We start from the raw sequence: 71,155 nt of genomic DNA on the forward strand, positions 1-71,155 counted from the left end.
GTAATTCCTAGTCAACAGTGCGTTGTAGTGCCACTTTGTGTCATCCTCTTATTAGTACTAAGATCTGGATTTTTTTTTATTATTGAGAAGTAATATCACATTCAACAAATCCCATACAGAATTGTGCGAAATACATACATCCAACATTTGTAGAATATTAAAAGAAGAATATACTCCTCAGTTTTATGTTTATTCTCAACCAAACCAAGACTAACAAAAAACAGACAAACATTACACATTACATGGGGAGGGGGGGGTTCTAACCAGTCGGCATAAATGGAAGTGCATTAAAATATTCTAGAAATGGATTCCATTTTAAGTAAAATGCTGTAGTATTACCTCTGACAGTAAACCTTATTTTTTCTAATCTTAGAAAATGTAAAACATCTTGGAGCAACAACGAAAAAGATGGAGAGATTGGTGATTTCCATGCTAATAGAATCCGACGTCTTGCCAATAAGGATGTGAAGGCGAGGACAGTCAGTTGAAGTCGGGACAGGGAGGGGAAGCCAGTTGTTAGGCCAAAGATAGCAATAAAGGGACAGGGAGCAATCCGCAGTTTTAAAACTTGAGACATTGTGTCAAAATAACGGGACCAAAAATTAAATAATGATGGGCAGAGAAAAAACATATGACTTAAGTTGCATGGTGAGGTGCCGCATTTGTCACAGCGATCACTGAACGAATTGGGGTAAAACCTTGCCAATTGAGATTTAGATCGGTGAACTCTATGCAAAACCTTAAACTGTATTAACTGGAGTTTTGCACAGGGTGCGCAGGTGCGAATTTGTCTTAAGGCTTCGTCCCAACGCTGCTGAGAAAGTGTAATACCCAGCTCCTGTTCCCAGGCGCTTTTGACCTTATCATTGGAGTGATTGTCCAAAGCCATAATGTGGAAGTATATTTTGGAAACAAGACCTTTAGAACTGTGATTTAAATTCAACAGATCGTCCCAAGACTGATCGGTCGGGGGGCAAGTGTGGGTTTGAAACTGAGAGGAAACAAAATGCCTTATTTGAAAATATCTGAACATATGTCAAGAGGGCAGTCCGAGCTCTGAAACTAATTGAGCAAAGCTGGAAAGAATACCATTTTTATAGAGATCCCTGAGGGATCTAATACCTTTATCATGCCAGATTCTGAAAGCAGCATCACACAAACTCGGGGGAAATAAATGATTATTCAATATAGGCATCCTATGGGATGGAGCTAAGAATTTAAAATATTGCCTAAATTGACCCCAAATTTGGAGAGTAGCGATTACCAGGGGGTTGGAAGAATGATTAACATATCTAATTGGTAGCGGAGAGGTAAGTAATACGAGTAGGGAGGAAGAGGGACAGGAACGAGACTCCAACTCCCACCAACCCCGCCCAGTAGCCTGAAACCAATAAAGCAATTTTTGAATATTTGTTGCCCAGTAGTAAAATAAAAAGTTTGGAAGGGAAAGGCCACCATCAGAAACAAAATTTTGTAACACAGATTTTCTGACCCTGGGGGGATTTCCATCCCAAATAAATGATGCAATTAACTGGTCGAGCGCTTTGAAAAATTTTTTAGGTAAAAATAGTGGGATAGTCTGGAATAGAAAAAGAAAGCGAGGTAATACATTCATTTTAATTACATTGATTTTAGCTTTTAATGTCAAGGGGAGAGCTCTCTATCTTTGAAAGTCCAACTTAAGCTTATCCATGAGCAGGGAGTAGTTAGCATCAAAGAGGGAGGGAAAAGTACGAGTTATATTTACACCAAGATACTTGAACCCGGAAGGAGAAAATTTAAAGGGTGTGGAGGCCTGTGAAAGAGACCTTGCTGCTGGGTTAATCGGGAAACATTCGCTTTTCTGCAGATTCAATTTGTATCCAGAAAAAGAGCTAAATCTGTTAAGCAATGCCAGGATGGAAGGAAAACAACTCTCTGGATCTGTGACATATAGTAATAAATCATCCGCATATAAGGATAATTTAATTTTGGAACCAAAACGGGAAATTCCCCGGAAAGAATCAAGAGAGTTCAATGCAATGGAGAGGGGCTCTATAGCAAGTGCAAAAAGTAGAGGAGACAGAGGACAGCCCTGTCTCGTTCCACGAAACAGAGGGAAAAAAATCTGACCTGACCCCGTTAGTACACACGCTAGCTTTAGGAGAGGAGTATAACAATTTTATCCAGGATATGAAATTGTCCTTGAATCCGAATTTATACAACACATTGAATAAATAATTCCATTCCACTCTATCAAATGCCTTTTCAGCATCCAAAGAGACAAGAACCTCAGGAGTAAGGGTTGATCCCTTTGTGAAAATAACATTAAGAAGTGTTCGTGTGTTAAAGAAAAGCTGTCGCCCTTTAATGAAGCCATTTTGAGCTGAAGATATTATATTGGGGAGAACAGCTTCCAAACGTAGAGCCAGAGCTTTAGCTAAAATTTTAATGTCTGTGTTTAATAGCGACAGAGGCCTGTAGGAAGCACAAGATGTAGGGTCCTTGTCTTTTTTCAATAACAAAGATATTGAAGCTTGTGTCATAGACTGTGGCAGTGACCCAACCCCCAGCGACTCCTCAAAAACTGCCAGAAGGAGAGGCCCAAGCTTTTTCTCAAATTTTTTGAAAAATTCGAGCGGAAATCCATCCGGGCCTGGTGCCTTGTTAGTTTGCATAGTTTTAATGGCTGCTCGGATTTCATCCAAAGTCAGAGGAGACTCAAGCTCCTGTGCCAATGCGTGGTCAACTGTTGGAAACTCAAGCTCATTAAAGAATGCTGACATTACTGAATCATCCGAAAGAGATTCAGATTTATATAGGTCTGAATAATATGATTTGAAAACTTGGTTGATTGACAGAGAATCTGAGGAAGGTGTACCTCCTGAATCCATCACTTTAGGAATTATACGAGAGGCTGCTCGTCTCCTTAGTTGATGTGCTAAAAGCCTGGAAGGTTTATCACCGTTTTCGTAGTAGTTACTACGAGCATGAAGTATTAAGCGCTCTGCTTCTGTAGTTGTTATTAGGTCATATTCTGTTTGTAGAGCAACTCTGTTTTTAAACAAAGCGGGCGATGGGGAGAGAGCGTTAAGCCTGTCCAACTCGGCAATCTCCAACATCAGGGCCTGAAGTTTTAGTCTCTGTTGTTTTTTAGAAAAGGCGGTGTAGGAAATAATTTGTCTACGTAAGTATGCTTTGAGAGTCTCCCAAAGAAGCGAAGGCGAGGTTGTACTTTTCTTATTGTTAAGTAAAAATTCATCAATGGTGGAAAAGATTAATGTATTAAAAGTCTCATCTGATAGGAGTAAGGAATCGAATTTCCAAGCTGGCAAAACAGTTGGACGGCAGGAAAACTTTAAATTTAGAGTGAGCGGAGAATGGTCTGAGATTACGATGGGGTGATATTCTGTGGAGTCTATTTGTGGAGTTATCAATAAAAAAATAATCAATACGTGAATAGGTCTGGTGCGGGTGTGAGTAAAAGGAAAATTGTTTGATTTTTGGATTGAGATATCGCCAGGGATCTATAACATTTTTTTTGTAATGAAGTCTGAGATTGACCGTGAGGATAGAGACTGGGAGAGAACTCGGGGATTAGAATGATCCAAGATAGGGTCCATAATACAGTTGAAGTCCCCACCCATAATCAAATAGGTGTTAATGGAAGGGATAGAGCTAAATAGACCATTCATAAAGCTTGGGTCGTCGTAGTTGGGGGCATAAATATTTACTAAAAGCACAGGAGTGTTGTATAACGAACCCAGGACAATCACATATCTACCGTTAGCATCCGAAATAGTTTTATCATTACTAAGTTGGATCCCGTTTTTAATCAGTATTGTGACCCCTCTAGCCCTAGAATTATATTTGGAATGAAAAACCTCTGAAACCCAGGGAAAGTTTAATTTAGGATGGTCAGAGTTATCCGTGTGTGTTTCTTGTAAAAAAACGATGTCTGCATTTAAACGTTTCAGATGAGTGGAAACTTTTAAACGTTTAACTGGCTTATTCAACCCTCTAACGTTCCAACTCAGAAATCTGACAGAGGTACCGTTTTCATTCGTTTTGCGTATCATTTAACTAAGAACAGATAGAAAATAAACGTTTGAATAGAATAAAACCGGCCGGCTGGGGAAGGGGAAAGGACACACAACAGGACCAACACACAGACCCACAAACAGAACCCACCCAATGTCCTCGACCCAAACAAAACAGAGGACCAGCAAGATTCCACCAGGAGCCAACCCTGAACAAGCCACGCCCCCGACTGCGAGACATGGTATGGAACAACAGGCAGTATCCGCGGAACTGTAGTAATAGTTACTGCACCCAGTATAAAATAACGAACAGACGAAAATGATGGTGCGCAACAGTAATAGAATTAAACTGTAACCACAAATATTGAAGATGAATTCTAGCTAAACACTAGCAAAACCATAAACAAGAATGAAACATGGAAAGTCACCAAAACAGGATGTTATACTGATGCCACATCGACTTCTTGAAAAGTAGAAAAGTAGTTGAAAGCTGCGCAAGCCCTCGCAGTTTTTTGTGTAAAATCCGGAAAAACAGAGAATTCAATGTTGTTGGCTGCAGCTCGCTGTTGACCCCTCCTGGCTTTTGAAAGGATGTCGGCACAGTCTGCATAGTTGTAAAGCCTCGCGATGATGGGCCGCGGCGCTCCACCAGGTTTCGGTTTGGGTGCCAGAGAACGATGGGCTCTTTCCACAAGAGAAGTTTTTTTCTAAGTTAAACGCTTCCATAAGAAGCTTAGAAACTGCCGCGTTGGTCAGTGAAAAAGAGCCGTCCTCCGGGATTCCCATAATCCGAAGGTTTTGCGGCAGGACCTGGCTTCCAAATCCTCACATCTATCCTCGAGCCGGGTCACATCCTTGGTCAGGGTCTCGACTGTAGCCCGAAGCGCAGACGTTTCGTCGGTGCATGCGGACAGAGCATGCTCAATGCCCGACACTGTATTTTTAATGCCGCCGAATTCCGTTTTTAATGCTGCGAAGTCCCGCATTATTTCAGCTTTCATAACCGTAAGCTCAGATCTGAGCTTAGAGTGGTGGTGATCTAGAATTGTCTGCATTTCGGTGATGACAGCCCGAATCAGCTCGGATTTCAGAGCTGAAATGTCCACAGAGGCAGTACCTGCCGAAGCAGACGCACCCGCCATAGGTGATGCAGCATGTGCTGGAGACGATGCAGCGCTCGCGGGGTGCGGTCACGGGATCAGGATTGCCGCGGGGTGCGGTCACGGGATCAGGAGTGCCGCGGGGTGCGTCCACGGGATCAGGCTTTCGGGCTGGGGACCTCTGCTCCAACCTGGAGGAACAGACAGACACTGGACCCACTCGGCCGTTCCCAAAGCTCGCTCGAGCGATAGGCAGCTCGCAGTGACGCTTGCGAACGAGCCGAGTCCCATAAAACGCGTTATCTGAATGCTCCTTCTGTCTGACCCCGTCTTGCACTGCAGGTCGCTCCTCTCTGCAGTGGCGCTCAAGACGGGCAGACCCAAGGCGCTTACCTGAGCTCTCGTCACCCGGACACAAGGCGGGAAGGTCCTCCGCTTTCTTGCGGGACCGACAAGACGCTCGTGTTCCCTCAGCGCCAGGGGATTTGCTGTCTCCGGCTTGGTGGCGTTGGGACACGGCGAACTCGGGCTGCTTTGAAACAGCCGGAGTTTCGTCCCAACGGAACAACCACATGCCGGAGTCTCGCTTACCTGCTGCGTCCTGTGGTGGCCAGTCTTTCTGTAAGGGGGAGCGAGGAGGCGGACGCACACGCTGAGATAAGCGAGATTTATTAGGGGCAAATCCAGGGTCGTGGTCAAAACAGTCCAGGGTCAATAAGCCGACACATACAGATTTAGGGTAGGACATAACGAAGATCAGAACCAACACAAACAAAGACCAGGTACACAGATACAGTGATACAAAGGTACAAAGACTGGCAAACGCAAGGGGCAAACACAGGGCTTAAATACACGGAAAAATGAGGGACAGGTGAAAACAATCAGGGGCGGAGTTACAAACCAAAACAAGAACACATGGACAGGACTGGGAGGGGCCAACCGTGACAGGCAGTAAGAGCTGCAATCAAATGTTTGTGATAACTTGTGATGAGTCTTTTACATCATTGTGGAGGAATTTCGGCCCACTCTTTTTGTTTTAATTTGGCTACATTGGAGGGCTTTTGAGGATAAACTGACCGTTTAAGTTCTTGAGATGGGATTCAGGTCAGGACTTGCCTGGGCCACTCCAAAACCTCAATTTAGTTTTTTGAGCCATTCATAGGTGGACTTGCATGTGTGCTTCAGATCATTGTCCTGCTGCATAACAAATGCGCTTGAGCTTTAGGTCACAAACTGACAGACGGACATTCTCCTTCAGGATTTTTTGATAGAGAGCAGAATTCATGATTCCATCAGTTATGACAAGCTATCCAGGTCTGGCAGAAGCAAAGCAGCTCCAGACCATCACACTACCACCACATTGACTGTTGGTATGAAGTTCTTGTGGTGGAATGCAATGTTAGCTTTACGCCAGATGTAATGGAACCCATGTCTCACATAAAAAGCCACCTTTGACTCATTGGTCCACAGAATATTGTCCCAAAAGTCACCTAGATGTTTTTTGTCAAATGTGAGACAAGGCTTTGTGTTCTTTTTGGTCAGCAGTGGTTTGTGCCTTGCAACTCTCCCAACAATGTCATTTTCACCCTGTCCCCCTTATTGTGGAATCGTGTACATTGACCTTAACTGAGGTGAGTGAGGCCTGCAGCTCTTTAGATGTTTGTCTGGGTTCTTTTGTGACCTTCTGGAGGAGTCGTCAATGTGCTCTTGGAGAAACTTTGGTAGGCCGACCACTCCTGCATTCTTCCTTCAATAAAATCATTTAAAACCAGCATTTTGTGTTTACTTAGTTTTCCCGTGTCTAATATCAAAAGTAGTTTGATGATCTGAAACACTGACGTGTGACAAATATGAAAAATAGAAACTGAAGGGGCAAATACTTTCCATGGCCCTGTAGATAGTGTCTATATACTGGGCCTAGATGACCTCTACCCCTCAGAACTACCAGATACCAGGGCGGTTTCTTTCCACATGCTAATACTCTTTGTTCATCATATTGTCCACTTCATTCACCAACGGACGGAACTAAATTCCTCGGATGTGTCTGCATTGACTCGATTCTAATTAAAACTATTTTACATGTTCCTAGCATTGAACGTCTCTGGTGTGATGTGAAGACCTGCGTTACCTCAAAGTACTACAACATGCTTCAGAGTCTGGAGAGGGATCAGCTTCTCTGTGTTTCCTCTGCAGGTTGGGAACATCAAGCACTCTTAGCTTCTCGGAAAAACATCAGTTATGGATATTTAACTTTTCAGTTAACAGAAACCTGTACAGAAAATTAGATTCTTACCCTGAGCATGGTTATGAAAATGTTATGAAAATTTTCATTTTGATTTTGCATGTTGTGTGGCACACTTTACATATACAAACAGCACTCTCCATAATTATTGGCACCCCTCATTAAGATATTCTTAGGCTTCTAATATTTTTTTTAATAATATAGTACAACAATGCAAAAAAAGAAAAACCCAACCTTTAATTCAAGTGCATTTATTCAGTGGGAAAAAAATCCCACATTAAGAAATAATTCTTTTACATGAAATCATCTGTGCCACAATTATTGTCACCCCTGATGTTAATACTTTGTACAACCCCATTTTGCCAACAAGACAGTGGTTAATCTTTTATCACACTTCACAAGATGGGAGAATACAGAGAGACGGATCTTCCACCATTCCTCTTTGCACAATCTCTCTAAATCGTCCAGAGTCCTGGGTCCTCTCCTATGCACTCTCCTCTTCAGCTCACCCCACAGGTTTTCAGTTGGGTTGAGGTCTGGGGGCTGAGATGGCCATGGGAGGAGCTTGATTTTGTGTCTGGTGAACCAGGTTTGTGTGGATTTGGCCACATGTTTAGGGTCATCATCTTGCTGAAAGACCCAGCGATGACCCATCTTTAGCTTTTGGGCAGAGGCCACCAGATTATGATTTACAGTATCCTGGTATTTCAAAGAGTTCATGACGCCATGCACCCTAACAAGGTTCCTGAGGCCTTTGGAAGAGAAGCATGCCCACAGCATCACTGATCCTCCCCCATACTTCACAGTGGGTGTGAGGTGCTTTTCCGCATACTCATCTTTTGTGTTACGCCAGACCCACTTAGAGTGTTTGTTGCCAAAAAGCTCCATCTTGGTGTCATCTGACCAAAACACGGTCCCAGTTGAAGTCCCAGTACTGCTTAGCGAAGTCCAGGCATATTTTCTAGGAACTGTTTGGGGCAGGCAACAACTGTGGAGCAGGTGATTTTATGAGAAGTCATGTGAAGTTAAAAAAAACAAAGTGAAAGGCTACATTTTTCAGTGAGAGATGATGTTTCTGAAATAAAAACTGCATTTATTTTAAGGTTTTTAATACATCTTAAAGAGGGGTGCCAATAATTGTGGAGGGCGGTGTATATATTAACCCGCTAGCTGTGAAACAACTCACTAGTCATAGTGTGTTAGCTCCACGCTAACCTGCTACCTGTGAAATAGCGTGTTAGCTCCATGCTAACCTGCTAGCTGTGAAGTAGCGTGTTAGCTCCATGCTAACCTGCTAGCTGTGAAATAGTGTGTTAGCTCTGTGCTAACCTGCTAGCTGTGAAATAGCATGTTAGCTCTATGCTAACCTGCTAGCCTCTGTTTACCCTGAAAGGTGTGTAGTTTCACTTTCAGCTCAGTCGGTTTCGTCTGTGCAGCTGTAAATAAATCAGATGCGACTTTATCAGCACTTTATTTTATTAAATGATCATAATTCTGGGAGTTTAATCAGTTTTTTATTGTAGATCTTCCACTGGTTCTGAACATTGTCTTCATCTGAAGCTCCAAACCAGAGAAACACAGACTGAACTGCTTTATAAATGAGGCACAGCACAGCCAATCAGAACACAGCTCATTTACATATATCAGTCTTAAAGGCACAGAAACGAATACAGACGGTTTCATTATAAATGTAATGTGGCGAATGGGGAACTATAAGTTGTATAAGATTAAATAATTAAATAAGACTAGTGTAGCCAACTACGCCACTCTGGGAATTGCACCCAGAGAATTTTAAGTGAAGGACACAGGTTTGTGGGCACCACAAAGGAACAGTAAGACTAAGATTTCCCAAACAAAGGTTTATTTAATCAAAATCAAATTTAAATCAAACTAGATAGATAGATAGAGACACACACACACACACACACGACAACTACAAAAATAAGCATTTAATATTAAGAGCAACAACAAAGTAATACTAGATTGATCAAACTAGGAAGTTTATTAATACTACAATTATTAAAAATAATATCATTAAATCTTTTGGCTGCCAGCTGATTCAATAAAATACAATACAAACAAAAAAACCTGTAGGGCAGAGACTCACCAGGAGACCACCTACAGCAACACCAAACATCTCAACACAAGTCACCCGTGCAAAGAGAAGCAAACCGAAATACACAAACTCCCAAAAGTAAAGTGAACACAAAATAAGCCACTCCCCCTGGAGCACTCAGCACCTACAGTACAATCAACCCAACTCAACACCCAAAAGAAAAAGAACAGGAGACAACGGCTGCAGTGCCACTCGGCTAGAGAGTTACTGGGCTTAATCTTAGGCACCGCCAAAAAATGGCTTGAACTACACAAAGCTGTTACACTGAATGCACCAAGTGCACAAAACAAGCGCACTAGTATTTCTCAGCAGCCAAATCCCCCAGAAAAAGAGGATAACACAAGGCGATGGCAACCCACAGCAGATTAACAGGATAGCTGCAGCTTAGGCTGTGATAGGCTAACATACAGCTGCTCTGATGTTCAGTTAGTTCTTAAAACGGTCACTAGGGGCGCCCCAGTCCCCCCAAACACATTAAATCACACCGAACAGCGAAAAGAACAAACATTAAAACACCAGCCGCCCGCTCAATAATGCGAGTGCCCGACGGCCTAATGACCGCTAAACGATCAGCGACGCTTTCAAGGCTCCGTGAGGCGAAACGGCGGCTTATCCCCGGATACAGGCTGCTTATTGCGCTTATACAGCGGTCGCGTCGGCCGGCACCATATTCACTGGTCCTACTGATGACCATAAACAAACAGGAGCTGCAGCGCTGCTGGATCAAAGCCAAGAGTTTCAGCAGACGCGACATACTCACGGAATGAATGACGCGCCGCAGAGAAGCCTCCTGATTGGCCAAGCGCCGTCGGCCCCAGCAGGTGAGTAACTGAAACCAAACAACACACTGAAGACACAACCAGCGCCATGAAGCTCCCGACGCTCCAGACACACCTGCACGTTTACCTGAATGCTGGAGCGCACGAGGCTCAGGCAAGGACGGTTGAACGGAGGCCAGTGGCGATAAACACCACACACACACACACACACACACCTCAGAGCAGAGCAGTGACCTGGAGGGGGAGGGGGGAACCAAAGGCAGAGACCATGAATACAATCCCAGCACATTAGGAAGCGGCAATATTAAACTGCTACTACCACCATTACTAACAATAATAATAACAACAATAATAATAATAAGCCACATAAACAAGATAATGATGTAAAAATGAATCTTTACACTGTTTTACACATAAAACCACAGAAACCTGATATTTTTATGGTTTGTGTTTCACTCAGGAGGAGATTTTATTTTAAACACACTGAGCCGTTCCAGACTGAAAACCCAGCGCAGAACGGTTCAGTGAATGTGGTGCTGAACGTGTGAAGGTGCGTCAGTGTTTGATCATCAGAGACGCTGTAGAAGGACAGAGAGCCGGCCGGACAGTCCACATACACTCCTACTCTCTTACTGGACGGCCGACCAGAGAGTTCAGTCTTGTTATTATTGTGACAGACAGAGTAACTGTCATCAGAGCAGAACAGAATCCAGGACTTTTCATTCAGTCCAAACCCGCAGTCCTCACTGACTCCTTTCCTCCCGATTGATTTATATGTTACTGCTATATAAACCCTCCCGCTCCTCTCAGCCTCCCAGTAACAGCGTCCAGTCAGACTCTCTCTACACAGAACCTGAGGCCAGTAATCAAATCTCTCTGGATGATCAGGATACGAGTGAGATTTCACACACTCCACCTTCCTGTTCCCGTAAGACAGAGTGAGCTCTCTGTTCACTGTGTTTGGATCCAGAGTGAAGTCACAGGAATCTGCACACAGGAAGAGACATTAGAGAGAGAGAGAGAGAGAGAGAGAGAGAGGGAGAGAGTGTGTGTGTGTGTATTCGCGAGGGAAAGTGTGTGTTCGCGTGCGCGTGTGAGAGAATGTGTGTGTGTGTTCACGAGGGAGAGTGTTTGTGTGTTCGCGTGCGCGTGCGAGAGAGAGTGTGTGTGTGGGTCTGTTGGAGAGTGTGTGTGTGTGAGTGTGTGTAAGAGCGCGGGTGTTGGTTTGTGTAGTTTTGTAAGGACCTCTCACAGCCCCGGTTCTGGACTGCTTTGCTTGGGGGGGGCCAGTAAAACCTAATGAGGGGACATGTTGATTGTCATGTTTTTGAAGCCAGAAATATATTCAAGGCTTGATTTGTGCATGAATGATGACAGCCAAGCTATTGATACTGGCTTAAAGTGATGTATGAGGTAAAGAAATAAAAATGCATGTTTTCGAACTTAAACTTAAAACCCAATGATTAAAAAATACATGTTGATTATGTAAATGGAGAAAAAAGATTATCTAATTGTATTTCATTTTAATACGCCCCCTTAATTAAATTGCCATTACTAATAGAACAACTCTATTTCTTGAAAGGCTTTAATACAAATTTAAGTCAAAGCTGACAAATGTACCTACACACAGACTGAGAATACTCAAACGTGGAAATAGGAATGAGTGAGAATATTTAGATTATTGGGAAATTAAAATATAAAGAAAACAAAAGAATACAAATTCTGTAAAAAAAAGGGGGGGGGGGTATTCGTCACATTTCTATTTTGAAAAAGAAAAAAATATGAAAGTACATAAAATAAGGAAAATTTTCTTATCTACTGCACTTTAATGGTAAAAAATCTGGTAAAGTATTGAAGTTTTTATTGATGTTATGAAACGTACTGGTACAATGCAGTATTTATGCACAGTATAACAAATTATGTAAAGACTATAAGTGCAAATGAACAACAGTAATCATATTTTCATTGAACACAACTATAAACCTATATATTGTGGCAGTAACACTCCTGCCTTGCAACGAGAAGGTCATGTAAAAATAATGCCAAGTTAAAAATAACGTAACCAAACAAACTATATACAAAAAATGAAATCTCTATATGCACACTGTGGATACAGTTATCTAAAACCTTTAGCTGAGCCTGTATTCTAAAATGAACTCAGAACTAAGAATTTACAGAAGCAGTCTTCTGATTCTTTTAGCAAATAATCTGACAAACTCTTCCATATCAAGCCTATTGGTTATTGACTTTTCATGGCCCAGAATCACTACATTTCTTTTTCTGTCATGCAGCATTGTGCGACGAAAGGGAGTAAGAACTCTTGACAGTGTAGAGAATGAGCTTTCACATGATGCTGAGGATAAACCCATCACCAGTGCGGTAACATAAAGAGAATGCAGGACAGGAAACGCTTCTTTATAGGCCTGAAGATGATTGCACACTGTTGAAAGGTTTGCTGACCTTGTCAAGAATTTATTCTGCAACATAGGCTTTGCCACGTTTATTTCATTTCTCAGGATGTTTGTGTCAGTACCTATAAAGTTGCTGTAGGGGCTCTAATATGGCCAGATCAAGAAAAGAGCCATCGTGAGGGAGGAGACCATTAACAGCTGTCATCAAATCCAGATTTCTTTTACAAAATCTGTTTTCCATTTCAGCAATGGCTCTGTCTAAAATTTCCAGAAGCGACCTCCTCAAAGATTGATTTGGTGTATGACACCACGCTGTCAGTCAACTGTGTGTTCATAGTCCTTTTCCGCTTTGAAGGTGGACTCTCTGACATAGCCAGATCATTCAGGGATTCATCAGTACGTAGATCTTTTAAAGCACTCAGAGATGCACAGATGACCTCCCCAGCCTTACACAGGTCTACAGAATTGGCTTGCAAGATTGAATTGGCCGGCTTCAAAATGGCAAGAACTTTTAAAAGGAACTTTCCAATTTCAAAGAAATTATGTTTTCTCATCTGCACTAAGAGCCCTGATGCCTCTGTGCATAAATCCACAGGTGCATCAGAATCTTCAGACACATCAGACAGAACTTTAAAAATGACATCTTCATTCTGCACTAAGCAATTTTCCAGTTTGTATAGCCATGCTTTGTGAATGCTAAATCTCTATCATTTTTACCCTCATATATACAACACGGAAAGCAAAAGCATTCATCAGTTCTTACAGAATACTCAAGCCATGGCCTGGATCGATACCAGCTCGGATTAAAAGCCCGTGCTGTGTGGCCAAAAGTTCGCTTCGGAAAAGCATTTAATACTGGCTGTGATGGCGAGGAAGCGTTTAAACCATGAGCCGCAACGGCTTGCGCGGGGGAAAGAGCACAGTCAGCTAACGCTGGTGGTGTTTGACATGGTGTGGAGGAGCCCTCGGGTGTGACACTCACACGGTCAGTTGATTTTTTTTTTAAGATCAAAAAACGATGCATTGTAAGTGTTTCTACAATGTGTATTTATTAAATGAAAAATGCACAGAAAGACATCAATAAACTTAAGCCTGTGTTAGGAGAACCAAGTTAGCCTAACCGCTAACGGCTAATAAAATAATTTAAGCAACACCTATGTAAGAGGTAAGTAACATTAAAGCAACGAAAAACCACAGTTAAGCAAATATTACCATGTGGAAGTCAGTTTAAACTCAGAAGAGTGTTTACCAGTATACCTGCCTCTCGCTCACACTAACAGAACATATACTGCCCAACTGAACTGTTTGAGGCAGTCTGCCGATTTTTATATGACTCAAAGAGCCAATCAGGAATAAGCAAGGAAATATCTTCACGCTGTAAAGCAAAATGCATTTTGTGATTGGTTCAGAGATAATTTTAAAAATAGCCATTGCTTGCATTGTGCTTGGGGGGGGGGGGGCAAAGACACAATTTGGGGGGCAATGCCCCCCTCAGCCCCCCCCAGCGCCGGCCCTGACCTCTCAGCTGATGTGAATGGTTTATGGTGTTTGTCTGAATCTGGTTGAAATATAGAAATCCAGAAAAAGGTCGTTTAATATTCATATTTAATTGGCTGTGTTTATTGATGTGTTTGAGGTTAATGTGGTCTGATGTGGTCAGCATGTTCTCTGTTTTCTCTCATATGCTGTGGCGTATTCAGCCGTGTCCATTCTGATAAGGGAGGTTTTCTTCTGGACCACAGAGGAAACTAAGAACTGAACATGAACCTGAAAGGAGACACAAAACGTGTCCTGATGCCCTGAAAGTGGTCATGTCTGAGTTTCATTACAGTGGAAAGGTTTTCAGTATGAATGATATTACTCTCTCATTTAGCTGGACACTGGGCAGCCACTTCATTCAGTCCACCTCCTAGTTTCTGCACTCAGGGTAACAAAGTATCAGAGGAACAGATGGACTGCAGTCTGTAACTGTAGAACTACAGAGAGAAACTGTGTGGTCAGTGGAGCTGATAAAGTGGACAGTGAGTTTAGAAACAAGCAAGTGGACTTAATGAAGCGTCCGGTCAGTGTAATGTGTGAGGACAGGCTGATGTGCTCATTTTAAACGGTTCTCTGTTGTTTTTGTGGTTCTAGAACTAAAAGTTTCTGATCTGCTTTATTTCTGTGTTTCAGTGTTGACGATGCTCTGGAAGACGAGTCTCTCTGGAGACCTGATGACCGATGACCCTGTTAGCCCATAATGAAAACCCCCACAGTGGCAGGAAAACCCATCTGTGTTTATCTGCTATAAGGAGCTTTAATATGGAGATGCAGGGAGTTAAAAGATGAACATTCACTGAATGAAAACAAGATTAACTGATGTTTTTATTTCTAGTCTTTTTCTGAAACTTCCACATTGATCCTCATGATCATATATTTACAGAGAGCAAATGAGAAAGACCAACTACAACCACAAGAACAGCGTCTGATGCAGCCAATCAGATCACGGTTGGAACCGCATTCTGGATTTTATTCCTGTTTCTGGAACGTTGCTGAGACAGATGTGTTTCAGTCTTTACTGCTTTTTGAATGAAGCCCAATACAGTGTTTTGTTTAATCAGCACATCCTGGCATCGGACCAAACAGTCATGTCTGTGTTTGTGTATAAAGTGCCAGTAAACCATCTTTGTCCTTCTAACACAGCGTAATGACCTCATTCCTGTACTGTTAAATCAACGTCCTGGTGGAGCAGGTACGACCTTATGAACCACATTCTTACTGCAGGCGGGAAATTTTCAACATGTCCCTAAATACCAGCGTCAGGTCAGGTTGACGTGTCCAGAGTTTAAGTTGGTCTAGAAGAATCTGAAGCGATATTTTTAAACATTTCCAGCTTCTCTTTAGAGCAAAGGGAAAGGTGGTCCCTGTAAACACGTTCCAACTGGTTTGATACGGAATGTCCTCATAAAGACTTAAAACCTGTGTGTGTGTGTGTGTGTGTGTGTCTTTGTCCTGCGGCTGATCGGTGGCGTCCTGAGACGGTGACCTGAGATGAGCTAACAGCTAATGTTAGCAGCCATTTAGACACAGTAATAGTGGTTTATAAGCTGGGTGAATCTTCAGAAGGTGATAAAAGCCTGAAACAGCATGTTTCTCTCATCACTCACAGTTTATACTCCACACAGCTGGACGGCTGGATGTGCAGAGCTTATAAATGTGGCTGGACTCTACGCTCAGGTTACGGTTCTTGTGTGTTTGTGTTTTGTGCTGCCTTCCTTAAACTATACAGGTGGGCTCATAATTAGAAACGCTGGTGTGGCGTTTCCACAGTTAGCAGAGCTGGACTAAGACTAGTTCACTCACTCTACGAGTAAATAAAGCTGAGCTGAACAGCTGAAGGCCTAAAGGTGCTCTGCAGATTTAAAACATTGACCAGGGCAGCGTTTAGAGTAACACCTGTTCATGATCTATATGTGAGGTCTAGACTGACGTTTTAATAAAGTGATGTTTTAATTACATTCGGTAACATTTATACTACAAAAATCAACGGTGGCATTAAAACAGTGTTTGGTTCTTTTAGTCGTGTGACGTTTTACACACCTTGTAGATTTTAATATGAACACCAGCTTCATTCCGTCTGTAACTAATAATAATAAATGAATTGGTTTGATCAGATAAACACCACTGAGGTGGAGCAGCTTAACTCAGAGGCTTCATAGGAGTTCAGCACCGTCACTGTTAAACTATGTGTAAAACTGATTTAAAGGCTTGATTTGTCTCATTTATTCTGACGTATTTTTCCTGTTACAGCAGCACAACTGAAATACGGAGGAGACTCGACCCAAAGAAACCGGTCTGTAGTGTAACTGAACAGCACAATGGAAGAAAGACACATAGATGAGTTCAAAGGTGAGAATGTGTCTGAAGGTCTTTCTAAATGTTTAATTGAGCTGTAAGAGTCTCAGTAACAGTGGAACACCTTTTACTGTGGATGATATTTGACCAGTTGATCTCAAAGGGGGTTTAAATGGTTTAGTAATTAAGATGAAGGTTAGAGTTGATTAACCAACAGTAGAATGAGGTGAGAATAAATGTTCAGAGAATCTGTTTGAGAAAACGTCGCCTTATTTTCATTTCATTTATCTTTTTCTCTGACGTCTTTTAGGCTGAGGTGTATTTACAAAAGTAAATATGGAGAAAGGAAGTTTTATTCTGGAGTATGAAGGACGCAGATCACAGGAGGAGATTCAGACTCTTTTGGGGAGCGAGATTTCAAACACTGTGGGGAAACTGAGCTCTCAGATTTTATAAAGTAGATTAATAAAGATTCTGTTCTTTTCTTTCAGTTTCACTGGGCACTTGGACCACGACAGTCCAGATCCCAATTTAAAAACAATGAATAAATTGTAGTAAATGGTAAAAAACACCTGTATCTGTTCAGTAGATGTGACTAATGTCCAGTTTATGAGAACATGGTTGGGTTTATAAGAGCTGAACGTGGCACTGTTTAGACTTTATTTGTAGTCAGTCAGTGATCTGCTAGCTTAGCTGATCATTGCCTGGTTGAATTTAAGACTTTATTTAATATTTTCTACAGGACTAATGTTGATGTTCTCTATACACTGATTTATTTCTTTTATCACTCTAGATAAATGAAGACGTGAATCAAAGGAGAACTACAGTTTCTTTAAGAAACGTCACATGTCATGACCATCTGGAGACCGACATCCCGGTAAATAAATATTTGACCCTTTGAAGTCTGTTCCTAATTAGATAAAGCTCAGTACTGAGTCCTGCTGTGTAGGACTGAGGCTGTTGTGAGGGGGATGTTTTTGTACAGGCGACTCCAGGCTGCTTTATAAGAACAGGGTTTGGTTTGTGAGGATTTGGTACAGAAATCAGTGCCGTGTCCTGAAGCACTAATACTGTGATTATTACAGTGCTCGTAACACTTTGAGGGTTATTCAGATATCACTTGATATTCATTGTGTTTAAACTGCGCTCTGCATGACCTACATATGATCAGTGGGTGAGGAGTTTGTGTTTGAGTGACGTATTCAGAGTTTTTCTGTAGACAGACTCAGTAATTATTGTGACAGTAGATGAAGTAGATAAAGCTCAGTGTTGGTTCCTACTGTGTAGGACTGAGGCTGTCGTGAGGGGGATGTTTTCTACACCTGACTTAAAGCTGCTTTATAAGAACAGGGTTTGATTTGTAGCGACTGAACTTCAGGACACTGTCTACACTGAAAGCAGCTCAAACAAAGGTGTTATTTATTATTTCCTGTTACTTTATCGTTATTTATTATTCACTGTTACTTTATCATTGTTTATTCTTCACTGTTACTTTATCATTATTTATTATTCTCTGTTACTTTATCGTTATTTATGGTCTCACTGTCTCTATAGAAATCAACTCTGTAATCATATCAAACAACTGAAAACTGGAGATCTGGTGATGCAGAAGGTGGATTTTACTGTGTGTCCAGGGTGACTGACGATGATGATGATAAAGCAGTAAATTGACCAGTAGTCTGTTGCCCGTGCTTAACTGGATCAAGGCTTCGAGCACATTGAAAGAAACATGTTTTAATGTAATATTAACAGATTTGTGTCACTGTAGAGATTCTGAGGAGGAACCTGGTGTTGACAGTAATGCAGAAATGTGAAGATTATGTGCAGTATTCCTTAAATACGCCCCAAAGCCATTATGATGACAGTTTGGTGGGGGGTGTGGAAAAGAGCCTCTTTCACACAGGAGTCAATATCACAAAGATATATGTGTAAATGTCCCACCAGCCCTCATCTGAGTAGGTTTTCAGCACTAACAGGAGAAAGATGGGATAAATATTGACTGACAGGATGATCTAAACCCCAACCTGCAGGCTGAGGAGCTCCCATTTGAACATCACAGCTGCATTTTGTGTTTACTTGTGTGTCTTTATCATTATTAAAACTAGTTGGATTACCTGAAACATTTAAATGAGACAAATTAACAAAAATAGAAGAAATCGAGTGAGGGGCAAATACTTTTTCACAGCACTGTGAGACAAAAGACTGGAGTTTTCACATTATGTAAAACGCAGATGTTGCACCACTGCACGGGTTAATTCAATTCCATCAGCAGCGCTGACAGATAAAAATACATGAAATAATCAATAATCAATCAAATACCTCATTCGATCCATCACGTACCAAGATGATCTATACCGGCTAAAATCTGTTTATTTGTAGTCGTTTCCATTTTAATGACGCCTTTAAAACATCCTAATTAAAGTGAATCGTGTTGGAGCTAAATGTCCAGTGCAGTGTCTGTCAGCTGAAATGATCCATGTTGATGCTCCATAGAAACCAGCCGGACTGTAGATCAGCTGCTGACGGATTCTCTCAGGGGGCTTATTCGTATTGGGACACAGCCAATTTGGAGTTCACACAGATAATAATAGCCTGCTTTATCGTTATTAAATTAAACATGAGCTCTTAATGAGGTTTCATTTCTAATTAATGCAGAATCTGCACTGTGTATTTATTTATTTATTTGTGGAATCTGATGTATTTTTCCACAATTCCTGTTTTTTATCCCTGTTTTCTCCCCTGATAAACTACCTGTTAATGCACTGGATCTTCTGACTGGTTCTAACTGGTTCCAGCGATCTGTGAGCTACATTGCTTCATGCTAAAAGCTCAGATAAGACCACCCGGAGCAGCAGAGAACAGCAGCAATATTCTTACTAAATTAATCTAATTAAACCATTTGAACTGTAATAATTCTAGATTTGTGATTTGCCCAAATATATTTTGCTGTAACAGACCAGTAACGTTGAGTTAGCTGCTAAAAACAGGCAGTTAAGACCAGCTAATTAAAATATCTAGCCAGTGATTTTTATCATACAGTTCATTTAGTTAGTCTCGTTTCTGGTCACCATCGTTTGTGGTCAGTCAGTGGTGTTGATATACCGTATATGGAGCCTGTGTAGTGGAGCACCTTCTGTTTGTGTTTTTCTATGTGGGCTACGTCAGTAATTAGGATGGGAGCAGGCATATATACAAACACCTTGGGGTCCTGGTGGCAGGTTTTGGTTCATTGCTGCTAGGCTAAGTCGATGGGTGTCTTGGTGCCAGCGTTCCGTGTTGTTGGAACTGCAGGTTCAGTCTCGACTACGTTGATCCAAGTAGCCTGGAGAATCAGCAAAGTCAGCACCAACTGTAGCGTCCAGTTTACAGCGCTGACCTTAGTACCCCAGACTGACTACAGCGTACACCCTGGGCCAGCTGCTGTTCTCTTAGCACTTTAATTATTCAGTTTTTTATTAATTTAAATTGAGATTTAAATTAAATTTAGTGTGTTGTGAGCCACTGGCCAGAGTGGGTGCATTGTTTTAGTTATTATAGTTGCGCATTACTAAAGCAATGCACAACTACACTGTTATCCGATTTATATTATTATTATAGTTGCGTACATGTAATGTTTTTTCCAAAAGTAGTGGGATTAAGAATTAAATCACTCCACAAACACATAATCTTACATTTATTGTAATGATTAATTTGCATGTACAGCTCCAAGTAAACAGGCATAAAAAAAAAACAGGTCACCTGTTATAATAAATGAATAAGTATTCATACAGTCCAGCGCTGTCACCTAATAAGTAATCATACAGTCCATCGCTTTCACCTAATAAGTAATCATACAGTCCAGCGCTGTCACCTAATAAGTAAGCATACAGTCCAGCGCTGTCACCTAATAAGTAATCATACAGTCCAGCGCTGTCACCTAATGAGTAATCATACAGTACAGCACTGTCACCTAATAAGTAATCATACAGTCCAGCGCTGTCACCTAATGAGTAAGCATACAGTCCAGCGCTGTCACCTAATAAGTAATCATACAGTCCAGTGCTGTCACCTAATAAGTAAGCATACAGTCCAGTGCTGTCACCTAATAAGTAAGCATACAGTCCAGCGCTGTCACCTAATAAGTAATCATACAGTCCATTGCTGCCACCTAATAAGTAATCATACAGTCCAGCGCTGTCCCCTAATAAGTAATCATACAGTCCAGCGCTGTCACCTAATAAGTAATCATACAGTCCTACATTAATTTCAGTTGATGTCTGTTTATTACTTTTATTTCATTATTATTGTGATTTCCTTCTCTGTGGTTAACAGTGTATTATTAACTGTTACTCCCATATCAAATTAGTCAGAATACAGATTCCTAATACATGCACTTGTTCAATTTACTGGAAGCACTGATTGAAAACCACATCATGATGTAATTTATCGCTCTATCATTCTATCATTGTATCGTCCAGCCTTTACACACATTCAGCAACACACAACCACTTCAGTGTCACGGCTGTGCTGAGAATGATCGATTATGATGATCAATCTATGAATAATCATCTATAATGACTGATCAATCTATGGTGGTCCCGTTTCACTGTTCACCGTTTATTATGTTGCTCTATGTGTAACATAATGATTTTATGGTGTAAACTACTGGCTAAACATACCAGCCAACTCCTCACTGATGTTTTACATTTTAAAACCTCAAGTCTGTGAACAGAAAAGGGGGACAGAGCTGATCCTTTGATCCAACATGAGTGTCTTTATAAAGAAAGGTAATTAATTTTAAAATGAATCCGATTAAGAATATCTTAACATCAGAGGAAGTCACTGATTACAGTGAAACTTTCAGAGACCTGATAAATCCCTTATTCACTCTCTATAACGCCTTGTTACGCAGCGTCACGGCGCATCATTCATACACCTGATTATTATTTAAGTACTGGAGTTTTTCTGTTCCTGTCCTTGATTTAATGGTCAGAACGGTGTGTGTGGTCAGTTTATCATGTCCTTACCGTGTGGTCTGAACAGGAGCATCGTGTGTTTTTATCTCCTGATATTTAAACTGGAAAATGTCCTGACTGGACTGTGAAAGTTCAGACGTCTTAAAGACGGTAGATAATAAAATATCAACTGATGAACTTAATATATGAACTTTCTGTAACACAGACCTGTTTTCATCTCCAGATCTCTCAGAAAGGAGTTCCAGTGTTGTAGGATTATATCACGATTTTCACAGAAACAAGTGTGTGTGCGTGCGAGTGTGCGAGTGTGTGTGTGTGTGTGTGTCTGTGTGTGTGTGTGTGTGTGTGTGTGTGTGTGTGTGTGTGTGTGTGTTTGAGTGTATGTACTTACATTTCTTCAGTCCTGCTCTGATTCTGTTTTCACCTCTATGTTCCAATCTGGACACACACACACACACACACACACACACACACACACACACACATTATTATATTAATATACCCATTTAAATATAGTTGAAACTGAACTGTACTAATCTTCTCTGGGATCTTTATTTTTGCTGCATGAGGTGAGAAAGTGGTGTGTGTTTCTGTTCTGAGCTGCTCTGATTACAGAGTCGATCTACTCTGGACTCCAGTGTTTCTCATGGAGCCATTTTTCTACATTATGATCTCTGAGTCTCTACATTTTTTTTTTTTTTTTGTCAAAGGTCTTTTTATTATTTTGAATGAGTTATTACATTAAAGAAATAAAATAAAATAACCCCAAACCCTCCCACTCCCTACTGCACCTATAAATTCTCTTTTAAAAATAAATGCATATATGAACAAATACAAAATGGTAAAAGGTGGCTGTAACAATCCAAAAAGAGAAAAAAAAAAAAAAGAAAAAAAAGTAGCGGTAATAACAAACAGTGGTACAGTCTTATGCATCAATATCCACAGAGTCCATTTGTTCCACATATGTAATGACAGGCTGCCAGATAGCATAAAATTTTGAACTATCCCCTCTTATTGTGCAGCGGATTTTTTCGAGATTCAAGAAAAACATTAAATCCGTAATCCAGTGGTTAAAAGTAGGCGGGTGTGTGTCTTTCCATTTGAGCAATATCAATCGTCTTGCTAACAAGGTTGTGAAAGCTATCACGGTTTTTGTTGGTTTGCCTATACAAATATCTTGAGATATCACCCCAAATATAGCCCCGAATGGTGAAGGTGGAATAAAAGCTTCTAAAACATTTGAAAGGAAGGAAAATATTGAATGCCAAAATGTCATTAGTTTAGAACAAGACCAATACATATGTGAAAGGGTGGCTAGATCCGTTTTACATTTTTCACACATAGGGTCAATATCTGGTATGAATTTTTTCAGCTTTACTTTAGACCAATGTAAACGATGAACAACCTTAAACTGCATCACAGTGTGTCTCAAACATATTGATGAGGAGTGAATTCTATTCAAAGCGTCCTCCCATATTTTTTCAGATATTTGTATGTCTAACTCCTCTTCCCATTGTTGTTTCAGTGAAAGTAGAGATCCAGATTCTTCTGAATTAATTAAAGCATATATTGTACCAATTCTTGGTGAGTTTGCAGATTCTAAAATGATATCTAGAAGATTTTTTGATGGCAAGGTGGGGAATTCAGGGTAATGTGATGAAATAAAACTACGAAGTTGTAAATACCTAAAAAAGTGTGAATGTGGGATATTCCCAATTCTGCTCAGCTGTTCAAATGTTCCAAAACTGTTAGCAATGAAAAGATCTTTTATTCTATGAAAGCCCATATCCCTCCATTTAATGAAAGCTGTATCAGTTACTGAGGGAGTAAACATATTATTACCAATTATAGGTGCTAAACTGGAGGGATTTTTAAGTGAGAATGTATTTCTAAACTGTATCCAGATTTTTATGGAATCTTTCACAATCGGATTAGATGTATAGTTGGATAGTGGCTCAGGCATCGGGATAATTGAGCAAATCAATGCCTGCAGTGAGACAGGACTACATGAATTCCTTTCCAATTGCACCCACTTAGGGTCACTCTGTTCATTTGTGGTACTAATCCAATATAATAGAATCCGTGCATTACAGGCCCAATAGTAATACAAAAAATTTGGCAAAGATAAACCCCCTTGTGTTCGATGTTTTTGTAGAATACTCAAGCGTGCTCTGGGTCGTTTATTGTGCCAGATGAACTCGACAACCAACTTATTGATATGTCTAAAAAAAGATTTTGTTAAAAATATTGGAATATTTTGAAATAAAAATAAAAATTTTGGTGCCACGTTCATTTTGATTATATTTACCCTACCTCGCAAGGATAAAGGGATTAGGTTCCACCGTTCAAAATCTTGTTTCATACTAGTTATGAGGGGGGGGAAATTGGCATTATAGAGATCTCTAAACTTATGTGTCACCCATATTCCTAAATATTTAAACTTATTAGTGTTTATTTTAAATGGGAACTGATTTAGTATGGCTGCCTTATTTACATTACTTATGGGCATGAGTTCACTCTTTTCAAAATTTATTTTATATCCTGATATTTTACTGAAACTATTTAATGCATTAAGTAATTCTGGTAAACTAGACATTGGATCAGATATATATAAAAGCATATCGTCCGCGTATAAAGAAACCTTATGCTCTAAACCTCCTCTATGTATCCCCTTAATCATATCCTCGCTGCGTAGTAATATAGCTAACGGTTCTATGACCAGTGAGAAGAGGAGGGGCGAGAGGGGACATCCTTGTCTAGTACCTCGCTCTAACTTAAAAAAGGAGGATAAAGTGTTATTTGTACGAATTGCTGCCAGAAGTGATGCATAAAGAACCTCAATCCATCTGATAAATTTTTGACTAAAACCAAATTTTTTCATTGTGTAAAGGAGATAGTCCCACTCCACCCGATCGAATGCTTTCTCGGCGTCTAATGATAATAATATTTCTGTATCTCCTGGTGGGGTGGGACTATAAAGAATATCAAATAACCTGCGCGTATTAAAAAATAATTGTCTATGTTTAATAAATCCAGTTTGATCATCTGATATTACAGAAGGCAAGATTTTTTCTAATCTTTGAGCAAGAATCTTGGCTAATAACTTACAATCTACATTAAGAAGCGAAATTGGACGATAAGAACTACGTTCCACAGGATTTTTATCTCTCTTAAGAATTAGCGATATTACCGCCTGACGCATAGTAAGAGGCAATGGGCCAGAGTTATATGATTCTTCATATACAGACAGCAAAAGCGGAGCCAGCTCCCCAGCAAACGTCCTAAAAAATTTGCTGGGGAATCCATCAGGACCTGGACTCTTCCCATTCTGCAAAGATTTTACTGCTGCCAAGAACTCCTCCTTAGTCAGTGGTTCATCAAGCTGATTTGAAGCTACCGCATCAATCATAGGTGTATTAATTTTATCAAAAAACAATTTCAACAAGGGCTCGTCTCCAGGCGATTCAGAAGCATATAATTTTAAATAAAACTTGAAAAAACAATTATTAATCTGTGAATGATCTATATGTATGTTACCTTGTTCGTCCTTTATTTCGGCAATAGTTTGATTTGCTATTTTTTGACGTAGCTGCTGAGCAAGGCTCCTCCCTGTCTTCTCACCGTGCTCATATGTCCTACAACGTAATTTATTGATCATATTTTCAGCATGTTTTGTGGAAAGAAGATTATATTCTGTTTGTGTCAACAATCTCCTTTTATACACTTCAGGGGATGGACATCGGGCCATTATAGCATCTAGTTTCAAAATCTCTTTCGTTAATTCCTCCAGGCGTCTCATTTGATTTTTCCTTACAAAAGATGTGTACGATATTATTTGTCCTCTTAAGTATGCCTTCATTGCTTCCCAAATCAATGAAGGAGACATTCCTGGAGTTGTATTATGTTGTAAGAAAAAATTAATTTCATTTGAAATAAATTTCACAAAATCCTTGTCAGCCAGTAGTAGTGTATTTAGCCGCCAGGGACGGTACTCATTGTGAGTTGTGGGTATTTTTAGATCCATCACCATTGGGGCATGGTCTGATATCACTATGGCCTGATATTCACAACCAGTAACTAGGTGTAAAAGATGCTTGTCTAGAAAAAAATAATCTATTCGGGAGTATGTTTTATGAACCTGTGAGAAGAAGGAGTAACTCCTGGAAGTTGGATTGTGGAAACGCCATATGTCAATAATTTTATAAGTGTCCAAAAAGGTTTTGATTGCCGAGCAGACTTTGAAAGGGAAAAAGGTGAGGATGGACTACGGTCTAAAGATGAAAAGTTGCAGTTCATGTCTCCTCCCATGATAAGATGATGTGTGTCCATATTAGGCAATCGGGTAAAAAGAGCTGTAAAGAAAGAACTATCATCCCAATTTGGTGCGTACACATTAAGAAGTATCACTGGAGTATTATATAATCTACCTGTTACTAATATATACCTGTCTGTGGGTCAGCCTCCACATTTGACATAACAAATGGGACTGATTTGATAATAAGTATTGCAGCTCCCCTTGACTTAGAATTAAAGTTAGAATGATAAACCTGGCCAACCCACCCCCCCCTCAGCCTAGAATGATCACACAACCGTAGATGAGTTTCTTGTAAAAAAGCAATCCCTGTCCCAATCTGTTTCAAATGTGACAATACTTTGCTACGCTTTACCGGATGATTCAAAGATTTCACATTCCAGCTTGTGAATTTTACCTGGCAACCTGTCTTTTTACTCGTTAGACATGTGCTAGTCATATATTAGTTATAAGTGCAGTGCAATACCAAAGAAAATAAACCGCTAATATCTCTAATAACACAGCACACCTCAAACAAACAGAAATAATAATCAATGGTGCAGTAGAAACCCAACCCATGTCACCTAACATAACAAGGTGCTCTGAAACCCCTATGCAACAAGAAAAGCACACTGTGCTTACGGGAGAGAACTAGTGATACAAGCAGCTCCGCTGAGTACTTCAGGAAAATAATAGTAATAACAATAAAGTGGCCTATAGATCAAATAAACTTATTATGCAAAGCACTCGGTTATGAGCAACTCCAACATTAGTCCACTCGTTTTTTTTATGTTTTTTTTTTATTTTACTTCAGTGAAATTTGTAGCGTCCGAGTAGTCAGTTCCACAACGTGTGCCTTTGCCTTTGGTTACTCACCAATGGAGTGTCAGGTTTCAGCCGTGGCTAGCTATCTACCCGGTCTGTGCCATGTTGGCCCTGACATACGCCATTGCCTCCGCTGGGTCTTGGAACTCTTTCTCAGTCCCATTGTGTGTAATGCGGAGCCTAGCTGGGTAAAACATGCCGAAACACGTACCTTTCTGCCCACGGAGGATGTTCTTAACTTCGTTGAATGCTGATCTAGCGCGGGCTACACTAGGTGGATAATCAGGGAAGATGAAAATCTTAGTGCCGTTATACTGCAGGGAGCCAGCCTCCCTGGCTCGACGAAGAATGTCCACACAGTCCTGATAGTAGTGAAGTTGGGCCACAATAGCGCGGGGTTTGCCACCCTGCTGCCTCAGTTGCAGACCACGGTGCGACCTGTCTACTACAACCTCCTTCTCCAGACGCAGGGCCTCTTTTAGTAACTTAGAAACCGCGGCAGGCGAGCTCGAGCCAGGACCCTCAGTCACATTAAGAATTCGGATGTTCGATCTCCTCATTCGCCCTTCCAGGTCGACGCATTTCTCCTGCAAACCAGCTACATCTTTGCTAAGCTTGTGCACGGTTGTTTGCAGAGTGGTGATATCATCTGAGCATGTAGAGAGGCTGTGCTCCATTCCAGCCACGGTTTGTTTCACACTATCCACGTCTGCACGTAGCGCAGCCACACTGCCTATCACTTCTTCCTTAACGGCACGAAGCTCAGACTTCATTCCTGCAAACTCGTCAGCGAGTACACTTTTCAGCTCAGACCATAGTAAAGTGGTGATGTCTTCCTTCAAAGAAGAAAGAATCTCGGCTTTCATCTCCGCCATCACCGAAGTTTTCACGCGGGGTGTCACTTGGGTATCGCCTGAGGCGCTAGGCCTGTTAGCAATGTTTCTGCCCGTGTACGTGAATTGACGTAGATTCTTGGCCATTTATTCGCGTAATTCACATGAAAAGCAAACGGGTGAATTAAATATACAATCGGACAACTAACCTATGGCTTTGTTAAAAAAAAAAAACGCCACAAGCTATATTTTATTAAAAGTTCCCAGCAGAGCTCAAGAAACGCCAACCTACTCCATTGCCTGCTCACCAGCGCCCCCCGTCTCTACATTATTAAGGTCTTTCTTTCTTTGTTATCTTTATTCTAATCAGATAATCTGAGAGTGTTTCTCTGGTCTGTAATCTGTAATCTAGTTTATGAACTGATGAAGTTTCATTCAGCCAGTTATTGATTTATTGTTTTTGTGTGTTTTGTGGATCATTCTAAGTTGTGTTGGTGAGAGAGTTAACTAGGCTGTGACTGAGGGGTCTGAGGGGTTCTGTTTACCTATGAGGGGTCTGATAAGAACATTATATTATGTTTTGTATTATATAAGAATAGTATATTAATATACGAACATTATATTATATAATGCAGTTTGTAAAAATAGTAACATAATATTTTTGTTATTTTTGAACAGATAAAAATTTTTCATTGAATAAACCATACAAACATATTCATATAATTTAATACAGAACAAATTTGAGGTTTGAGTCAATGACCATGTTGAAAGGGTCTAGTACATCCAGTAGCTTTCTAGTACATGAGTGGAAGTTTGAAAGACCAGATACAGACTAAAAACTGTACAAGGCCTAAAATAACCAGACGCACAGATCTGTAAATGTATTAGAGTAAAAGATTACAGTGAATATCTGATCAGTCATGCAGTGAGAACTGTTCTACTTTGGAATATAAACAACAGTGAGGCTGTATGAATGATAACAGGTTTATTAGTGATGATGAACAACACTGCTGCTATTTGGAGGTGAACTTTTCTTCTTCCTCATACTGTTTTGTCCCCAAATCACCTCACAGTTTTCAAGATATCGATGCCTTTCCAACTCAGCAATGTTCAGTCTGATTGGGAATGATCTGCTTGTATACAGTTTATTGATAGGAATAAAGAGGGTGCAAAAGTTTGTGCACCCAACTTAAACAACCACCAGAACACTCTTACATCATCATCCTCTTAGATCATGAACGCAGATTTAAAGATGTACCATACAAGACACATAATATACTCTCTAAACAAACATCACACACTCTACACAAATTCCACACACACCACACCCAACCCCACGGATTGGGGAGTAGCTAAGTAGTGCACTACGTTTTGTAGATAACTACAATTTTTTTGTAGCTAGTAGCTGTAGCTGCTACATTTTATGAAAAGTAGCTAGTAGCTGTATTTCGCTACAGACTTCAGTCAATCCATGCAAAATCTGAACCACTGAACCCTGATTGAGCCCCGGACAGTTCGAGCAAATGGTCACACGCTGATCACCCCTTACTAGCAGGCTTAGCTCAGGGGTTGGTAACCGAAATGTTAAAAAAAAGCCCTTTTGTCCATCAACAAAAAGCAAACATCTTGAGAGCCACCTTGAGAGTTTTATGTCCATTTTTCCATCTTGGCTATAAGTCTCAGTGTGTGTTGATGTACTAGTACAGGCTAAACACTAAATGCAGACTTACTTTGCTCTGCTTTAAGCTTTAGCAGCTATGGCTGCTTTTCTCACATCTCCAGCAGAAAACGTTCAATAAAGTTGAACGGTTTCCTGTAAAATATCTCTCAATGTTCAACTTTTTATGATGCTGAAGTCGCTTCTCATTCGCCAGCTTCTTATTCAAATTGTCCCATTCCACCTTAAATAGTGCCTGAGGTACCTGAATGTACTGTTGCACCATTTAAGGTGGAACAGGACAATTTGAACAAGAAGCTGATGAAAAAGAAGCGACTTGTTGCAGATTAAATGTATCAGGAAACCAGCTCGAGTGATTATGAATGCAAGTCAGCCCATTCTGTGCTGATCTTAAAGGGTGAATTAGCAGTTGTACATTAACTCCAGTGTTTAAGACCATTTACTGTTAAACTTGTGTTATAACGATCAGCAGAGCTTTATTTTACTGCAAAGGACAATTATGTTATTTTACCTAAAAAATCTAGTGCTGTTGTGGAGCCACAACTGGGCAGTAAAAGAGCCGCATGTTGCCGACCCCTGGCTTAGCTAAAGCATAAAAAAACATGTTTGTAATAGACTATTGCTAACAGTACTGCTCAGAGTCAGTGTCATTGATGGGAATTATGGGACTAAATTGTTGCTGAAGTTTTACAAAGACTCTGAATGTCATGTCTGTATACATGTTGCTGAAAAAACTCGTTCATATTCTGTTATTTTGGTTGATTTTTGTTAGGAAAATCCTGGAATGATTGACTGTACTTAGTCTATCATTCCAGGTTTTTACTCAGTCTATTATTTTGCTGAATATCACACCTTTGGTGATCTTTTTGTGTATTTGCAGCTTTTCAATTGTACGTTTCTTTCCAGCACAGGATTAAATGCAGTGTCTTGTTCACAGTTGGGCCTGTTTGGTGTGTCGGGTGAAGATTCACAAACATTCTGACAATCATGATTTAAAAGGAGCTAAAAAGTAGCCTCTCCAGCCTGTCCAGGGTGTATCCTGCCTTCCGCCCGATGACCACTAGGATAGGCTCCAGCATCCCCCCCACGACCCTGACGGAGAAGCGGCTTGGAAAATGGATGGATGTGTCATGCCTCAGACTGAATCGGACTCAATGTCCCACAATGCTTCAGGAGATCACATGACTATGGACAATCACATGCTTCACTACCATTTTGGATAGTTTTTTGACCACGATATTGTCTTCCCCTTGGATTTTGGTTGCCTGTGCCTGTTTTTGACCCTGATACTCGTTCTCCTGTATTAAACCTCGTTTGTCTTCTTATCTGCGTTCATCTGACTCCTGTGCCCATCCTAATAATCTGTTTGTTAAGACCATTAGAAGCGTAATGTTTTGCCATTTTGGTCTCAATTTTATATACATAACATATCAATAATATGATAAGGATTAGCCTTTAAATTGTGCCTTTCATGCAACTTAAGATGAAACAAAAAATTGTAATATTTATATATACTGACAAAGTGCTAATGGCCTCATTGCAGCCAAATCCACATTTAGCCCATATAAAAGTGTGGGGGGCCCTACATATAATGTGAAATAGGGGGCCCACTGCAGACTGCCCAGCATGGAGCACTAACATGGGGCCTTGCACATGCCATATGAGGGCTTCATGTGGGTTTTTCTCATATGAGGGCTTACTGTGGATTCCTGAAGTAGGGGCCCTGTCAGTCGTGAAACTGAGGGCACATGTGGGGCCCCATGTTAGGGCCCTATGGTGACAGCCCACACTAAGACCTCATATGATAATCATCACATCTAGCAGATCTCTGCTCGCAAGCAGCAAAATTCATGAAACAGCCCCCAGATGCATATTTCATTATACAGTATGCACACAATGTCTGTGCTTCTTAAAATCTGTTTTCACATCACGGGTGCTTTTACATATAATTGTAAAATGTTTTGTGGGAAAGAACATTATTTTAACACCACTGTCTCATCACCAAATGTTCAGTTTCTCTTTTGTCTCTGATTTGTTGATGGCTCCATTATTTCACTATGCCTTTTAAAAGGGGTTTGTGGGTGTGGCTACATGGAATTTGCACAATAACCTGCAGTGTTCGTAAAAACCCAGTGCTAATTTTGGGCGCATTGTGGGCAGCTGATGTGGTTCCATCACAGCGCATTCTGCACTGTGAATCTCTTGTTTGTACATTTGACCTTCAGTGCCCTATAAACAAAATTAATAAAGTTTTAAAAGTGTTAAAATTGCCTATTTGCTGGTCTAAAGGCTCAGATATTCTACTATAACTACTATGAATTTACTTCTGTATCATTAAACACAACAAACTCTTTAACGCTTCTGCATGAACACAGCCACAAAATAAAACTCGCAGTACTGTGTAATGCACTGTACAGTGTAATATAGTGTTTGTAATAGATACAGCAACACTACTTCACATTGAAAAGACTGACATCATGTTGTTCATTTGGTAGCAGTCTAAGTGCAGTCTAGGAGAGAGGGCAGATAATGAGAACAGTCCAGGGGTCAGCACAGTCTAGGAGAGTTAGACCAGTCTGGAAGAGTTACTGTAGATTAGGAGAGTGAGAGCAGAGTGTGAGCACAGTCTAGGAGTGAGAGAGCAGTAACAGAGTAAGCTGCATTGAAGGAGAGGAAGACCATGCTAGGCGCATAAGCAGTCTACAACAGTCAAAGAGATTAACAGTGGTCTAGGTGAATAAGAGCGGTCTAGGAGAGTCAGCTGCAGTCTAGAAGAATGACCCGCATTTACAGCCCACATAGACTAGGATCAATATGTTGCAGAACTTTGTCAGAAATAGAAAACAAGCAGATAAATACTTCCTTCATAGTTCAATCATTTTGATTCCACCGCACACACACACACACACACACACACACACACACACACACACACACACACTTCTAAACACAATTATTCATACCCGAGTTTGCTCAGTAAGCATAGTGGATCCTCTCGTCTAGCAGAGAGCAGCTTCACTCCTGACTCTCCTGGGTGATTGTAGGTCAGATCCAGTTCCTTCAGATGTGAGGAGTTTGAACGCAAAGCTGAAGCCAGAGAGGAACAGCCTTCCACTGTAATCATACAACCAGATAATCTGCAGAGAGAAAAAAGAATAAAAAAACAAAAGACTGAGAGAGATGACCCGCGACCCTGAGGGAGAAGCGCCATGGAAAATGAATGAATGAATGAATGAATTCACTTTGGTGTCAAACAGAACTTAACAAAAAATACTAAAACACATAGTCGCACACAATTAAAAAAAATATAAAAGCATACTCAAGGACATTCTCTGGCAAGAATAGAAGATCTCAATATAAAGAACAGCATCCAGTTGTTTTAGTCATGTGACAAACAAGGGTGTTTTTTTTGACATTTACATTCTTTTCAAACTTTTTGCACCTTTTTTTTCCTGCCAAAACAAGTCGTTTTTATTAACCCTCAGAACCTGATTAACATGATTTTCCTGCCCTCTTCCTCATCCTAGATGAGTAAATGTCTTTAAGGGTGTGTAGCTGACAGCCAGTGATTTTCTCTGCACATCACACTGTTGCTATAGCTTATGCTTGGTGTGCAAAGATGCAGAACTGACCAAGGAGAGCAAGGATCTGACAATGGATTCTATTATGGCAGTGTAGAACTGGACCAGCAGTAGTTGAGGTGGTCCAGATTTCTTGAGCTGTCCCAGGAAACTGCACTGCTGGGCCTTCTTCATAACTGCAATTCTGTGTATTTCCCATTTAAGAGCCTGCTGAATGGTAATGCCCAGAAACCTGTAAGATTATGGTTTGCTAACTGTGGAGCCATGTATTTCTGATGTAGGGAGTGAGTAGGTTTCGTTCTGAAATCAGTGGTCACTCCCCTTTTTTGGACTTAGCTCCAGTTGTTAGCTCTGCACCCAGCCATGTTACTTTCTCCCAATTAATGGGTCGTTGGAGATGAAACCAATCATGCTGGTGTATTCTGCAAACAATATGTTTTATAGAGTCAGTGTTAAAAATACAGTCATTGAGAGAGATTATAAGGGGGAGCACCAGCAGTGAGGTAGAGAGGGTCCAAAATATGGTCACAAAAATCTGTGACTAAGTGTTGTAGGTGAGACACCACCAGGGCAAGCAGCTTTCCTGATCTATTTCCTGAGAACACAACTGACCTGCCTCTTATCGTGGTGGAGAGGTTTGTGTGCTTGAAGGACCCTAGGAGCTATGTTGTCTGGAGCAAAAGCTCCTGGTAGGGTCTCCCATGGCAAACTGGTCCTAGGTGACAGGCCAGACAAAGTGTGATCCATAACCACCCCTATGAGGACAACAAAGCAGGACTCATGTACCCTGCCCGGATCAGGGTTACCGGGGCCCCACCCTGGAGCCAGGCCTGGGGGAGGGGCTCGCCAGCGAGCGTCTGGTGGCCGGGCATTCACTCATGGTGCCCGGCCGGGCCCAGCCCGAAGGAGCTACATGAGTCCCCCCTCCCATCGACCCACCACCGATGGGAGGGGCAGTAGTAGGGGTGCGGTGCATTGTGGATCGGGCAGTGTCCGAAGGCGTGGGCCTTGGCGTTCTGATCCTCGGTTGCTGAAACTGGCTTTTGGAACTTGGAACGTTACCTCACTGGCGGGGAAGGAGCCTGAGTTGGTGCGCGAGGTCGAGAGATACCGGCTAGATATAGTCGGGCTCACCTCAACACACAGCTTGGGCTCTGGGTCCAATCTCCTTGAGAGGGGCTGGACTTTTTTCTTTTCTGGAGTTGCCCATGGTGAGAGGCGGTGGGCAGGTGTGGGCTTTCTCATAGCCCCTCGACTCGGCGCCTGTATGTTGGGGTTTTCCCCGGTGGACGAGAGGGTAGCTTCCCTACGCCTTCGGGTTGGGGAACGGGTCCTGACTGTTGTCTGTGCTTATGCACCGAACAGCAGTTCAGAATACCCAGCCTTCATAGAGTCCTTGGAAGGGGTGCTTGAAAGTGCTCCTCCTGGAGACTCGATTGTCCTACTGGGGGACTTCAACGCTCACGTGGGCAACGACAGTAAGACCTGGAGTGGTGTGATTGGGAGGAATGGCCTCTCTGATCTGAACCCGAGTGGTGTTCAGTTTTTGGACTTCTGTGCAAACCACAGTTTGTCCATAACGAACACCATGTTTGAACACAAGGATGTCCATAAGTGCACATGGCACCAGGACACCCTAGGCCGCAGTTCAATGATTGACTTTGTAGTCGTGTCAGCGGACTTGCGGCCATGTGTACTGGACACTCGGGTAAAGAGAGGAGCTGAGCTGTCAACTGATCACCACCTGGTGGTGAGTTGGATCAGGTGGTGGGGGAAGATGCCAGTCAGACCAGGCAAACCCAAACGTATAGTGAGGGTTTGCTGGGAACGTCTGGCAGAAGAACCTGTCAGATTGATCTTCAACTCACACCTCCATCAGAACTTTGACCAGATATCGGGGGAGGTGGGGGACATTGACTCAGAATGGGCCATGTTCCGCTCCTCCATTGTTGAAGCGGCTGACTGTAGCTGTGGTCGCAAGGTAGTTGGTGCCTGTCGGGGCGGTAATCCTCGAACCCGGTGGTGGACACCCCAGGTGAGAGATGCCGTCAAGCTGAAGAAGGAGTCCTACCGGACATGGTTGGCCTGTAGGACACCAGAGGCAGCTGGCAGGTATCGACAGGCCAAGCGATCTGCGGCTTCAGTCGTTGCCAAGGCAAAAACCCGGGTGTGGGAAGAGTTCGGTGAGGCCTTGGAAAGTGACTTTAAGTCGGCTCCGAAAAGATTCTGGCAAACCGTCAGGCGACTCAGAAGGGGAAAGCAGTGTGCCACTAGCACTGTATATAGTGGAGATGGTGTGCTGCTGACTTCGACTGAAGATGTCATTGGGCGGTGGAAGGAATACTTTGAGGACCTTCTCAATCCCACCAACATGTTCTCCAGTGAGGAGGCAGAGTCTGGGGACACGGGAATAGGCTTGTCCATTACTGAGGCCGAAGTCGCTAAGGTAGTTAAAAAGCTCCTTGGCGGCAGGGCTGCAGGGGTGGATGAGATCCGTCCCGAGTTCCTCAAGGCTCTGGATGTTGTGGGGCTGTCTTGGCTGACACGCCTTTTCAACATTGCATGGACATCGGGGGTGGTGCCACTTGATTGGCAGACTGGGGTGGTGGTGCCTCTTTTTAAAAAGGGGGACCGGAGGGTGTGTTCCAACTACAGGGGAATCACACTCCTCAGCCTCCCTGGTAAGGTCTATGCAAGGGTACTGGAGAAGAGAGTCCGGCTTATAGTCGAACCTCGGATTCAGGAGGAGCAGTGCGGGTTCCGCCCTGGTCGTGGAACACTGGACCAACTCTTTACCCTCTCCAGGATTCTCGAGGGTTCATGGGAGTTTGCCCAACCAGTCCACATGTGCTTTGTGGATTTGGAGAAGGCATTCGACTGTGTTCCCTGGGGTATTCTGTGGGAGGTGCTTCGGGAGTATGGGGTACATGGCTCTTTGCTACGAGCCATTCAGGCCCTGTACAAACAAAGCAGGAGCTTGGTTCGCATGGCCGGCAGTAAGTCAGACTTTTTCCCAGTGAGAGTTGGACTCCGTCAGGGCTGCCCTTTGTCACCGATTCTATTCATAATTTTTATGGATAGAATTTCTAGGCGCAGTCAGGGGATGGAGGGTGTCCGGTTTGGTGACCTCAGGGTCACATCGCTGCTGTTTGCAGATGATGTGGTCCTATTGGGGACATCAGGCCGTGAACTTCAGCTTTCACTGGATCGGTTTGCAGCCGAGTGTGAAGCGGCCGGGATGAGGATCAGTACCTCCAAATCCGAGGCCATGGTTCTCACGCGGGAAAGGGTGGAGAGCCCTCTCTGGGTCGGGGATGAGCTCTTGCCTCAAGTGGAGGAGTTTAAGTATCTTGGGGTCTTGTTCACGAGTGATGGTACAAGGGAGCGGGAGATTGACAGGCGGATTGGTGCTGGGTCAGCAGTGATGCGGGCTCTTTACCGGTCTGTTGTGGTAAAGAAAGAGCTGAGCCATAAGGCAAGGCTCTCGATTTACTGGTCGATCTATGTTCCCACCCTCACCTATGGTCATGAGCTTTGGGTAATGACCGAAAGAACGAGATTGCGAATACAAGCGGCTGAAATGAGTTTCCTCCGCAGGGTGGCTGGACTCTCCCTTAGAGATAGGGTGAGAAGTTCGGTCATCCGGGAGGGACTCGGAGTAGAGCCGCTGCTTCTTCACGTCGAGAGGAGCCAGTTGAGGTGGTTCGGGCATCTTGTTAGGATGCCTCCTGGACGCCTCCCTTGGGAGGTGTCACAGGCAAGTCCACCGGGGAGGAGACCCCGGGGAAGACCCAGGACACGCGGGCGTGACTATATCGCCCAGCTGGCCTGGGAGCGCCTCGGAATCCCTCCCAGGGAGCTAGTGGAAGTGGCTGGGGAAAGGGAGGTCTGGGCTTCATTGCTCAGGATGCTGCCCCCGCGACCCGAACCCCGGAGAAGCGGAAGATGATGGATGGATGGATGGATGGATGGACAACTGACCTGGTGTTCAGTGATGGTGGTGGGAAGTGGTGGGGAAGGGTCACAGTTGTTGTGGAGGTCAGAGCAAGTGGGAGTGAGGTGCCTGAAATTTGCTGGAGTTTTTTTGTTTGGCAATTTTGATTGCTTTGTTGAGTGCATAATTTAGCGGGTATGGTGGGGTATAAACCCAGAAATAAAGAGTAAACCAGAATTATAGAGTTCATAAGTTGAGTAGAATGGCTTGCAACTGAGAGTAAGAGCTTCCAGTTCAGGAGAGTATGTTCTGGCCAGAAAACCACCACCTGTGGTTAATGCAAAAACATAGTCCTCCACCTTTGGTTTTGTAACTGGGTTGTGGTCCACTCTGTACAGTGAAAAGGTGGGCAGCTCCACTACGATGTCAAGAGTAATTTCATTCAACCACCTCTCGCTGAAGCAAATGTTGAAAGGTCCTTTGTTATTCTTACCAGCAGTCAATTTGCCCATTTTGTTGTTAAATAAGTGCATGTTGGAGAGAAATATGTTTGGAACCACGAGTTCGAAAGCCATGTCTCTGAAGTCACGTGAGTGTGTTGTCATGTATCTTGCATATCTCCTGCTCTCCTTCTCTTTGCTGCAGGAGGATGGCTGGTGATCTCCCAATGAGTAACTCTGAAGAATCTCCGCAAGTATAATACACACACGTACACATTTTCTAAGCTGCTTCTCCCTCAATGTCGCGGGGAAATTAATTTAAAAATTTCATTTGTGGTTAAGCCCCAAATGTACAGATGTTCATACCAGTTGAAAATTAGCCAAACTGTGACTCCATGTGCAAATTAACAAGCAAAACACACAAACACATGACACATCAAAACACTGTGGCTGCCTGTCATGGTGCCATCTTGTCTTCCAGCAATGATCTGCAGCAAAGTAAGCCAGTTTCAGAACCTAAGTGCTTATGTTGGTATTGTTTTTCATTTTAAATATAAATAAAATATAGTGTTTGATTTGGTCTGAAATGTTAATCTTGTATCTCTGAATGAATGTAGATCATCAGATTTTAATAATGAATGTCAAAGATTCACAAAGTTGTTTAGAATAAAAACATTTAAAAAGACACAAGTATTTGTTCATAAACGGACCAAATTAAACATATATAAATCTGTACTAGTGTAGTCTCCTGGTACGTATAACTGTTGTTGGGCCTATTGCTTTGTAATTACAAATGAAATAAAATTCAAAATCATCTGAGAGCAGATTTGTAATTCAATATAAGATATCTGTGTAGCAACCTCCACTACAGCACACTTCAACACAGACATGAATAATAGGTTAAATGAATCCTGTCCAAGTCTTGATTCAAGTCTTCTTCTAGAATTCAGTTTCTTTCTACTCTAGCAGTAAATAACTGTTACTTATCTGTACTATGTGACCAATTTGCTATTCACAGTAAAATTCAGTTGAAATGTCATCTTTTTTATATAAAAAAACATACTGAATTACGCTGCTAAGTCTTTATAATTCAGGAATGAACTGACAGAAACACTGACCTGAGTATTTCCAGTTTACAGTGGGAACTGTTCAATCCATCAGATAACAGGTTCATTCCTGAATCTTGCAGGTCATTATTACTGAGATCCAGCTCTTTGAGGGAGGAGTTATCCTGTTTTAAAAGTGATCCAATATTTTCAAACGTTTCCTTTCCTCCAAGATTACACAGAGCTAGTCTATAAAGAAAGAACAAGCACAGATTTTACAACACGCTCAAACGAGGACACTTAATTATAACAATAAAAGGTATTTGAATCAATCTTGGATACACCCTGACGAATTCTCTTGCACATTTTAGTTTAGTAGGATTGATATATTAAGTTATAGAAAAAGAAATTAGTCCAGAGATGTTTTATTTTGCCTTAAACATCTTCAATAACCTCCAGAACCTTCTCCTTGGTTATGATGCCTATGTGGTGTGCTATATGTGAAAATATATAGATAATATATTTCCAGTACATATATTCACTTCAAATGTGTACATATTATGGCCCTCATTCATCAAAGTTGTGTAAAAATGCTGATTTAGTGACATACAAACACCTCTGTGTCTGATAAAACTTTTGTATGAATGGAATCAAGCAGAAATTCAAGTATAAATGATGAATTAGCTTCAGTGCATGAAATTAAGTGTCAGTATTTTCACATAAAGTTCATTTTAAAAGAACCGAACTGAGTTCTGTTAAAGTGAACAAGGAAGAGAACCAACTGCACCACAACTCCATTAGAACTCAGAACCCCTTCACAGCACTCATGGTGTGCACAGCGCTCGCAAAGTGGGCAGTGTTCTCTGATAAATCTACCCTTCCAAGTGTTGAGAGGGACCACCAGACACACCTGCTGATCTCCTATTGGCCACGGTGAAAGTATTGGCTGAAGTGCATTGCACAAAATTTTTAAAAGTGACCCTGCGTGTCTGCTGCAGTGGGCTTTGTGTTTGTGCTCTTCATTGAGCTCCAACTGACATTCAGTGTTCGGTGTGAAAGCATCTTAAAATTGCATCTTATCGCTGTAGTAAGTAAAAGCGTCTGGTTTATTTAAATGTTGTCTTGCATACATTAGAATGTGATAATAAGGCTTCAGGTAAGATGTCTTTCTGATAACTCTTCCAGACTTGAGTTCCAGTTTTCCCTAACTGCCTTTTCTTAATGGCATTTCAGACCGTGGGAGTCTACCATGTTATAGCATTCCCCAAATGTGTAGGCATCTGTTTTATTTTTAGATCCTTAGCTACTTCATGATGCCCATTACACTCTGGAACTGTCAGTAGACAATTTTCAATGACAGTTAATTAACGAGTTCTGTGACTTTACCAGGGGTGATAGTGGGAAAAATTCCTGGGCCTGAACTTTTTTTCTCTGCTCGGGAGGTGAGCAGGGTGGGGGTGCTATGTATGCGACACACTTAACACATAACTTGTTGGCCCCTGGGCGCAGATATACGTCTATGTATAACCCTGATCTTCATTACTGTCAGAATTTCTGCTTTTGAATTAGTCCCTTCAATGATAGATTGTGTTGAATTTTGTTGAAATACATGAACAACATTCAGACATGAGATAAACAAACCCAATATAAGCCTATATTTCAGAAGCTTGTGCAGATTACCAGAACTCTTTGGACTAGCAGGCCTGTTCAGGAATCCTACCTGTTTTAACTAGTCACATACCTTATTGCTTCTATAGCATAGGAGACTAGATACTACAGCCATACCAAGAACGGTCAGCAGGTGGCAATAACAATACTCCAAAGTAAACTAGGAATTGATTAGTAGCCTAACCATTGACTAAATGACATGAACAAGGACACATTCATTTCTTTTAAAAATATAATAGCAAACTATGCAGCATTTATTTTAAATATTTTGAAACAGTTACAGTGCAACAAACTCATAAATAATACTACAGCCCTAAAATTACTATTCAGTTCCATTTTCCCCTTAATATAGGCTTAATATAGGCTTAATATAGTTGTGTTCCATGGCTGAGTTTAAAAAAATTTGCACATGTATTTCCCGGGATTTCCTACTGAATCTATCAATTTGTTTGGTCAAAGCAAGTCCCGCCCCCCCCCTGTTTCTGACTGGCTTAATGGCTAGTAGGCTCGGCCTTGGTGTTGGTTACAGTGAAACCTGCGCATGTCAGATCAAGAGAAGTGTCAGATCCTATGGTCAGATCACTTGGCCAGGGGTCGGCAACCCGCGGCTTTGATCCCTCTGATGCGGCTCAGCTTTTGAAAATAATTAATTTAATTAACGTATATTATTTTTGAGACTTAAAAAATGTTCGGGCGGAAAATCACAAACGTCCGGTATTTAGTTTCGGTTCGCTTGACTGACATGTCGGCGTCGTCACTCTTTAACAGCTCTGATACTTTTGCATAAATGTGATTAAACTATACATGTCTCTTTACCTGGAAATTTAGTATTTCTCAATTTGTGATTGATCTGCTTTAAATTAAAGCCTTGAATAAACAATTCATGTGATCAACACCACCATCTAACTGTATTTTTCTTAAGATGAAACATCTCTGTACTCTTGACAAACATGCAGCAATAGTTCATTTTCTGACCATTTTTTCATTATTTCACTAAAACATGTCAGGTAATATTTATAAATAAAGTCATATTAACATATTAACTCATCTTATGAGTATCCTTCCAGAGTAAAATGACAGTAACACTGACCTGAGTATCTCCAGTTTACATTTTCCAGTCTTGAGCCCAGCAGAGAGCAGCTCCATTGCTGAATCCTGCAGCTCATTGCTACTAAGGTTGAGCTCTGTCAGGGTGGTGATTTTTGTTTGTAGGGCTGATATGAGAGATTTGCAAGACTCCAGAGTGAAACCACACATGTCTAATCTGTCAAGAGAGAGTAACTACATTTGAGAACACAGTGCAGACAGAAAACATGGAATCACTCAGAAATACTTTGACTGAGAAAGAGAGCACATCTCCAATCTAGTTTATATTCCTATTACTTAGGGTAGTAAAAGACAGAATAGTTAACGTCTTTGCAGAACTGATGAAATGATTTTCAGTTATAGATAATTTACCAGACATGGGAATCTATAAGCACTTTCATAAATGTATGAAAGGACCGGCCGTTTTTGGTCCGTTCATGAAGAGGAACCAGAGAGTGGATCACCTGTCCTGTGGAAAGCCTCAGTCTCAGCGGGAGCGCTCGGTGCAGGAAGACAGAACGACTCTCTTAATCAATCAAAGAGTTTATTAAGTCTTCTGCACAAAGAAAGAAGGGCACTCCTTCTTTTATACAAACACGTCCTGCCCTGTTGCGTACAAGCAAACAGGGTGGACCCAAATAAGTTGTCTAACAGTCATGAAATGCTAAGCTGACACTCACGGACCACCGGAACTGCCCAAAGGAGGGGGTCTTCTGCTCTGTGTACGATAATCTTACCTACGAAAGAGAACAAATGGTTCTGGACAGAATGTTGTCCCGATAAGAGGAGCAAGTTGTTTGTGCAAAACTGCCAAGGACAGTAGCTATGCTTGCTGCAAAGTCTGCTTAGAGCAGAGTTAGAGCAGAGTTAACCCTTTCAATGTAAAAACATACACAATTGTGCATGTTTAAAATAATTATAATTAATTAACTTACAGATCCATAAATACTTTGTTGCTGGTTTATTATGTACACCTACACTATTGCTGTGCTCCTTGGCCATTTTATCAAACTCACTGGCCAATTATGTGCACTAATTCTGTTCATAACAAACCTAAATGTGATCAGAAATTGCTCAGTTGGTAATCCCTGCTGCTGAAATAAGAATCTGCTACTCTGCATTGTGACATTAGGCGTTTAAACTTTTATGCCACTTCACTTGCCTGAATGGGACATGAATCTAAAATGAATTTATATTGTATAATGTAGCACATCCTGTAACTTATCTGAAACTCAGCCACAGCAGTTGCATGGACAGTTTTGATTTACAAGAAATTAAAACAGAGTGTTATTTTGGTTAAACACAGTTAGCCAGTTAAAAGTTAAATTATGCTAGAACTAAAGTAAAACACCTGCTTCTCGCAGTGCTGTTCTGCTTTGTCAGTGTGCTAAAAGCTATCAATTAAGAAGATTTTTATTTCCTTATTATTTTTTTTCTCCTTTATTGAAAAATCATATAAGATGCAAATGTACACTCTTGGGCAAAAGCCCAAATTGGCAAAACATTCAGCTTTGGTAACATTTTTTTTGAGAGGTCCTTTGTAGATGATTAAAAACTTTCAGCAGATTATCAGTAACACATCAACAACACATCAGTGAAATAAATATCCTGAAGATGTACTGTTGACTTTTATTTAGTAGATGCATTGTTAAGATGTTACATCCAAACGTTACCCAACATTACCCAAAACCTAACCCTAATGCTAGCCCTAATCCTAACCCTAACTTTAACCCTAAATCCAAAGCTTAATCCTAACTCTTAACCTTCCCTGATCCTAAGCCTAACTCTAACCAAAACCTAATGCCATTAAGATCTAGTTACAGAACGGTGTCAGCAACGTGTCTATAACAGCTTGTTGAGGAGGTCAAGGGGTCTGTATTATACTTGTTACATGTTCAGTGACCTTTCACCTCAATGTCTACAAATATGAAGTTGGACATTCCAAATAAAGTGAAAAACAGCTAAATTCAGCAGATTATAAACACATTTTATTTATTAAGATAATTAAAAGTCTACTACTGCTAGTACACTGCTACTACATCATTGATATGTTACTGCTGAGTGTTTATTTCATCTTGAAAGGACCACTCAAAATACCTAAGCTTTTAATGGACTTAACAACAAATCAATAAACAAATAGATAAAGTAACTTTATATGTAATAGATTTTTCCTTTGGTCTCTTTGAAGGTGCACACATTGTCAATGACTCCTTTGGGAATATTTAGTTTGGAGTATACAACTTTAACTTAAATGTTGGAGACTGTAATGAAGGAATAATTAATCTAGAAAAAGCTGAACAAAAGTAAAGACTGGACAAATTAAACGCTGGCAAATTTAATATTTAGAGTTGAAGGCTTTTTTTGTAATTTTGTGTTATTTCCTGCTTTCTGCTTATGCTGAAAAATGAAAAAGTTGCACTTTATGGCTCTTTAGCCTGGAAATCAAATAAATGAAAGAGTGGTTTCTTAATTTTACAAAATACTGTATAAACATGAGTTGCATATTTCTGTTATGCTGGAATAAAATAGCTCCTTTGTGATTCTGACCTGAATATCTCCAGTTCACAGAGTGGACTCTTCAGTCCCTGGGAAAGGTCCTCCATTCCTGAATCCTGTAGATTATTCTTACTGAGGTCCAGCTCTTTTAGGGACCAGGTTTCTGCTTGCAGTGTTAATCCCAGAGTGTTACATGTATATTTCCCAAGATTACACAAAGCTAGTCTGCAAAGGGAGAACAAATACAACAAATACAAATGTTCTACAGTTACAGACTGTAGTTCATTTATTTATGCATGCATAACTGGTAAACTGCCCATTACCCCATGAATCAGTGGTCAAGACCCCTACAGGAACTATACTGAGCAGGTATTTTTGGGTGGTAGATCATCAAAGACATGGACAACATTCTGATATTATAGAACTATAAAGTGCCTAGTTAGCTAATAATTGGGCAATGGCTTAAAAATACACTAAAAACATTTCCTCTGTTAAGAAAGGTCAAATATCTATATTTTGTGGCTGCTTTTCCCTCCAAAACCCTGGGAAGAGTGTGAGGACATATGATATCAGTGAATCCACGAAGTGAAAGAATATATGAAAAAAAGTTGCAAATAATTGTGGTTGGACCTTCCAGCAAGACAGTTATACAAAACATACAAAACATTACTTCAAATATACACAAAAATATTTCACAGAATTGAGCTTTTGACATGGCCACCCCAGTCATCTGACCAAAACCCTACTGAAAAGCTGTGAAGAGGAGAAGCAAAAGGGATCTAGGACCATGAAGATCTGAGATTCTTTACTGAGGAGGGTCTCAGATTCCTTATTCTGTATTCTATAATCTATAGAATATATAATCTTGTCAAATTTTATAGGCTACCTATAGGGAGGTTACATGTGCAGGAATGCAAATAATTATAACACAAAAAATTGATAAGCGTTTTTATTTTCTTAGACTAACTTCCTCTTTTCTTTACCAAGGATATAATTATAATAATCATGGAAATACTGACCTGAGTTTCTCCACTTTACAGTGTGAGCTCTTCAGTCCAGCAGACAGCAGCTCCACTCCTGCATCCTGCAGGTCATTATTACTGAGGTCCAGTTCTCTCAGTGAGGAGGTTTCAGTTTGTAAAACTGACTGCAGGATGTTACAGGACTGTTGACTGAGTTTACACATAGCAAGTCTGCAAAGGCAGAATAAGTGCATAATACTACATTAGTTGGATATTTTCATAGTCCTGGTAAAGAACTATGTTCTTCTCATCTTTATTATTATTATTAACCTTACAATTATTATACATTTTATGTAACATTTTGACCGGAGTATCTCCAGTTTACAGTGTGAGCTCTTCAGTCCAGCAGACAGCAGCTCCACTCCTGAATCATGCAGATCATTGTTACTGATGTCCAGCTCTCTCAGGGAGGAGTTTTCTGTTTGTAGAGCTGTATTCAAAGTTTCAAGGGACTGTGCTGTGAGATTACATCCAGCAAATCTACATTTGGGGAAGAAAAGAAAGTAAAATATATAAAGATTTATAAACTGTGGTTTTTATTTGGAATTTTCTGAACAATAAAATGAAATGGTGTCATTCCATGTAATTTTTTCTTTCTTGTACTGGACAGATGAGGCTTTGAGACACATTTCATTGGTTCCTCCTTTATTTTCTCCTACTTGCTTAATGGTGATTATCTGCTTGAAGACTTCCCTGGGCTGCAGAGAATCTTATAAAGCAAGAACTCACAGAATAGTTTCCTGCTTCTTAATCCACAGAAGATGTTCATGACTGTTCTCAATTAACCAAGGTTAACCGTTATATAGTACACAGTGTTTACTGCTGTTTCTTTTACTATTACATAACGTATCTTTCATTTAAATCAAGTAAATGGTGATCTATCAAAATTAAACTGGTGAACATACAAAATAGAAATCTACACGTTACAACTGAATATATTTTCTCATAACAACAAAATTGAGGCTTGAGGCTCCCAGAAGAACAAAATATTCATTATAAACAACCACAGATTTATAAGTATGCGATTGCTTCCCTCAATGGTATTAAAAACATCAGTAAAGACATCAATGATATTCAATAAATAATCTATCTTGTTCTAATGCAATATAAGATGAGCTACACTTCTCTGTCATTTATTGTAAAATAATGCTAAACTAAACCTCAACACTGTTTTTTTACCAGTTACACATGCTCAGTCATACTTTAGTGTTTTCAGTGAAATTTATCAGTTAAATATTTTATTGAATGTATTTATTTATTTATTTATTTATTTATGACTTTTGGCCTTATCCAGCACTGCTGGAAAAGAAACTGCATAACTGCAAGTCAATGTTCAATGAAAAGCAAAAGAAATTATACCTATGAGTTTTTGATACCTATGAGTTATTATATCTATGAGACAGAACAGTAAAGCAGGAAGAATAGTCCCAGTGGACTGTCCTCATGTGGTAGTGTTTTTAGAATACTGATTCTGATTTTAACACAACAGAGAAAATATGTATTACTTAATGAAAGCATAATGTCTAAGGTATGCATTGTTTTTAAGTAATTTGTCAAGAGTTAATCATAAATCTAACAGCAGACCATAGAAGCTCCGTGATAAGTTTGACTTCTCTTTTCCTGTTTCCTTAGACTTCCCACACTTTTTTAACATGTTATACACATTATTAAGTAATAACACAGTATTACTATTAGCTTTATAATATTTATATCAAACACTCACTTAGCCTTTCTGTAGTGTGAGATAGCTGGGATGAGTCTCCTGTATCCCTCCTCTGATGTGTTGTATCTCTTCAGGTCCAACTCTTTCCTCACATGCTCTGACTGGAGACGTGTGTAGGTTATGACTGAGCACTGTGCAGGAGAAAGTTGCTTTTTTGACGATTTATCTGAAATTAGAAACGATGGAAAGCCTTTAGACACTACCATCATCCAGTGGCAGAAACGGTTTGAATATATCATTTCTAGGTATATCTTGAAGTGAACAGTATAGAGAATTACTTCTATTAAAAAACTCATTCATCAATATTCATTTGCTATGTGCTTCTGATGAATTTGGGAACTGTCACTACAACAAATGTAAAAGTGAGTGTCTGTGATTTTTCCCTCATCATGATTTTTCCCTCACCTCCCATCTTGTGAACTTTGAGCTCACCTCTGTCTTGTGACATTTGTATGTTTGTCCTTACTTCCAGTGGCACAGCTTTGCTGCATGACCCTGTCAGTAGTGTTTTTAATGTTAATTTTCAATTTTTAATTGTCTTATTGTTGGTTTTGTAGCTTATGTGATTTTATGGTTTCATTGTTTTACTTAATTCCTGTTCTGGTATGTTTATGTTTACTAATTTCGATACCTCAAAGGGATTGCGGCAACCAGTGTGCAAAATACTCCCTGGTATTCAGGAGGTCCCAAGTTGACTGGTTCCTACCTCACTCACCATATTGGTGCTGATGCTAGCTTCAATGGCAATGAAAGGTTTGGATGAACAATTCTTTTTCTGGAAATTGTCTTTTCCAAACTTTAACTGAGATCTTACACATCTCCTCTTTCGTCTTCTTTTGAAAAATGAGTAACAAACTCTTGGGAAATTGTGCCGGTTTTGCAAACATGCTGCAGCATATTATAAAGTTTTTTAGAGATATTCCAGGTGTAGTGATTGTTCTAGATTATGAAGGACCAACTGAATGGACCAATCTGCTAAAATGCCACCCTGGGGTAGACCAGTGCTGCAGCTCAGGTTTGTTAAGAATATTAAGGACAAGCTTGCTGTTGGTGGGTGAAGCAGCTGAACAATAACTTTTCCTGAATTTACATTTTTCCCTAAGGGACAGCATAACATTTTAATTTTCAGGGACCCCCTAGAATGTTGAATTTGAGACATTCAGGGGATCCATGAGGTTAATTAGGGGATGTCGGATCCCCCAGGACCCCTTCTATTTAGCACCCTGCCAGCAACTCTAAAAATGCCAAGTCATGTGGAGAATTGGCTAAGCAGCTCCTCACTATCACTTATTCCCTGGACTTTCTTTAAGGAAAAACAAAAACAGTCTGGGGCTACAGATGGTGATTTTTTCCTGTGGCTACCATTTAAGAATAAGCAAGCAGTAAATAGTAAAGAGACAATATGCCCAAGGAAGAATTAGAAACTGGCTAAAGGTGCATGGAAGCCAACATCCTTTCCCAGTCATCATTTTATCAAATGCTAAAACAATAAAGTGGATGAAGTTTCACTGCATCTCAAATATGAAGAGAATTCGCTTTATGGTTGATAAAATGTGTCATCTTATGTGTTTTACTGAGCTATAGTTGACCAAAGATAGGACGGTTGACAGCAATATTACAATTAGAGCAGGCTGAGACAACATGTTCACTATTGAGGAGACTGTTTAGTTCCATCATCTGTGAAAGGAACTGAGTAACGCAGAGATTAATAACTGGCTGATCAGATTGATATATCAGTCTACTCAGGCTTTAGGAGGAACAAACTGTGCAAGGACAGCACGAGAACACTAAAATATAGAGAGCAGCTGTACTTCAGCACCAAGGCTGCGTACCATTTAACACAATATGTTGATTTTAATATTTAATAAACAAACATTGATGGTGTTTTTAAAAAAAGTATACAGATGTAAAATTTGTAAGTATTCTAAATGTATTCTTATAAAAAAACAGGACAATAAAGTTATATTCTTATTCTAATTCTAATCTTTTATGATGGCTGTGACTGTATAACTTGTATTCCCCTGTTGTTTTCTTAATGTATGCCTTCTGTGCTCTTAGTGTCTGTGTCAGTTTTAATCCCTGCCAAAGTATCAGGTATGATTTCTTTAACAAACTATGTTTATTCTATCTGTCTCCTTTGTTACAGTACCAAAGATGGTCTTAGATATCTTTCAGCAGCATGACTGCAGTGCATGTTCTCAGGCCTGGTCCCAGAGCCCCTCTTCTCTGGACATATGTGTGTTCAATGCTCTCACACACCTTCTACATCTCTTAGACTTGTTAATGAACTTTATTTAATGTAAGCATGCTACACTGAACCTGAACATCTTTCTGTTATGGACCACTTGGTTTTCAGTGGCTACATAATATGCAGTTTAACTCAAACTACAATCAAGAGTCTGATTGCTGGTGAAAAGCGATATGTGTATAAGCAGACAGACACGCTAAAATGACCATCTGCTAGCTGCCTTGAGATGCCACATAAGAAAACCTTGAAGAGTTTCTTCTACCAATCTAATCAATGTCAGTCCAACCAATTCACAATAGCAGCACATTTGGTCTAAAACTAGGATTGTTAAATATAAGGTCCATTTCATCTAAAAATACTGCTGTTTATGAACTTATTACTCACCATGATTTTGATGCTCTATGCCTCACAGAAACATGGTTAAAAACCTGAAGAATACTGTTCTCTAAATAAAGCAACATCCACAGGCTACAATTATGTACACAGCCCCCTAACTAAGTGGCCAAGGTGGAGGCATAGCAAACTTTAATGCAAATACTTTAGGCATTAATTAGAAAGCAGGCTACACATTTTTGAAATTTTGAAATTCTCAGAAACACAATATATTGTTGTTATATCAACACAATAGCTTTTTTCTAGTTTGCTTGTTTTGACAAGAAATGTGTTGATGTAACATTTTTTCATTTGCAAGCACATTTGAATAATGTTTCAATTTGAATAATAAACGCACCTTTTCGGTGTCTTAGTGAATGCTATTTTCAGTATATCAGCTAAGTTCAAGACCATTTGAACTTGAACACTCTTTACAGAGGAACCAAGGAGCCATGAAAATATGAACACATGTTTACTGCTAATTATTGGCCCATCATTATCTTTCTTTTACATGCACATAATAAACATATGAACAACTTCATTTTAAAAAAGTAATTCATAAAAATTACCTTTCAAGATGTAACCTGTAAAGGCAATTAATGTAATGGCAAAAACTGAAATGCAGATGATGGCAATCTTCCAAGCATGAAAACCTTTTCCTGAAACACAAAACAGATCAAATATTACAACTTGTAGAACATCAAATGTCAAGATGTACTTGTAATATTTTAAGGATAATTTCATAATTAAGCACTGACTACCTGCAACAAAAATTAAGTTTCCTTTGAGTCTGGTTACTTAGTAGTAACATTAAGAGAATACTTAACTAATTTGTTACTACACATTTTAGATTTGTACTTCTACAAGAGAAAAAAACATGCTTTATATTCATTTTCATTTAAACTTTAAAGAATTTGATGTATTTTCAATGGCAAAGAGATTTTTGTTTTTGATTTCCTGCTAATTTAGTTTTTTTATTTGAGTATTTTCACGGAACTGCTTGCATCTATGCTAATTCTTCTTCCAGTATCTCACATTAATCAAAACAACACATGCAGAGTTTGTTAAAAGTGGTTCAGACATAGCAGATTCACTAGTCTGACAGGTAGAACGTGATCAGCTACTTCTTTTTACTTTTTGAGATTTTGACACCATACCAATACCTTTACAACTCTGACATTGTCTCACATTACATGTTTGTAACATAGAAGTAATTTCATTTTACACTTAAATGAATGGTTTGGTGAAAAATCACATTTACACAGTTTCCCACTTATTATTTTCTCACAGATGCAGCCTATCACCCACGTCCTGTTTGGTGTCTTAGTGTTACTTTTTTTACTTTAGCACTAGAGCTACAAGTCACATGTTACTAAAAACAATTGAATTCAGTAGACACTGAAACCACATCCCAAAACTTCACATGTGGCTACCTGTTGAATTCGCCATGTTATCATAAACCACACAAATCTGTCTGCACAACCTTAATGAAGAACTATGTGTGGTTTGAGTGGGTTGAGAAAAGTGCTAGGGATGTATCAGTAGAAAAGATCTGGGAATTATTGAGTTTGCATGTTCTCCCCATGTCTCCATGGGTTTCCTCCGGTTTCCTCCCACAGTCCAAAGACCTGCAATCCGGCCAACTGGACATGCTAAATTGCCCCTAGGTGTGAGTGAATGTCTGTCTGCCCTGCGATGGACTGGCGACCTGTCCAGGGTATATCCTGCCTTCCGCCCGATGACAGCTGGGATAGGCTCCAGCACCCCCGCTACCTGAAGGCTAAGCGGCTTAGAAGATGTGTGTGTGTGTGTGTGTGTGTGTGTGTGTGTGTGTGTGTGTGTTAGTGTGGTAATGGTTGACTTTTTTTTCTGGTAATTACTGTTTATTAATTATTATTCTACTGTTTGTTAACAATATTAGCCTTGTTGCTCCAGCTCTAAACTAAAGAAGCAATGTCCAACAATTATTAAAATATTAAATATTAAAATATTATAGCATAACAAATAGTATAACATAAGGCTATTTCCTGTTCCTCACAGCAGAGCAGACATCACCCTCCAATACATACAACCTCTAGTCATACAAAAGCAACAGCAAGAAAATGTACATCAACCAGAAATCTGCATTCACATAAACCTGGGGTGTCTGATCTTATCCACAAAGGGCCAGTGTGACAGGTTTTCATTCCAACAACGCAGGAGGTCCCTTGATCAGCAGTTTGAAGACTGAAACCAACTATTAAACAAGTGGAATCTGCTTTTTTTGAGTTAAAAACCTGCATCCCGGGCTTGTCCTTTGGGGATACCCCTGATATAAACAAAATGCTGAAACACCCCCAATATAGAAGCCTGTGTCTGCTTAGCACAGGCACAATATTTGGCACAAAAAAGACATAACTGAGTCAAAATCAGCTGAGATGAGTTAAAACAACACAACACAGCAGAGGATTGTACTGATGACCCTTTGTACATTTTATTTTCCCTACTGTACAACGAGGTGTACAGTATTTACTTAATGAGTTGAATTAAGTGTGTTCGATGAAACAAAACACAAAAATGTGCAGTGTTGGGTCATCATGACTGGGATTACAGAAATAACCACATTGCCATGACAGAAATGTATGTAGTCTGTGTAGCATTTAAGAATGGGCTTATAGGACAGAAAAAGACAAATCGTATTGTAATCCAAATTAGACAAGGGTGGGCTAACTTTTGCCTTATAGGCTTCCTTAATATCCCCCTAACACTTATCTAAAACTTTACTGCCACAAGTACAATCATCAACATATTGATAATATTCAGGAAGAGCCAGACAGATTACAATGATTAAAATTACCCACAATAAAGCTTGGGGCTTCCAGGCAGCATTGCAGTTGCTTAGATGGACAGTCAGCTATCATGAAATGTAGCACTTCCATCTTGCAGAAGGTAAACAATACACAATAAAATGCTCCTAAAATCTTGAGGAAGATGAAAGGGTCTAAAACTTGCACATACAAGCTCTAAATGTGGATTTCACACAGTCTCTCAAACCACTTATTAACAAACACACAGACCCCCTCCATCTATAACTTTACTGGAATTTTCTTTTCTGTCCTTTCAAATGAAAGAGAAGCCATTTAGGGAAACCAAAGAGTGCAGCAGAGTAGTGCCACCAGCAGTAAGTGAGAGAGGGTGGATCTCACTTTTGCAGGTCCCACAGGTACATCTCTTGACCACAGCTGGAGCTTCAACTCAAACACTTAAGAAGAACAGAAGGTCTGAGGCAATAGTGGATAGTAACAGTTGCTAAGTACTGATTAGAGGAAAGAAAGGCTGAGAAAATGTGATGGAGCTTGGCATTGGTCACTTGGACTATACTTTGCACAGTCAGGAATAAATCGTAGTGTCACACATTCGGCTCCTTCTGTGAAGGACACAGACTCCAACTCCCAGTGTACACTGGGAGATCATGTGACTTTGGACTCCAGCTTGCACTCCTATCAGCGCTCTCAGGCCTCCTGAGTTCTGACTGTTTACACCTGTGTTCTATCAGAAGACAATTAGGCTACAGTATATAAGCCTGGGCTTTAGGGAGTATCAGTGTGAGGAAAACTGTGTAACCTTTTTCCCAAACCATTCCTTTAAGTCATTAAGGTACAGTCTGTGCTGGCATCACTTGTTGGCTTAAAGTTCATATACAGATGAATTAATACTTTTATTATGAATTAACAATTCATAATGATGTCACACTGAAAATATGTTCTTACCTTTAACTTCAACATAAACAGTCACATCATCACTCCAGGACATGGATTCAATGTAACACTTGTAAGCTCCTTCATCAGAAATTTGCAAAGCTGAGAGTTTTAGTGAGGTGTTTCCTTTTTGTAGCTCTTCTTTAAATAAAGCCGTTCTTCCTCTGTAAGACTCCATCTGGTATTCATTACTGTCTTCATAACCATCATAGACATGCACTACACTGTCTGTCTGATGCAGTCTAAACCACTCTACTCTCATATCCACAACACTGATGCTCGGTTTGACAGAACAAGGCAGAACGAGGTCTTCACCAGCTTCAGCAACAAGAGGAGCAGCTGGACCAACTACTTTAAAGTTCTCTGCAATGAAGAGCAAACATGACGTACAATAATATAATATGGCGATAAAAAACATTAACATGTATGTAAATATATTACATATACAAAACATTTATATTGCTTCCTCGTTATTCCCACATTATTTGATGAGCACTAAACCATTTCAGCATAGTAAAAGCATCTGATGAAGGCCCTGAATGTGGGTCTATGGGTCCGAACATCATGATTTTAACTTAATAATGTGATTCTTTTGTAGTTTAATAATCTAGAACAGACATCCACATATCAGTTTGTTTGTTTGTAGGCTACAGGAAAGGATAAAAATTAATTGTATTTTTCCCATCTAATTATTTATAAAACTGAAGATATGCAAATGAATCCTGGTCTCCATTACCTGTATTTTACATGCATGTAACCATAGATAAAATGTTTATTAACTTAAATTGAAGAGAATCCATTCTAAATATGCTATGGGTGGAATAATAGAGACTCTAGGATCTCTCTCTCACACATGCATGTGAACCCACAAACATACATAAAGCCTTTTACGCAGTAGTGCACATACCTGACTCAGACTCCAAAAAGGCAGAGAAAAGCAGAAGCATCACAAAGAGGAACTTCATCCCTAAAACACATATTGAATAGGATTTCAGCTATCCATTTATGCCACTTTAACACACTTTTTATATGTTAATTTTCATGTAGTTGATACAAAGAAATCTCAAAATGGCATGAATGGTACTGTTCAAATGTCAGAGACCACCATTCAATAAGAAAAAGTTACTAATTGTTCAGCATCAGAAAAAAGCAGAAATCACACATTTAACAGAAAATCACACAGAAGCCTCAAATACACGTCAAACTGCTTCACCCTTTAACTTTATTACAGCTTCTGTTCTTTCCAGGAGACATCCTTTCAGGATGGGACCCTTTTCCACATCATCAAAGTTCAGTCTTAGAAGCAGTTTGCATTTTCTGCTTCTCTTGATCCAAGTAGTTTCAAATTCATTCAGTCATGTTGAGTTCTGAACTCCGGGGGGGTCAGTCCATTAGTCTGAGAACATCAGCAGCTTCTTTGCATGATTCTGTTTATTTCTTATTCTTTTACATCTATTTCCTTTTCTCAGTACGGCTTTTTGACAGCTACACATCATTTTAGAACCATACATGAAGATGTGCGCTGTACTGTAAGCTCCCTGACCAAGTGGACTTTTTAACTAAGCACACCACGGAGAAAGAACACCACTGATATGTATTTAATAGGTAAATATCGAGTACATTCCATTTTCTGGTACGTTGCATGTCCGTAGTGTGTGGAAGGTATGTACAGCAGTATTTACCCATAATTTAATGGCAAGTAAATATGGAGTGTTTACAAGTAATGCTTGGTGCAAACTTAGCAAATCTATAAGTTATCTTATCTTATAATAGATTTATAATCTTATAAATCTATAAGCAAATATATAAGTGTGCACTAAGTAATGTCAGAAAGACCAGCTACATTTCCCCATTCAATTCTCAGAAGCTTCACTGTAGTGAGAAGTTACACAGTAGTGAGGAATCTAAACCTTCCTGATACCAGGGGACTCAGTTGGTGTGTTCCAATCGGAAGGCAGCTGTCTAAGTAGGCAGTGTTCTAATGCAGCATTTGCGCTCCCGATACGAATGCTGTCCCATTTGGAGACGAGGAAGAGGAGCGGCTGTCTGAGGGGCCGAGGTAGAGGAGCGGGTGTCTGAGGGGCCGAGGAAGAGGAGCGGTCACAGGGAGAAAACTGCGCTGAGTGACCGAAAGCAGCTGGACTTGCCAAGCGGATTTTGGGGGTAAACACAGTGGGAGCAGCGCTACAGACTGACGTTCTCCCTGGATGATGAAAATGCTTTAACAGGTGTAGAAGCTCAGAAATGAAAGGTTTTTTTAATAAACACTACAGATGCTTATTTTAGCTGCTCCGCTTGTCTTGTACTGCTTTACTTACCACAGTGGTGAATGTTGAAGGCTAAACTTCAGACTAGAAGCTCATAAATCAGATGAGAATGCATAAAATAAGCATATTAGCTGCTTAACAGACTGCGTGAGATTCCTTTTTCCCCTTTTTCTGAGTGCATTTTGTATAAAATTACACGCAACATTACTGTTTATCCTGTGTGTCAGAAATAAAGCAGGTTTATTAAGGTGGATGAGGACGGAATTAATTGATTTATAAACAGGATGATCTGTATCTGCTGCTGAGTCAAGTAACTTATATAACACTAGATATGACTCCTTAAATCAGCCTCTTACAAATACAAAATCTCCACAGCAGTGTCGATGCAGGAAAACGGCTGCTGTGGATTCAGAGCCGTCCTTTCACACTGAGATGATCCACCTTTAGTCTAAGGGGAGTGTAAAGTAACGAGCGGCTGTGAGTAAATAGATAAAACATGAACAGTGCAGTGAACGTTATGATATATGATGGCTCTGAAGCGCTGTCCCGAATGCGATGTCCACTAAGGTTCCTTTTCGGTTAAAATGCTGTGCAATAAGAGAGCCGCCTTTAAAGGTAGTGACTAGTGAAGCAGCTGCCTTCAGAATGGAACACACTAATTCTGTTGTCTGGACAAGTGAAGTTTATTCGTTGTACGCACAAGTACCAGACACCCAGCCAGCCCATAAGACATTGGACTGACACAGTTATATAGCTGGACTGATACCAACATTAGACCCAGCTCATACAGGACAAGTACCAGCTGTGAACACAAAATAGGCAGCCTAACATACAAATTCAGCACATTCACACAGATACACAATGTATAACACAGATAAAAGCTCACAACAATAAATTCCCTCATTCCCCCTTTAGAACATACTGTAAAATGTAAGTTCTCCCAAGCTTAAACAATCTATCCTTTCCTCTTCCAGAGAAAACATGGCTAGTATTTCCTTCTTTCTTCACGTCCTAAACACTTTCCCTTCAGTCGTCATACAGGCAGATTGGGAAGATGAAGTGATTCTATGATTATAAGGAACATCTACGCCGTTGAAGTTTAGTCATTAAGCACCAGAGTAATTTGAGGTAAAGGTAAAAAAAGTTGCCAAAGATCTTATCCAAAGATCCCTCCGGAACAGGATTTGGAATCCTGTGTGTGTGTGTGTGTGTAAGCATGTGTTGTGTGTGTGTGTCTAAATTTACATTTCATCAGAAAAAAAAAAATTGGTTCCACACAACAACAAACCACATTCCACATGCAGGAGTGTCCTTCTGGCAGCTTCTCCCATCTTAACACAGGACCTCTAGAGCTCTGTCAGACTGATAATGGTCACCTCCCTGACTTGATTCTCCATCATTTGTTCAGTTTGGCCAGACAGGCAGTTCTACAGACAGTCTCAATGATTTTGAATTTCTTGATGTCCAGTCAACTGAATTTACCACAGACACAGGGGCTCTAACACTGCAGTTCGGACAGAGGGTGAATAGACATGAATAGTATGAGAAAAATAACACTGAAGCATGTAAATCTGCTCTAGTAGACCCCAGAAATAAAATTAGAAACACTGAAAAGCAGAATGCAGCATTTCTGCCATATAGAATAACTGCAGTTGTTAATTCATATAATCACCAGTTTCACAATTGGTTAAATAAACTTACTGACGTCTAAATAGACTGCATAAAAATAATACGCCAAGTATGAACTCAAAGTTCTCCTACAGCCACAACTCTCTCACTGACTCTCGTCATGCAGGCAGCATTGACTACTATCACTATGGCTCCTCTGTGCTGAAACTGGACAATCATCAATGCTTTCCCCACAGAGCACTGGAAGGTCTCCCCAACCTTCCCTGGCTCAAAGTGTTTCACTTCTCCAGACTTAGTGGGGTCCCTCACAGAGTAGCAGAGTGGACTTCTCAGCCTGCTCACCAGCAACCTTTACTGGGATAGATTCACATCTTGTCTGCCACTCCAGGTCCCCCTGAATGAGCTGTAACTGTGCTCAGCCCATGTGATGAATATTAGGGACAGCGACTCAATTCTGTTTACGATTTATTGGCTTTCAATTTAATTCATTTTTTGCGAATTAAAAAAACCCTGCTACAATAAAACATGCTCTAAACTGCTTGGACACAAGGCATGTGTGTGTGTGTGTGTGTGCCAAATAAATACCAGTGATGATGCACACAAGCAGGACATGACAGAAACAATACAATCACTTTAGTTGATTAAAATGACCCCACGACCCTGAGGGAGAAGCGGCTTAGAAATGTGTGCGTGTGTGAATAAAATGATACAGACCTCACAGGGTCATAGTTTACCTAAGGTGTAACTATGAGGTGTAGAGAGAGACACAGAGAGACAGGGAGAGACACAGAGAGAAAGAGAGAGACACACACACACAGAGACAGAGAGAGAGAGACAGAGAGACAGGGAGAGACACAGAAAGAGAGAGAGAGAGACACACAGAGAAACTGAGAGAGACAGAGAGACAGGGACAGACACAGAGAGAGAGAGAGCGAGAGACACAGAGAGACGGAGAGAGAGAGACAGAGAGACAGGGAGAGAGAGAGAGAGAGAGAAAGACACAGAGAGAGTGAGAGAGAGAGACACAGAAAGAGAGAGAGAGAGAGAGAGAGAAAGAGAGAGAGAGAAACAGAGACACAGAGAGAGACAGAGAGGGAGACACACACACAATGAGACAGAGAGAGAGAGACAGGGTGAGACAGAGAGAGAGAGAAAGACACAGAGAGAGAGAGAGAGAGAGAGAGAGAGACAGAGAGAGAGAGACACAGAAAGAGACAGAGAGAGACACAGAAAGAGACAGAGAGAGACGCAGAAAGAGACAGAGAGAGACGCAGAAAGAGACAGAGAGAAACAGAGACACAGAGAGAGAGAGAGAGAGAGAGAGAGAGAGAGAGAGAGAGACACAGAGAGAGAGAGACACAGAAAGAGACAGAGAGAGACACAGAAAGAGACAGAGAGAGACGCAGAAAGAGACAGAGAGAAACAGAGACACAGAGAGAGACACAAACAGAGAGAGAGAGAGAGACACTGCCTCAGTTAGTTGTGGGCTTCACTGCTATCTGTGTTCTCTGTTATCTGAAAGTCTACTTTAGATCTAATGATAAGCAGCCTGAAGCAGCTGCAGTGATCTCTGAGTGGGACTTTAAGGTGCTCAGCATTGTTTTGGTCATTAGCTTGAAGACACAGAGTCATGAGTTACACATTGAAGTGATGAAGAAATGGCTATTTTCATGCGTAGCTTGACACAAAGCATCATTTTAAATCACTCAAGTAAACCTGTTCATATTCCTAACAAACATTTGAACAACTTTTCTTCTCTAACGTCAGGTCACTGAGAGTATGTTTCACACCGAGGGTCAAATTCACGAGCAGTAAAAGCAGAAATAATACAGTTACCTGTTTCTGAGGTTGGAGTTCAGAGTCTTCAGTTAGAAAAGTTCAGGTCCGTTATCAGGATCTCCAGTCCTACAGCAGAGACACTCATCAGCTCATATATGATAATATCATCTGTAGTTTCTCACAGTCCACCAGCTTATTATATCACACGCTCAGCTCCTCTACTGGAGTTCAGACTGAATGATTAACTAGCTGGAACTTCCTTTTCCTCAGAAAGAGAAAACCAGTTGGAGCACATTCAGTCACATTAGAGTGTCTCTGATATCAGATCTTAACAAGACTGGGCCAGCAGAGTTTTCATGGATCAACATCAGCTACACTGCATTTGTCACACAAGCGTCTATGATACTGGATTTATTCATGTACTAAACTTTATATACGTTTCTGTTTAGGTATGGATGGAAAATTCCAGAGGTGTAAGTAATGAATTACATTTACTCTTGTTGCTGTAATTGAGTACAATTTTCCCTGTAACTGAACTTCTCTGAGTAGAATTAAATCACAGTACTTTTACTGTTACTTGAGTTCATTTTTAATGAGATACTTTTACTTCACTACTTTCATTTTTAACTTTACAGAGTAAAAATAAATTATAACCGTATCAGTTCAAACACCAATACAAACAACACGCGGTTAAATTTAAAAGATTCACCAACCTTAAAACAGCAGCTCTGCAAAAGTGCAAAAATGCAAAGGTGCAAAAGTGTGAATATTTGGCATGTTGTTACCACTAGATGGCGACACTGGGTCGTGTCTGAAGAAACACTGAAAAGAAACTGAAAGTAACTTGAAGCTGTGGTGGTTAAAGAAGGAGAGAAGCTGCAGATTTCAGTTCTCTGGACTTCACTCTGGGAGGTCAGGAGGTTTGGCTGCTCTAATGTGAAACAGTGTAAAACTAAACGAACCTGATTGAACTCAGTGTTACTCAGGATGTATCAGTGGTGTAGAGGAGCTCTGCTACAGAAGGTCCTCTCAGTGAAATGATCTTAAATCCAGTCAATATATCTACCACTTCCCATTTTGAGATGGTGCTCATTATAAGATTCTAGCTCATTTCTAGAAATTATCTACTAATTTAATTAAGTAAAATGATCTCACTGTACCGGCAGATCGAACAGATTTCTCACAACAAGGAAAATAATCTGACAATAAAGTGAGAATTTCATCCAATAAAATTACTTAAAACCAGTTTACTCGACACTCCCACTAGGAGAAATATTAGATTATTAATTAATTAGTGGATTATTGTGTGTATATAATACACTACATATATATTATATATATAGACGCTATATTGATTGTAAATACTGACCGCACGCTGTTTAACGCCTGAGAGAAGCTTTTCTTATTTTTTTTTTTTTTTTTTTTTTTTTTTTTTTTTGCCTGTCTTGTCTGGCAGATTTGCAATCAGAATTATGGTCAGACTGCGTTACTGTGCCAAACAGATTTACTTTTCCAAAATGAGCACTATAGATTATAGGCTCATCTTGTCAGTGTTTCTTTTTCTTTATTTATTTTTTAATTATTTGATTTCATTTTGTTTATACATTTGATATTTTAATGAAAATGTGTTAGCATCATGCCAGACTTGACAGGCCAGGGGAATCTGTAAAGAAGGGAGAGGAGAGATAAGCGGGGGGGGTGGGGTGGGGGGGAGGGTAAAAAAGGGAAATAACATAAGGGCAGAAAAAAAAAGAAAAACAGCGCAAATGCCACGGCGATGGTTCACCAACTGCTGCTCCTGAGAAAAGAGAAGAAAGTGTACCTGAGACGTACAGCACTTGGAGATACTACACAAATGACTGTGATGTATGTGTATGTGAGTGTGTGTGTTTGTGAGTGCAGTACAGTATAAATTTGTCACAAGATGCACTCAATATCGACGGCAGAAAGCTGCGACAACATCCCCCCAGAGGCCAGAGGAAGGCAGAGAAAGACCAGGGAATCCCGCTCGCCGCGGCCCCCCCAGGAGCAGTGGAGACCCTGGGCCGTATCTCCCAGTGACCCCTGCATGCCCACCCCAGCAGAAGGGAGAGGGGGACTCCGGACAGCACCCCCCCAGCCATGGAGCGCAGGTCCAGGGGAACCAGAGGAACCAGAGCCGCCCGCAGGATGCCCCTCCCCATCACGAGGCAGCAGCAAAGACCCAGCGCCTCATACGCCCGAGAGCCAACCACCACCCAGCAGGGCCCCATCCCCGCCGAGGGGCCTTGAGCCGCCCCGGAGCCCAACCACCCAGGGGAGCGGGCCAACCGTCACACCGGAGTACCAGGCCAGGCCCTGAAGCCCCAAGGCGCCCCCCATCTGGGGGGGAAGTAGCAACCACAGGGGAGCAGCCGGGAGAGGACCGGGGACAGCAATCCCCCGACCCAGAACCAGCTGTCCTCACATACACTCAACCTCATATATACATCTACATACCTTCACTCCCTTATATTCCTCCACCCCTATATATACACCTACGCACACATACCTCCACACCTATATACATTCCTACATACATACATACACCCACATATATACATACACATCACCCCAATATGTACAAACACCCACCCATATATACACCCCCCCGTCCCCCTAGATGAGGTGGGGGCGAATGGAAAGGCCAGCCAGTAACAGTTTGTATATGGATGCATACATGGGACGAACGTGCACACGTGCGGGGGGGCGCACACACGGGAGGAACATGCACGACTGCACACGAGTCCGAGGGCGCACGCCAGGGAAGAATGCGCGCGGGCGCACAGACGCCCACACTCACCCAACCATACAATGCCACATGGCCGGCACCGCCATACCGGCCACCCTCCACAGCGGGGGCGGCGGGGGCCCGGGCAGCAACCCCAGAACGCCAGGAATGCCCCCGGCCCAGCCCCTGTTCCGGCGTTCAACACCCCGCCCCGGTAGGGAGCAGGAAACGGGTGAGGGATGACCTTCCCACCCTTCCACCTCCAGTGAAGTGTTGAGTGCAGGAGTTGGTGTATATGAATGTGGGGTAGGGTGTGATACTATGGTGTAGTTAAAATTGGGGGGACAGGTGTGTAGGCAAACATGGGCTAAGCACCGGGCCACTGGTCTGCAGTGTCCATCTACACCGTCCCCTCAAAAGCCCTGAATGTCTAAAGTGCAGTAAAAACTGAGGGACAGACAGTCGTCAGGAGACGAGTGAGGCTATGACAGCGGGTCGACCTCTTTGACCCCCGGCAACATGCCTGCCCCCAGGATCCTAAATGTATGAGTACTGTGTGTGTTTGAGTGTGTTTGCTTGGGTGGGGGAATAATGTATGTATGTGTGTGTGTGTGTGTGTGTGTGTGTGTCTGGGGGTGGATGGAGGGGGGGTATGTAGGTCCAGAGGCAATGATCCTCTGGAAGAGGAGAGCCAGCTGACTAGCTGGCTCATGAGGCTCCGCGTTTCACTGTCCCCCCGCTCGAGGCAGGATGAGGTCGGCCCGGGGAGGTCACGGAGACACCCTATGCCGCCACCCCGCCCAAGCCCCCACCTCCCCCACCGCAGAGAGCAGCCCGCCCAGCATCACCAACCACACAGCACCACATGCCCATGCGAACGCGGGCGTCCGCACATCCACACACCCCCCCCCACCGCACACACCCCCGGACCCACACACAGCCCCCCCCCCCCGCACACACACACCCCCACACATACACACACCCGTCCCACATATACATCTACCCTCATGTGTACCCACACATTCACTTAGACATATATGTACACCTAGACACATTCATCCTCTATATACACCCACACATCCACCTGCTCTCATATATACACCTACACATAGACCCCCACATCTATATACACCTGTACCGAACCATTCCAGTCAAACAACAACAGACATCAACGAGACAGAAGACAAGCTGGCCTGAGTCAGGAACCCATTGCCCCCAGTCCACCCCACACCCCCCCCACTGGACACCGCCCCACCCCCGCCACTCAGGCACCCCAGAACCCCAAGGCATAGACCCGACGCCCCGATGCAAGGTCAACCCGCCCCACCCGGTGGTGCGCCCGCAGCGGCGCAAGCCATCCCCGCACGGGCAGGGACCCAGCATGGGGTCGGGCGGCTCTAAGGCATCGGGCCCCGGGTCCCGCCACTAGCCCCGGAGGGGAGGCTAGCTACCCCACCCAGGGCCTGCACCCGCCCTCCACGCATCCCCGGACCTGCACCCGAGGCAAAACGGCGGCGCCCCCCGAGCCCTCACCCATCCACCACCAACCAGGGCAAGCACACAGACACCCCAGGTCAGCCGCCGAGGCCCCCCAGCTTACTCAGGAAGTTACCGACACAAGCAGTCATCCCAGAGTCAATTCCCAGCCACCAACTAGGCCACCCGGGAGATGAAACCACAGCCAACCACCCCGACTAACTAGTGGAGTTGATCAGTGGGAGCCAAAGAGAGTTAAATTCCTCCAACTGGTTTTTAGAGGAAGCAGACATTCTTTCCAGACTAATGTGATCAAATAATAAATTTTTGTAAAGAGTAATATGTAGATCTTTTTTTTGCTTCCAGTTAATGAGGATGGTTTTCTTGGCGATGCATAGGGCAGTGAGAACTATGTGTGATGTATTTGCATCCATAACCAATTCACTGACGTCTCCTAAGATGCACAGTCTGGGTGAGGTTGGGATGCAACATTTAAGCCACGTGGACAAGTCTGTACATATCCTGTGCCAGAACATCTGAACAGGCCTACAATCCCATATAGCATGCAGATAGTTATCGGTTACATTGGCTGTACAGTGGGTGCATATGTTTGATTGTGCTAGGCCCATTTGGAACATCCTTTGTCCTGTATAATGTACTCTATGAAGGACTTTGTATTGTATAAGTTGTAAGTTGGGGCTTTTACTTATTTTGAAGATATTTGAACATATTTCTATCCAAAAGCTTTGATCTTGATTGATAGAGAGATCACGTTCCCATTTGGCTATCGGGAGGGAGATTGAGTCATCAAATTTTAATAATAATTTGTACAGTTTTGATAATAATTTAGGGGTACATAAATTTAAAAATTCAGTTACCCATGTTGATATTTCCAGATTTAGTTGGTTGGGATTAAATCTCTCTTGAATGATAGATTTCAATTGTTGATATTCAAGAAATTTACTGTTGTTTATTCCATATTCTGATATGAGTTCCTGGAATGTGATAAAGTTTCCCTCTTTAATAACATGTTCTAAATTTTTTATTCCCTTTTCATGCCACGATGTGAAATTTAGTACTTTCTTATTCTGACAAATGTCTGGATTGTTCCAAATGGGTGTTAGTTTGCATGGAATAAGTGGAGACTGAGTTAGTTTTAGAAATTCCCACCAGGCTGTCAGTGAGCTATTTATACTGAGGCTTTTAAAAGCGTCGTGGCGCTTAATATTAGAGCTAATGTAAGGTAAGTCTGAGAGTTTTGTTTTTCTACAGAATGCTTGTTCTAGGTCCAACCATGGACTGTCTAGTAAGTCAGGTTTGATCCATTTTGAAATGTACTGTAATCTATTGGCTAAGAAATAATTATAAAAATTTGGTAGTTCTAAACCACCATTGTTTTTCGGCTTTTGTAGAGTTTTCAGACTTATTCTTGATGGCTTATTTTTCCATAAGAATTGTGAGATGTTTGAATCTAAGGACTTAAACCAAGCAGCAGGGGGTTTATTTGGGATTAGTGAGAATAAATAGTTGATTTTTGGTAAAACCATCATTTTAATGGTAGCGACTCTCCCCATGAGTGATATAGGTAAGGCGTTCCAACGTTTGAGATCATCTTCTATTGTTTTCAGTAAAGGGATATGATTTAACTGCACTAAGTCTGATAGCCTAGCAGAGACATGTATGCCTAAATATCTAATATTACCTGATTGTAGTGGAATGGCGGTTGTGTTCTGGAAACTACAGTTTATAGGCAAAACTGTTGATTTTCCCCAGTTGATGGAATAATCTGATATAGAAGAGAAGCTATCTATTAGTCTAATTGTATTCGGGAGAGAAGCTTGGGAGTTTTCCAGGAAAAGTAATACATCATCTGCATAAAGACTTATCTTGTGGTTTGTAGTTTCTGTGTTAATTCCTTTAATATTTGTATTTTGTCGAATTGCTGCTGCTAATGGCTCAATGAAGATAACGAAAAGTGAGGGTGATAGTGGGCAACCCTGCCTGGTGCCCCTCTGCAGAGTGAAGCTTTGTGAAGTGATATCGTTTGTCCTAACACGTGCACTAGGAGAGCTATGTAAGGTTTTGATCCAGTTTGTGAAGGTTGAACCAAATCCAAATTTGTGTAGGACTGCTAATAAATATTTCCAGTTTACTCGATCAAATGCCTTTTCTGCGTCTAAAGATACAATGGTTGTTTCTAATTTGTTAATTGTGCAGTAATCTATTATGTTTACTAGTCTGCGTGTGTTATTGGCTGATTGTCTACCCTTGATAAAACCTGTCTGGTCAGGATGTACTATAAGTGGAGTGATTTCCTCTAATCTTCTGGCAAGGACTTTGCAAATAATTTTAAGATCTACGTTTATGAGTGAAATTGGGCGATAGCTAGAAGGCAGTTTAGGGTCTTTGCCTGGTTTAAGAAGTAGGCTAATGTTAGCAGAGTTCATGTCTGGGGACAGTACGTTCTCATTTTGAATTTGAGTTACCATTCTGAAAAAGGTTGGTTCTAGCACAGACCAGAATTCTTTGTAGAACTCTACTGGAAATCCATCTGGGCCTGGGGCTTTGTTATTTGGTAGATGCTGCAGGGCTTCATGTAATTCGGATAAAGCAAGTGGTGAATCCAGGGCAACAACTTGTTCATTTTTCAGCTTGGGGAGATTTATATTATTAAGAAATTCTTCAATAGCTGCGTTAGAAGGATTAATCTGTGATGAATATAAGGCTTTGTAAAACTCTTTAAAAGCTTTATTTATTTGTTGTGGATCATGAGTAATGTTTCCAGTTGAGACTTTAATAGAAGAGATAGTTGTTTTTTCTTTATTTAGCTTTAACTGGTTGGCAAGGAATTTTCCGGATTTATTGCTATGTTCAAAGTTCTGCCAACGCAACCTTTGCAGTAAAAATTGTGTCTTTTTGTCTATTATTTCATTTAATTCTAGTTTGAGTTTTCTCAGCTTGCTCATTGTGTGTTCTTGTGGTGAAGCCGCATGGGCAGCTTCTAAGGATTTTATTTTTTCTTCCAATTCTAATACCTGTATTTTTTCTTTTTTTTTCTTATGTGTGCAGTAGGATATTATCTTCCCCCGCATTACTGCCTTTCCTGCTTCCCAAAGAACACACGGTGATGTTCCTGGCAGGTCGTTATTTTCTAAATATGTTGTCCATTCCTTTTTGAAATAATTAATGAAATCTTGTTCTTTAAGTAATGATGTATTTAATCTCCAGTTCCTATTTGTTGGTGTGGTTCTTTTCTGTGCCAGAGAGAGAGATACCGGTGCATGGTCACTGATAGTGATAGGGTGAATCTGAGTGTCTGTGACATCCATCATAATAGAGTTGCTAACTAAGAAGTTGTCTAAACGAGAATGTGAATGGTGTACTGCTGAGAAGAAGGTGTAATCCCGGAGAGTGGGGTGATGTGAACGCCACGCATCGGAGAGCCCAAAGTCGTTCATATATTGTTTTACAGTGTCTGCAGACTGCCAGTTCCTTTGACTCACTGCTGTACTGAGCCTGTCGATTTTTGGATGAAGCACCAGGTTGAAATCTCCTCCTATTATTAGTTTGGTGTCAGAATGATCAGAGAGTGCTGTGAAGATATTATGAAAAAAGGAGGGGTCGTCAACATTTGGCCCATATATATTAGCAATACATAAATGCATATTTAGAATCGATAAGTTAAGTATTATAAATCTACCTTCAGGATCTGTTATATTGTTGCTAATGGAAAAGTTTATCCTTCTGTTAATTAGTATGGCCACGCCCCTTTGTTTTGAGTTGTAGCAGGCTGAGTACGCATGAGGGAACTGAGGAGAGGTCAGTGTGTATGTAGGTGTTTTTGACATATGTGTTTCCTGTAGAAAGACAATATCTGCTTGCAAGTTGCTTAGCCGATTAAAAATTTTCAATCTCTTTTCCCTCGAACCAGCTCCACGTACATTCCATGTAACAAACCTCAGTGTACTCATGTTAAAACTAGCTGTTTGAGTGTTGGATGTTTACTAGAGGTGTATGTGTTGTATAAGTGTGCTGTATGCCTGTGTTGTATGTTTTGTGTGTGTATCTGCACTATATGTCTGTGTGTGTGTGTCTGTGCCTGCATGTATCGGTCGTGTATGCCTATGTGTCTGCGCTGTGTTTGTGTGTGTCTCCTGTATGTTTGTGTGAGTGTGTGCTGTGTGTCTCTGTGTGTATCTGTTAGATATGCCTGTATGTATGTGTGTGTGTGTGTGTGCTGTGTGTCTCTGTGTGTGTCTGTTAGATATGCCTGTATGTATGTGTGTGTGTGTGTGTGAACAAATCGCTTAAAGTGAATGAACAAATCGCTGTGTGGGTATTGAAAGAGAGAGGGGGAGGAAAAAAAGGTGATACGTAAAATGAAAGTGCACATACAACAACAGTAACAAAAAAAGGGAAAACAAATACATCTTAAGGAAGAAGAAAACATTTAAATTATTTAAGGCACTCTGCTTATTAAACCGGCATTAATGATTTTTTTTTAGACATGTCGTATTATACTAGTGGAAAGGTGATATGTTAAAGTATTCGGATAAAGGCGTCGGTGTTGGTACAGATCACCTGATTAGTACAGCCATGGTGTGATATTAATGTCGCGGTAGAGTTGACCGTTAACGTACAGTTTATCCACTGCAATGACGGCTCGGGAGCCTCCTTGGATGAAACGTTTACGGATGGGGAACAGGACCTTGCGTCGCTCCAGGATCTCCTTGGGGAACTGGTCGTTTAAACTAAAGTCCGTTCCTCTCAGTTCCCGGCCGCGGCTCTTTAACAGCTCTTTATGTTGGAAGTGTTCGAACTTAGCCACGATCGGTCTGGGTCTTCGCGCATCCGGCCGTTTACCCCCCAGGCGGTGAACGCGGTGGAAGCCGATGTTTTTAACGGTGTCCTCTGGAAGTTTTAGGTGAGTTTGTATGAATGACTTTACTGTACTTACCGGGTCTTCGTCTGCCTTCTCCGGGATTCCTGCAAAAATTAGGTTGTCCCTCATGCTGCGGGACTGGAGATCAAGAACCGTTTCTTTAATTTTTTTGTTTTCCTCCGAGAGCCGGGTCATTCCCTCGGTGAGCGATTTCACCGACTCTCTTAGAACCGCGTTTTCTGCAGCGAGTGATTCAACCTGCTGCTGGCTGAACTCCATAGACTCCCGCAGGGCCTGAAACTCTTGGTGGAGTATTTCCACTAGAGCCAGGCGAGCGTCGAATCTGGAGAGCTTGTTATTAATGGACTCCAGAACTTCCACCGTGCTGCTGGTATGTGGGCTGGCCGCTCCTGGGGATTCTTCGGGCCGGCTCCTCTTGGTGGATGGCGTCTTATTTGACTTGCTCATGATGACTCTATCAAAGCAGTCGTCTATATAGGCGAATATATCGCAGTGCTCCAGAGTGTTGGAGTTGTTGAGAATAACTAGATAGGAAATAAAGAAAAGACAACCTGAAAAATGGTTACTTATCTTTTGTGCTTGTCTAAGATTAAGCTAGCGGAATAGAAATAAATTAGCTGAAAAATTTAGCAGTGGCCTGCCGCCATTTTCATAAAGCTCCGCCTTCAGCCGGTCTTGCAGTCTGCCGTCTACTCTGTCATTTCCTGTCTCCAGCTTTTCTTATTTTGGAGCTAACATGGTGGATGTTGTAGTTGCTTAGAGTGAAAACACGTTTATTTATTTTCAACTTCAATGAAAAACATGCATTTTATACACGCCCACCACGTCGTATGGTTCTTAAATTAATAATAGACAAAAAAAAACCTGAACCCAGTGGTTTTTATTAAAACTGGGTTTTAATCTGGGACTAAAACCCAGTTCTGTGGTACATTTTACTCTGGTCAAAGTCCCAGTTTGGTCTAAATGATGATTTGACTGTTTTCTTCTCCTGATTTCCTGAAGCTCCTCGTTCCTCTGCTCACATCGTGGCTTCTGTTACAGGAACGTCACGGTCATGTTTGAGGTGCAGAGCTAAGAGGATGAACTCACCACAAGACCAAACCTGACGGTTCCCAGTCCAACAGGAACCTCTCAGTGAAATTAAAGAGGAATTTTATAGAATCACACAGACGTTCAGCTCAAACCAGCAGCTGAACACAAATGTGTTTCAGAGCAGAAAATCTAAACTATTACAGTAATAACTGGGTCTTTAGTTCATGCTCCAGACTGGACCACAATGATTAATCTGAGTAATAAAGTTCATCAATAAATAAGTTATATTAGATTAATTAACTGGCCAGCGGCGACTGATGGATTATTATTATTTTTATGGGTAACTATTTATTTCTGTTCTGTATTTATCACTTTTTGTTTTTCTGCATTTTCTTTATCCATTTTCATCTTAAAGCGTAATTGATAGGCTTTCGTCTGGTTCCTATCATCATCACTGTGAACAGTTCTGACTCTGTAAGTCTCTCTAGAACCAAGCGTTTCATAGCAAACCGCTCTGTGATGTTGTTGGCATGGTAACCATTTAATTATGCAGAAACTATGAAAAATGGGTGGAATTCCCCTTTAAGTCACAGAGCTGGTCTGATTTTTTTCTGTGAAGCGGCTCTGTAAGCTACTTTTTATCTAGAGCCCTGTTTAGTTATTAGTCATCATTTCTAAGTGAAGATCTTGAGAAAATCAGCCGTTATTCAGTCTTATTTAATGAGTTACAGTGAGACCCAGAACCATAAAAGGTTACAAATATTTTGGCTGCGTCCCAAACCGGAATACAGTGTCAGTAGACTGTGAGTAATTAGAGCTTCTATTAGTTCATTTGGCTCTTATTATGTCGGGAATATAAACGTCTGAAAGCCTCAGAAGCTCTTTTTACTTTTCTGCTGTAACTGTTTAGTCTAGACATCATCAAACCCACTGCAGCTGCTCTTTATTCTGGACTATTTCAGCTCCAAACACAGTTGATTATAAAACCTCTGTACCTTTCAAAGCTCCGAGCCTCCTGTGGTGCTTCGGCTCTCGGCCTGGACTTTTATGGTGGGAGAGCTTTTTCCCTCTGAGCTGATGTTCCTCTAAACTCAGACAGATCAGCTCTTTGATCCCGAGGCTGTCCTCAGTTTCCCTGCTCTTTCTCCTCCACTGCTCCTCACTCGTTCACCAATAATAACCTGAGCAACGACAAACATTCGTTACTCAGCCTTTAATAACATTAATAACACGTCATTATGATTAGAAGTCCACGTCTAAAAGACGACCCTGATCCTCAAAACCAGGAGAAACCATTTTGTGACGTCACGCTTAGTTTAAGGAAGAAAAACATTCATGTTGGTCTTTCAGTGTATCTTGTGCGCTCATGTTAATGTGTGACTTGTTAAAACGCTCATCAAATATCAGCGGAAATTTACTGGAAGCACCAGGAACACAGCGGGTTTTGACAGTGACCAGGGTGGGCTCACATTAAACCCCCTTGGGGGGTTGTGGATGTAATCTGTTGACATTGATGGGGGGCTGAGTGACGTCACTTATTAAAAACATTTTTAGCCTATTAGTTGATAATTAAACCAGCACAAACGAATATTAGCAGCTTTATTCCGTCTCTGACCACATGGGGGGGCTTCACGGGGGTCTGAGTGGCGCTAATCTGCCGCAGCAACGAGGCTCCCACAGACAGAGCTTAGCTAGATTAGCTCCTTCCGCTAACCTTCCCAAGCGTTAGAGACAGGACCCCCAGAGAAGCAGAGAGAGGGTCTAATTCCTGTCAGGGGGGTTTCATTTCATCACTGCCCACCTTTTAAAGCGAATTCTGCCCCCTGAAGTCCGGTAATCCCGGCTGGAGCTCCACTTGATCCGGCGCTGCTGAAAAATCCTCGTTTTTGTGTGTGTGGAGCTGAAAAAGGTCTCCGGGTCCCGAGCGGCTCCATAAAGCCTGTAGCGGCCGTTTGGAGGAGGTTTTACCGGAGAATAAAGCCGATAAACCCGCTGCTGTTGATGCTGTGAGCGAGTTACTGTGAGCAGCTCGTAACGGTCGCTCGGTTTAAACAGAGCCCGCGAGCGCCGGAGAGAGCGCGCGCTGCAGAGCGCGGCCACTTCAACTCTCCCGCCGGGATCTGATTGGTCTAAAACTCCTGACCGGCGCTCGATTCTCCTCTGACTGGCCACTTCGCTCAGCTCTGCTCTGCTGAGTGACCGCGCTGTGTTTTAAATCCGGACGCAGCTGAAAAGTGAAAACTCTTCAAATGGTTTAACATTTTAGCGCTTTATTCCTCTGAGAGTCGGAGAGTCTCGACTCACTGACTCACTGGCCGAGAGTCGATTCCTGCTCCCTGACGCGCTGGACTCGAAGAATCGATTCTTTTGGAATCGACTCTGCATCATTACTTTAGCCCCGAATGATTCATCACCATAGAAACGGAGCTCAGAAAGCGCGGGAACGGCGGAGGAAAGAAAGCAGCTCCACATTTTCTCTGAGGTAAAGTTTAATTTTATTAAACTGGCGTTTTATTTAGTGAAAGTCTGTTAATGTTGAGATGAACTGAACTGAGTGTGGAAGCTGGTTTTGTTATCTAGAACCGCTCATTAAAGAACAGAAGACAGACAGAAGTGAGCATTAAAAAATAAACACTTGTCTGATGAAAAGAGAAAATATGGTTCATTATTATTATAGAACAGGTCCTGGAGAAGGACTTTCTTCTGGACGTCTTCTGGGACAAAAGAATGACCATTTCAAACCGGTACATTTCTGAACTAAACCCTGGAAGTGGGACAAAGGAATGTGGCTCCGCCTTAATATGAAACGAAACACAATCTTGCCTGAAAAGTAATTACATTGTGTGAATATCACGGCTTTGTGTGCCAATTCATGGAATGAATA

At 41.3% G+C, this 71,155-nt stretch overlaps 2 protein-coding genes across 4 annotated transcripts in view; both read right to left on the minus strand.

Annotated features, from left to right (window-relative positions):
• Positions 1-8,862: 8,862 nt before the first annotated feature.
• LOC108414403 (ribonuclease inhibitor-like) lies at positions 8,863-59,540 on the minus strand. Of its 3 annotated transcripts, XM_037543599.1 has the most exons (14): positions 58,825-59,538; positions 58,169-58,237; positions 53,344-53,403; positions 52,449-52,799; positions 49,269-49,358; positions 46,080-46,245; positions 44,663-44,836; positions 44,354-44,527; positions 43,386-43,559; positions 40,843-41,016; positions 38,157-38,333; positions 32,047-32,220; positions 21,848-21,894; positions 8,863-11,243 (listed from the first exon to the last, which is right to left on the minus strand). In XM_037543599.1, the coding sequence occupies exons 3-14, from the start codon at positions 53,399-53,401 to the stop codon at positions 10,726-10,728; spliced, it is 2,277 nt and encodes a 758-aa protein (XP_037399496.1). In that variant the 5' UTR covers positions 53,402-53,403; positions 58,169-58,237; positions 58,825-59,538; the 3' UTR covers positions 8,863-10,725. The 3 variants fall into 3 exon arrangements, with proteins under 3 accessions (XP_037399496.1, XP_037399497.1, XP_037399498.1); XM_037543600.1 differs by lacking the exons at positions 8,863-11,243; positions 21,848-21,894 and adding an exon at positions 29,386-31,312 and having other exon boundaries at positions 58,169-59,540; XM_037543601.1 differs by lacking the exons at positions 8,863-11,243; positions 21,848-21,894 and adding an exon at positions 31,342-31,671 and having other exon boundaries at positions 58,169-59,539.
• A 6,978-nt stretch (positions 59,541-66,518) lies between these two features.
• Positions 66,519-71,155, minus strand: part of LOC119264775 — a 34,659-nt gene continuing 30,022 nt past the window's right edge. The window contains exons 2-3 of the mRNA XM_037543608.1: positions 69,267-69,452; positions 66,519-67,763 (exon numbers count right to left, since the gene is read on the minus strand). Coding sequence (XP_037399505.1) covers positions 66,922-67,686 — 765 coding nt within the window. The 5' untranslated portion in view covers positions 67,687-67,763; positions 69,267-69,452 and the 3' untranslated portion in view covers positions 66,519-66,921. The remainder of the gene's footprint in view (positions 67,764-69,266; positions 69,453-71,155) is intronic.

Source organism: Pygocentrus nattereri, chromosome 12 (assembly GCF_015220715.1).
Source record: "Pygocentrus nattereri isolate fPygNat1 chromosome 12, fPygNat1.pri, whole genome shotgun sequence".
NCBI classification, from domain to species: domain Eukaryota; kingdom Metazoa; phylum Chordata; class Actinopteri; order Characiformes; family Serrasalmidae; genus Pygocentrus; species Pygocentrus nattereri.

Excerpts from the sequence above, each read along its gene's own strand:
- LOC108414403 (XM_037543599.1), bottom strand. The coding sequence starts at position 53,401 with ATGAAGTTCCTCTTTGTGATGCTTCTGCTTTTCTCTGCCTTTTTGGAG. Across the intron at positions 41,017-43,385 it reads TGTGAACTGGAGATATTCAG|ATTAGACATGTGTGGTTTCA; the intron begins GTCAGAATCACA and ends CTCTCTTGACAG. Across the intron at positions 21,895-32,046 it reads TGCTTACTGAGCAAACTCGG|ATTGGAACATAGAGGTGAAA; the intron begins GTATGAATAATT and ends GTGTGTGTCCAG.